The sequence below is a fragment of the Mus caroli genome, unplaced genomic scaffold (genome assembly GCF_978045245.1).
Source record: "Mus caroli unplaced genomic scaffold, Mus_caroli_1 scaffold_14, whole genome shotgun sequence".
NCBI classification, from domain to species: Eukaryota; Metazoa; Chordata; class Mammalia; order Rodentia; family Muridae; genus Mus; species Mus caroli.
This window is the reverse complement of record NW_028227269.1, coordinates 31,044,341-31,116,429: the sequence shown is the minus strand read 5'-3', so window position 1 is coordinate 31,116,429 and position 72,089 is coordinate 31,044,341. Positions and strand designations below refer to the sequence as shown.

Genomic DNA, 72,089 nt, shown 5'->3' with positions numbered 1-72,089 from the left:
ACATTACTCAATTCCACCACTGGGCATGCCCCAAGGCTGAGCTCTGACTTGTAAGCCATCAGGTTCCAGAAGGAGATAGTGACCACAGACCCAGACCCAGTGCACTGGCTTGGCGCTGACTCTCTAAATCTTGTATCTGGCAGGGAAGCAGTTGTGACTGGAAACTGGGTAGGTAGGAATGTGGCCAGGTCACACAAGGGCTCAGAGAATGAATACCATCCTTACCTAGTTCACTGCACTGTCAGGGATCTTTTCTCAGTGGTTCCTCAGCAGCCTCTGATAAGTCTATCACACCAAAGGTTGACTTGTTCCTCCTAGCTGGACTTCGAGCTCCCCAGGAGGGAGCCGCATCATTCTTAGCTGCCATACAGCAGGAGCTTTACACACATGAGTGGGACTAGGGACCAAAGAATGATGGTGCTCAGTCTTAGGGGAATGCCTAGTGTCTAGTGTGGGCATAGCCAGACCCACTTCAGAAAAGGAAGGCTTCTTTAGTGACAACAGGACTTCTTAACTTACACTTAAAGTTAAAATCTAAGCATTCCATTTAACTCTGGAGAAACTAAAGGGGCTAGGCTGTTTTTCTTCGGTAGTTACTCTTCTCAGGCTCACCCCACCTTTGCTGTCCTCCAAATATGTGTACCAAATTGAGAAGCTGGACTGGGTGCAACGTATGCCTCTCTGTCTCTATTTAAGCTGGGCCTTCATGTGTCTTGGGGACAAGCAGAGGGCCATTCCAGCGTCCCCTGAGCTTACACTGTTGAGGAAGGAGTTAGGATCACAGGTTTAGTCACCAGAGAACATCAGTTTTCTAGGAGACAGAGGAAGAGAGATGAGGGGTTGACAAGAGGTACAGCCACTAGCCCTACCGCGCGCGAGTACTGCCTGCTTTCATGCCTCGATGCTTTGAGCACACTGTGCTAATTCTACAGAAAACAGGAAGCATGGTGCATCAGACATCCCTGTGAGGATATTCTGAGCAGGTCAGAGAGCTAGTATTAGAGGATGTAGCTTTGCATAACAAGTAAATACAGTGTTCTATCACAGAGCCCTTGCCCAAAGATGCGTTAGCAGCCATGAGTACCTTGTAGGCATGCACAAAGTCTTTTGATCTCTTTGGAAACCTGTATAGGTGTTAAAAACAAGAGTATTTACACTCACCTTACTGAGCTTCTTAGGTAACAAGGAAAACTTAGCTGCCAGAAATGGAAGCTGGTGTGGAGTTTCACCTCACTGCAGACTGACACCCGAATGGGGCTCTGTTGAAAGGAGATTGGGTCTAAGCAACCCTATGCCCGGGGAAGGCATTGATTCCTGTTTAAGCACAATGGTAAACAGTGTGGGGGTTGGGAGCACATAGATCTTGTATCTTCTTATGGTCTAAGACCCAAACTTTTTATCCTTGAAAAACACACTTTACATATTTCTGGCAGAGGCAGCCAGCCCCAATCAAGCTGTCAGGCCTATTTCAGATCTTACTCCTGTTTCTGAGAAGGACCCCCTCCCCCCAAAAAAACCCCCAAAACCCCACAAGATAAGATTTCCAGAGACACTTCTTCTCTACATCATGGGAGACAACCAGAGGACCACAAGGAGAGCTGGATCTGGATCTTAGAGGTTTACTGTGTTCCAGAAAGCCAGGCCCAAGGTCCAGCCAGCTCATTCACAAGTGCTGTTTGCAGGACAGAATTTTAATAGGGCTCTTGAGGCATTTAAGGGTTTTTTTTTTTTTTTAAACACATCATTAACTTAGTCTTCAGAGCGCTTTAGGGCAAAAAGATTTCAAGATGACATTTGGGGAGTGGCAGCCTGAGAGGGTGATCAACCAGAAACGAGTATGAAGAGCCTTTGGAATGATAATGTGAAGTGATTGTGCCCAGCACCAGGTCACGAGCCATTTCAGAAACATCTACAGTCCTTCACTGACTATTCACTGACTAGGTAACTACAATTTCAGTGGCCGGCCAGCGCCAGTCATTAGCATGAAAAATTCCCAGTAAATGTTGTAATAAATAGCAGGCCAAGGGCTGCTTAGAGCAGTTCTTTCCCTTTCTGAAGAGAACCCCGCCAGCTGGGTGAGTGTGCCAGGGCAGTCTCCAGTGAGGTGCAACTCCACACCAGTTTCCATTCTTTCAGTTAAGCTTTCCTTGTCGCCGAAGAGTCTCAATAAGCTAAGTGAGGGTACTCTTGTTCTTAACGCCCCCCACAAACCAAATCACCCTAAAACTGGTTTCCACAAAATAGATTTTGTTTGTTCTTTCAATCCTGAGAACAAGTTTTTCACATCTGGAGCCACATTCCTGGTCAGGGAGTTGACATTAAACACATCAGATTGGATTGGATGTTGCCCATCAGAACCCTGTGTGTTTTACAGTGAGCCCATGTTCCAAGAGCTAGCAAAAGAGTGGAAGTAGACTTACTGTGTGCACTGTATACACCATGCTAAGAGTGGAGGTAGACTTACTGTGTGCACCTGGTGGCCTCCTACTGCTACCCATGACCTTGGCATGCTGGCAGCCCATAGGCCCTTATACTAACCCTGAGGTTGGAAGGAGGGTCTCAGTCCCAAGTTCTGATAGTTGGAAACATAGGAGAAACTTAGAGTAATGAGTTTTCTTTGGAATTTTATGTGTGGTCACTTACTTTACACAGTATCCCATGACTACCTGTGAGGCTCTGCCTATGAGGTGGTAAGCACTGTGTGTGAGCTTGTCTAAGGGTGTTGCTTTTAAAGCACCTCCAGGAACCATGGTGTAACACTCAAGAGTCTGAGACAGGAGGATCTTGAATAGGCTAAAAAAAGACCAAAAACCAAAAATAGGCAAAATGAAACCCTTTCATTTTCTTTCTCTTTCTTTCTTTCTTTCTTTCTTTCTTTCTTTCTTTCTTTCTTTCTTTCTTTCTTTCTTTCTTTCCTTATGTTGTTACTCTTTCTGAATTAGAACTGCTTTCTATGTTGCAGTATGGAAAATGAAGAGTGTATAATATTATAAAAACTCTGATAAACAATCACACAGATGAAATTATAAAGCATATGACAGTATAAACCTGATCTAAGACAAATGTTAGCACTTAGATGAACACTTACCCTGCAATACTTTCTAGTGCTAGAACTTAGAGGACCATTTTGGAGCTCGATTTTAAAATAAACAAATGGAAACCTGTCCCTAAAGAGGCTTACAGGACACTGTGGTTGTTTCTATCCTGAAAGTTCAGAGTCAAGGTTTTCTATCCCTTGGCCTTAACTGCAGAGAGTGTCACAGGGCTCTGCTTGGTGATTGGTTGAGGAGAACTGCAACACTTCACACTTCATTTGAAAGCATGTTCCAGGTCATTCGTTGAATGTTTAAGGAACTGTTTGCTGCCTTTGGGTAGTGGGATTGAGGGAAAATTCTTTTACAGTTCTCATGAACATACGCTTTTTTAAAAAATTCACTGAAGTATTGATAAACATTCTCAACGAACGGTCCACTCTTATTAGTGTACAGCTGGTCTTTTGCCTTTGCGTCACTCTCATGCAATGATGAACACAATGAGGCTGACATTCCTGAACTAGACAGCTCTAGACAGCTAGAGGCTGACAATCCTTCCCCCAACCCCACTCTCCCTGTCTACTCCTACTATCTCTGCTGGAGAAGCAACAGCCTCTACTCTGTCCTAACCTGTCAATCACACCCTTTCTCCTCCTACATTGGTGCTTGATATTCACTGCTTTTCAAAAATGTCTCCCATAGTCCCATAGCGAGTGGTACTACTAGGAGCTGTGGGCTTGTTGGAACATGTGTGGCTTTGTTGGAGGAAGTGTATCACAGGGGGTTGAGCTAGGTTTCAGATGCTCAAGCCAGGCCCAGTGTGTCACTCTCTGCTACCTGCCTATCTGGATGTAAAAGTCTCAGCTACCTCCCCAGCACCACGTCTGCCCATGCTTCCTGAAATGATGATAATGGACTGAACCTCTGCACTGTAAGCCAGCTCCAGTGAAATGTTTCCTTATACAAGTTGCTGTGGTCATGGCGTCTCCTCACAGCGATATAACACTAAGACAACTGGGGATGAGAAGACTTCTTTGCAAAGTATTTGCCTAAGCCAGTAAGAGAATATTACTTCAATTCCTTGAACCTACATTAAAAAGTCACCTTGGTGATATCCACTTGCAATTCCAGCACCAAGGAGATCCTCTGCTTAGCCACAAAGCCACACATAGTTGCAAGTGACTCCAAGAAGGTACACAGTGACCATGAGCTCTACCACATCTAGCTGATGTTCAGACACCGAGCTAGGTCATGAGGTTAGTCTTAAATGGGTATCTGCAAGCCTTAAGCCCTCCCATGAAATCACAAAAGCAAGCAACATTAAAAAGTGCGGGGGGTCGGGGGGAAGGGGGGGAGGGACTTCCTCAACTCATAGATTAGTCCTATTTCCTGAACTCAAGGTCCTATTCCAGGCCACATCCCCCCACCCCCATTACTTAGGGCCAAATCATGGGTTACTTTTTCTCAGATACCCATGTTTTCAAAGGGAAATTCTAGCATTTGTTAAAATTTTTATTACCAGTGTTATTAGTTAGCCCTCTATATTTCTTGATGGCGTTTCTTCAGCCTAGAAAACTACAGCACTACATTTAGTGAGTTGTTTTTAGGCACAGTTGGAAGAAGCCATCTGTGTTTATTCAGGTATGGTTCATTCAGAACACACTCTGTAGTCATCCCTTACCAGTTAGCCCCGAACTCACCCCTGTCTGGCCACACTGACATCTTTGCTGTTCCTGATTTTAAGGCGTGTCAGTTTAGTTAAGCTGAATCACACCTCCTAGAATTCCTGCTGGCCCTTGATCTCTGTTCTTTTTAGACAACAGGGTAGGGAGAGTGGAATGCAGCCATGAAACAGTTGTTAGGGGGCTGTGCAGGCCACTGTAGGAAGCCGAGCACTGTAGCAGATCGTAGCAGATCGCGTGGGAGGAAACCGGGCGCTGCAGCAGCTCACGTGGGTTGCGGCTGATCTGTCAGTTTCTCTGTTGATGGGGACAGCGCTGCCAGATTGCTTTTACCTTCCCTGCATCCTGAGCACCGAATGTGGAGCTCTGCAAAGAAGGGCAGCTGTTCTCCTGTGTGACTGAGGGGAGGCACAGAGACTGAGCCAGTTCTAAGGTGTCCATCTAGGTTCTCACGGGCTGCAATTAGACTTCACAGAGTCCTGTCTTTTCTCTAGTTTTTAGTTCCCCTGCTTTATATTCCCAGACTGCTGGTCCTGCTGGTCCACCAGGACTTTGGATCTGTTGCTCAAAGCAGAGGCACTCTCCCGTTGGTTCCCCACTGTCTTATTTAGCGTTTCATTGTTGTGAAGAGACACCGTGGCTAAGGGAACTCTTATAAAGGAAACATTTAATTGGGGCTGCCTTACAGTTTCAGAGGTTTAGTCCATCATCATCATGGTGGAAAGCATGACAGCAGGCAGGCAGACATGGTGCTGGAAAAGGAGCTGAGTGTTCTACGCATTGATCCAAAGGCAACCGGAAGGAGACTGTCTTATGTAGGCATCGAGGAGGATGGTCTGGATCACACTGGTCAGAGTTGAGCATAAATACGGGACCTCAAACTCCTGCTTCCACAGTAACACACTACCTCAAACAAGGCTATATATATATATGGCCTGCCTCCTAATTGTGTCTCTTCCTACGGGGCAAGCATATTCAAGCCACTACATCCACCGTGGCTTCAGATCTAATCTTCTAAATAAATGCCATATTCTATAACACTCATATGTCACTTCCTCCTGAATGATCTCTGATGCACATCCTCTCACCTCTGCACCTTTGTCTTGCCTTCCCTCTGCCAAGATGCTACCCTTTTATAAGTGCATGACCAAACACCCTTGTCATCTCTTCAAGTGTTCACTCTTCAAAGACCACCCAACCAAAATATCTGAACTCCAAACCACTTGGTTCCAGACATTTTGGATAAGGGATGCTCACCCTCTTCTGTGGGTCCTGTGCAGGCACCTGTGCACAGCATCATATGCAGTGGCTATGAGTTCATGATGGCAGTGACTCTGTCATGTTCAGAAGACACTGTTTCTTTCTGGTCCTCCCTGACTTCCGGCTCTTCAAATCTTTCCACCGGTTTTCAGAGATGGTCCCCGAGCTGGGGAGAGGGGATGTAGACGCCCCATCTGTGGCTGAGCACTGTGCTGACATTTATTCTCTGTGCTTTGATTGGTTACGAGTTTCTGCATTATCCATTGTCCACCACACAAAGAAACTTCTGTGATGAGGCCTGAGTGTTCAGCTAATCTATGGGTAGAGAGATACAAATTTAGAGCAAAGTATTGATATTATGTTTAGTAAAATAAGAGTAGCAGGTTCACCCTGGGGGTCTTTGAACTCCCCAACCCTGCATCTTTGAAGGCATGAGTTTTCTCCTGTGGATCAGTCCTTAAATCCAGCCAGAAAAGAGTTGCTTAGCTGTATAACATATTCAGCACCACTGCACCCATGGGCTGTCGTCATGTCTGTCATTGTAGCTCACAGGGCTCACAGCTGAGGAAGACTGTTAGTGACATTTCCCTCTCAGCAGCTTACATAATGCTGCCTGGTACTATAAAAGTTTGTTAGCAGGGAGGAAGCTTTCAGATCAGCACCAATTTGATTTCTCCATATTCTATAACCAAAGTATGTGGTATCTTCAGCAACAGGGGTTGACCATCAAGTTCTGTTGAGCAACCAAGAGCAATGGAAATAGTCTGCATTGTTTTGGGGTCTCCAGGATACCTCTGACCAACAAGTCAAGGATAGGTGTCCCATCCCTAGCACCAGGCTTTTTAATTGGCTCATTCGGTTTGGATGATTTTCTTTGTGGGCAGTATTTATTTATTATTTTTTTGGAGTTCTTTGTAAGATGTAGAAGTCAACATCACCAGATGGTTAGTTGGCACAGATTTTCTTCCTCTCTGTAACCTGTTTCATTGCCCTTTTGACTGTTTCCAGTGCCATGCAGAAGGTCTTAACTTTATCCAATCTCCTTTGTTAGCTTTTGAGATTATTTCCTATGATGCTGCTTCCCAGTAAAATGTCCTGAGCTGAGTGTGGTGGTGAACGCCTTTAATCCCAGCACTCAGGAGGCAGAGGCAGGCGGATTTCTGAGTTCAAGGCCAGCCTGGTCTACAAAGTGAGTTCCAGAACAGCCAGGGCTCTACAGAGAAACCCTGTAGAGAAGAAGAAGAAGAAGAAGAAGAAGAAGAAGAAGAAGAAGAAGAAGAAGAAGAAGAAGAAGAAGAAGAAGAAGAAGAAGAAGAAGAAGAAGAAGAAGAAGAAGAAGAAGAAGAAGAAGAAGAAGAAGAAGAAGAAGAAGAAGAAGAAGAAGAAGAAGAAGAAGAAGAAGAAGAAGGAAGAAGAAGAAGAAGAAGAAGAAGAAGAAGAAGAAGAAGAAGAAGAAGAAGAAGAAGAAGAAGAAGAAGAAACAACAACAACAACAACAACGTCCTTCCCTCTGCATAGATCTTGAATTGCTTTACCTGTGTTTTCTTCTGGCAGTTACAGCATTTCTAGTCTTATACTAAGATCAATGATCCATTTGAAACTGATTTCTGTGCAAGGTAATAGATGCAGATTTAGTTCCATCCAGTTTTCCCAACACGATATGTTAGAGGTCTTTCTCCAAATTATGTTTTTACGTATTTTACATGTTTGTAAAAATATTTAGTAGTTGTTACTGAGTGGGTTTATGTCTGGGTCCTCCATTCGATTCCATTGGTGAACATGTCTGTTTTTATGCCAGTACCATACTGGTTTGTTACTACAGCTCTGCAGTATAACTTAAGATCAGATATTGTGACTACAGGATTTCTTTGTCTTCTTAGAATCTTTTGTGTTCCCATACAAATTGTGGGGTCCCTCCCCATTTTTTGTGAAGTGCTTCATTGGAATTTTCAGTGGGAATTGCATTAAATCTTCAGATTGCATTAGACAATATAGCCATTTTCACAGAATTAAGTTTGCCTGGCCAGAACATGGAAGGTCATTTCATCTTTGACTGTTTCAAGATTCTTCAGTGTCATAACATTTTCATTGTAGAGATGTTTTACTTCCTTGGTTTGGTTTACTATAAGATAAAGAAGTTAGTATGAATGATTTTTTTTCTTAATCTATTTCTCAGCAAGTTCATTGTTGGTATATAGAAAAGCTACTGATTTTTGTACATTGATTTTTATGTCTTGCTACTTTCATGAAGGTGTCTAAGAGTTTCCTTACGGAGCTTTTAGGGTCTTTAAAGTATAGGATTATGTCTGCAAATGTCTTCTTTTCTTCTTTATATCTCTTTTCTTTCTTTCTCTTATCAGTCTAGGTAATACGTGAATACTTAGGAATAAGTGTGCCTCACTCCTGCACCGAGGAGGTGCTTCAGTTCCCTCCTATTCAGTGTAATATCAGCCATGGCTGTGTCTACACATGCTTATAACTTTGAGATATAATCTTCCTAGTCCTTCCTGGTTTGTCCAGGCTTCTCTTAAATGTCAGTAAGATCTTTCCTGAAACGACTGAGATGATCATGTGATTTCTGTCCTCGAGTCTATTTCTGTGTTGTATTACACTTTTTGATTTACATATTCCGAGCCATCTGTGCTTCTCTAGAATGAAAACTACTTGGCTGTGGCATGATTTTCTTGATGCCTTCTTGAATTCAGTTTTCAAGAGTCTTATGAAGAATTTTTGTATCTGTGTTTATCAAGGAAATTGATTAATAATAGTTTTATCTGTTGTGTTCTTCTCAGGTTTTGGTATGAAGGGAACACTAACTTTGTAAAGTAAGTGGCTGTATCCTTCCCTTTCTACTTTATTTAACTGGAGCTTATTTTAAAGATTTAATAGCATTTGACAAGTGATCTATATAGTCCTGGGTTTTTCTTTGTTGAAAGACTTTTTGTTTCTGTTTCAATCTTGTTGCTTGTTAAAGGACCCACCAAAGCTGTAAATGTCCTGATTTAATTTTGGTAGGTTATATGTATCTAGACATTTATCTATTTCTTCTAAATTTTCTGTTTTTGAAATATGTTTTCAAAATACTCCCTAGTGATCCTCTGGATTTTATTGGAATCTACTATAATCTCTCTTTTTTTTTCCTTACACAATTTTATTACTTTAGACTTCTCTTTCTTTTTTTTTTTTTTACCTGAGAAAAGAATCTTTTTTTTTTTTTAAATATTTTTATTACATATTTTCCTCAATTACATTTCCAATACTATCCCAAAAGTCCCCCATAGCGCCCCCCACTTCCCTACCCACCCATTCCCATTCCTTTGGCCCTGGCATTCCCCTATATTGGGGCATATGAAGTTTGCAAGTCCAATGGGCCTCTCTTTCCATTGATGGCCGACTAGGCCATCTTTCGATACATATGCAGCTAGAGACAAGAGCTCCAGGGTTCTGGTTAGTACATCATGTTGTTCCAACAATAGGGTTGCAGATCCCTTTAGCTCCTTGGGTACTTTCTCTAGCTTCTCCATTGGGAGCCCTGTGATACATCCAATAGCTGACTGTGAACATCCACTCCTGTGTTTGCTAGGCCCCGGCATCGTCTCACAAGAGACAGCTACATTTGGGTCCTTTCAGCAAAATCTTGCTAGTGTATGCAATGGTGTCAGCGTTTAGAAGCTGATTATGGGACGGATCCCTGGATACAGCAGTCTCTAAATGGTCCATCCTTTCATCACAGCTACGCACTTTGTCTCTGTAACTCCTTCCCTGGGTGTTTTGTTCCCAATTCTAAGAAGGTGCACAGTGTCCACACTTTGGTCTTCATTCTTCTTGAGTTTCATGCGTTTATCAAATTGTATCTTATATCTTGGGTATCCTAAGTTTTGGGCTAATATCCACTTATCAATGAATACATATTGTGTGAGTTCTTTTGTGATTGTGTTACTTCACTCAAGATGATGCCCTCCAGGTCCATCCATTTGGCTAGGAATTTCATAAATTCATTCTTTTTAATAGCTGAGTAGTACTCCATTGTGTAAATGTACCATAATTTCTGTATCCATTCCTCTGTTGAGGGACATCTGGGTTCTTTCCAGCTTCTGGCTATTATAAATAGGGCTGCTATGAACATAGTGGAGCATGTGTCCTTTTTACCGGTTGGGACATCTTCTGGATATATGCCCAGGAGAGGTATTGCTGGATCCTCCGGTAGTACTATGTCCAATTTTCTGAGGAACCGCCAGACTGATTTCCAGAGTGGTTGTACAAGCTTGCAATCCCACCAACAATGGAGGAGTGTTCCTCTTTCTCCACATCCTCGCCAGCATCTGCTGTCACCTGAATTTTTGATCTTAGCCATTCTGACTGGTGTGAGGTGGAATCTCAGAGTTGTTTTGATTTGCATTTCCCTGATGATTAAGGATGTTGAACATTTTTTCAGGTGCTTCTCTGCCATTCGGTATTCCTCAGGTGAGAATTCTTTGTTCAGTTCTGAGCCCCATTTTTTAATGGGGTTATTTGACTTTCTGGAGTCCACCTTCTTGAGTTCTTTATATATATTGGATATTAGTCCCTTATCTGATTTAGGATAGGTGAAGATCCTTTCCCAATCTGTTGGTGGTTTTTTTGTCTTATTGATGGTGTCTTTAGCCTTGCAGAAGCTTTGTAGTTTCATGAGGTCCCACTTGTCAATTCTTGATCTTACAGCACAAGCCATTACTGTTCTATTCAGGAATTTTTCCCCTGTGCCCATATCTTCAAGGCTTTTCCCCACTTTCTCCTCTATAAGTTTCAGTGTCTCTGGTTTTATGTGAAGTTCCTTGATCCACTTAGACTTGACCTTAGTACAAGGAGATAGGAATGGATCGATTCGCATTCTTCTACATGTTAACAACCAGTTGTGCCAGCACCATTTGTTGAAAATGCTGTCTTTCTTCCACTGGATGTTTTTAGCTCCCTTGTCGAAGATCAAGTGACCATAGGTGTGTGGGTTCATTTCTGGGTCTTCAATTCTATTCCATTGGTCTATTTGTCTGTCACTATACCAGTACCATGCAGTTTTTAATCACAATTGCTCTGTAGTAGAGCTTTAGGTCCGGCATGGTGATTCCACCAGAGGTTCTTTTATCCTTGAGAAGAGTTTTTGCTATCCTAGGTTTTTTGTTATTCCAGATGAATTTGCAGATTGCACTTTCTAATTCATTGAAGAATTGAGTTGGAATTTTGATGGGGATTGCATTGAATCTGTAGATTGCTTTTGGCAAGATAGCCATTTTTACAATGTTGATCCTGCCAATCCATGAGCATGGGAGATCTTTCCATCTTCTGAGATCTTCTATAATTTCTTTCTACAGAGACTTGAAGTTTTTATTATACAGATCTTTCACTTCCTTAGTTAGAGTCACGCCAAGATATTTTATATTATTTGTGACTATTGAGAAGGGTGTTGTTTCCCTAATTTCTTTCTCAGCCTGTTTATTCTTTGTGTAGAGAAAGGCCATTGATTTGTTTGAGTTAATTTTATATCCAGCTACTTCACCGAAGCTGTTTATCAGGCTTAGGAGTTCTCTGGTGGAATTTTTAGGGTCACTTATATATACTATCATATCATCTGCAAAAAGTGATATTTTGACTTCATCTTTTCCAATTTGTATCCCTTTGATCTCCTTTTGTTGTCGAATTGCTCTGGCTAGGACTTCAAGTACAATGTTGAATAGGTATGGAGAAAGTGGACAGCCTTGTCTAGTCCCTGATTTTAGAGGGATTGCTTCAAGCTTCTCACCATTTACTTTGATGTTGGCTGCTGGTTTGCTGTAGATTGCTTTTATCATGTTTGGGTATGGGCCTTGAATTCCTGATCTTTCCAAGACTTTTATCATGAATGGGTGTTGGATCTTGTCAAATGCTTTTTCCGCATCTAACGAGATGACCATGTGGTTTTTGTCTTTGAGTTTGTTTATATACTGGATTACGTTGATGGATTTCCGTATATTGAACCATCCCTGCATCCCTGGGATGAAACCTACTTGGTCAGGATGGATGATTGTTTTGATGTGTTCTTGGATTCGGTTAGCAAGAACTTTATTGAGGATTTTTGCATCAATATTCATAAGGGATATTGGTCTGAAGTTTTCTATCTTTGTTGGGTCTTTTTGTGGTTTAGGTATCAGAGTAATTGTGGCTTCATAGAATGAGTTGGGTAGAGTACCTTCTGTTTCTATTTTGTGGAATAGTTTGTGAAGAACTGGGATTAGATCTTCTTTGAAGGTCTGATAGAACTCTGCACTAAACCCATCTGGTCCTGGGCTTTTTTTAGTTGGGAGACTATTAATGACTGCTTCTATTTCTTTGGGGGATATAGGGCTGTTTAGATCATTAACCTGATCTTGATTCAACTTTGGTACCTGGTATCTGTCTAGGAACTTCTCCATTTCATCCAGGTTCTCCAGTTTTGTTGAGTATAGCCTTTGGTAGAAGGATCTGATGGTGTTTTGGATGTCTTCAGGATCTGTTGTTATGTCTCCTTTTTCATTTCTGATTTTGTTAATTAGGATGCTTTCCCTGTGCCCTCTAGTGAGTCTGGCTAAGGGTTTATCTATCTTGTTGATTTTCTCAAAGAACCAGCTCCTTGATTGGTTGATTCTTTGAATAGTTTTTCTTGTTTCCACTTGGTTGATTTCACCCCTGAGTTTGATTATTTCCTGCCGTCTACTCCTCTTGGGTGAATTTGCTTCCTTTTGTTCTAGTGCTTTTAGGTGTGTTGTCAAGCTGCTAATGTGTGCTCTCTCTAGTTTCCTTTTGGAGGCACTCAGAGCTATGAGTTTTCCTCTTAGAAATGCTTTCATTGCGTCCCATAAGTTTGGGTATGTTGTGGCTTCATTTTCATTGAACTCTAAAAAGTCCTTAATTTCTTTCTTTATTCCTTCCTTGACCAAGGTATCATTGAGAAGAGTGTTGTTCAGTTTCCACGTGAAGGTTGGCTTTCTATTATTTATTTTGTTATTGAAGATCAGCCTTAGGCCATGGTGATCTGATAGGATGCATGGGACAATTTCAATATTTTTATATCTGTTGAGGCCTGCTTTGTGACCAATTATGTGGTCAATTTTGGAGAAGGTACCATGAGGTGCTGAGAAGAAGGTATATCCTTTTGTTTTAGGATAGAATGTTCTGTAGATATCTGCCAGATCCATTTGATTCATAATTTCTCTTAGTTTCACTGTGTCCCTGTTTAGTTTCTGTTTCCATGATCTGTCCATTGGTGAAAGTGGTGTGTTGAAGTCTCCCACTATTATTGTATGAGGTGCAATGTGTGCTTTGAGATTTACTAAAGTTTCTTTAATGAATGTGGCTGCCTTTGTATTTGGAGCATAGATATTCAGGATTGATAGTTCCTCTTGGAGGATTTTACCTTTGATGAGTATGAAGTGTCCCTCCCTGTCTTTTTTAATGACTTTGGGTTGGAAGTCAATCTTATCAGATATTAGAATGGCTACTCCAGCTTGTTTCTTCATGCCATTTGCTTGGAAAATTGTTTTCCAGCCTTTCATTCTGAGGTAGTGTCTATCCTTTTCTCTGAGATGAGTTTCCTGTAAGCAGCAAAATGTTGGGTCTTGTTTGTGTAGCCAGTTTGTTAGTCTATGTCTTTTTATCGGGGAGTTAAGTCCATTGATATTAAGAGATATTAAGGAAAAGTAATTGTTGTTTCCTGTTATTTTTGTTGTTAAAGTTGACATTTTGTTCTTGTGGCTGTCTTCTTTTAGGTTTGTTGAGGGATTACCTTCTTGTTGTTTCTAGGGCGTGGTTCCTGTCCTTGTATTGGTTTTTTTCTGTTATTATCCTTTGAAGGGCTGGATTCGTGGAGAGATAATGTGTGAATTTGGTTTTGTCGTGGAATACTTTGGTTTCTCCTTCTATGTTAATTGAGAGTTTGGCTGGGTATAGTAGCCTGGGCTGGAATTTGTGTTCTTTTAGTGTCTGTATAACATCCGTCCAGGATCTTCTGGCTTTCATAGTCTCTGGTGAAAAATCTGGTGTAATTCTGATAGGCTTGCCTTTATATGTTACTTGGCCTTTTTCTCTTACTGCTTTTAGTATTCTATCTTTATTTAGAGCATTTGTTGCTCTGATTATTATGTGTCGGGAGGTATTTCTTTTCTGGTCCAGTCTATTTGGAGTTCTGTAGGCTTCTTGTATGTTCATGGGCATCTCTTTCTTTAGATTTGGGAAGTTTTCTTCTATAATTTTGTTGAAGATGTTTGCTGGTCCTTTGAGTTGAAAATCTTCATTCTCATCCACTCCTATTATCCGTAGGTTTGGTCTTCTCATTGCGTCCTGTATTTCTTGGATGTTTTGAGTTAGGATCTTTTTGCATTTTACATTTTCCTTGATTGTTGTGCCGATGTTCTCTATGGAATCTTCTGCACCTGAGATTCTCTCTTCCATCTCTTGTATTCTGTTGCTGATGCTTGCATCTATGGTTCCAGATTTCTTTCCTAGGGTTTCTATCTCCAGTGTTGCCTCATTTTGGGTTTTCTTTATTGTGTCTACTTCCCTTTTTAGGTCTAGTATGGTTTTGTTCATTTCCATCATCTGTTTGGATGTGTTTTCCTGTTTTTCTGTAAGGACTTCTACCTGTTTGATTATGTTATCGTGTTTTTCTTTAAGGATTTGTAACTCTTTAGCAGTGTTCTCCTGCAATTCTTTAAGGGATTTTTGTGCTTCCTCTTTATTGTCTTCTGCCTGTTTAGCAGTGTTCTCCTGCATTTCTTTAAGTGTGTTATTAAAGTCCTTCTTGAAGTCCTCTATCATCATCAGGAGATATGCTTTTAAATCCGTGTCTAGCTTTTCCGGTGTGTTGGGGTGCCCTGGACTGGGCGAAGTGGGGGTGCTGGGTTCTGATGATGGTGAGTGGTCTTGGTTTCTGTTAGTAAGATTATTACGTTTACCTTTCGCCATCTGGTAATCTCTGGGGTTAGTTGTTATCGTTGTCACTGTTTAAAGATTGGAGCAGAAGCTGTGTTCCACTCACCAGCAGTCCCAAAATCCTGCGGCGGGGGGTTGTGGGTAGCTGGCGGGTTTCAGGCAACCCTGCTCTCCTGCTACCCCGGCGCTGATCCGGCCGGATGAGGCCTGTGGCCCTACTCAGGCTGGTTTCTGCTTCCCTAACTAATGCAGTCTCAGGTCCCGCGCAATTGGATTGGAGCAGAAGCTGTGCTCCACTCACCAGAAGTCTTAAGATCCTGTGGCGGGTGTTGTGGGTAGCTGGCGAGTGTCAGCAGACCCTGCGCCCCAGCTGCCCGGTGCTTTTCTGACCGGAAGAGGGTTGTGGCCCTATGTAGGCCGGATTTCTCTCTCCCCAACCAGAGCAGTCTCAGGTCCCGCGTGATTGGACTGGAGCAGAAGCTGTGTTCCACTCACCAGCAGTCCCAAAATCCTGCGGCGGGGGTCGTGGGTAGCTGGCGGGTGTCAGGCAACCCTGCGCTCCCGCTACCCCGGCGCTGATCCAGCCGGATGAGGCCTGTGGCCCTACTCAGGCTGGTTTCTGCTTCCCTAACTAATGCAGTCTCAGGTCCCGCGCAATTGGATTCTCTCTTTCTTTTCATTAGGAGTTTGCTGGTCTTCTTTTTTCAAATGACTTTTTGATTGATTCTATCTGTTATCCTCTTAGTGTCCATTTAATAATTTTCTGCCCCATTTTAAATTTTGTAAAATGTTTATTTTGTGTGTATGGATGTTTTGCCTAAATCTGTATCTCTGCACCAAGTGTGTGTATGATGCCCATAGAGTCTAGAGGAGGACATTGGTTCCCATGGGACCAGAGTTAGACAGCTGTGAGGGTGTTAGCACTCACACTTGGGTCTTCTGGAACCAACTAGTACTCCTCTCTCCGGCCTCTCTGCTCTGAATGTTGCTACCTGCTTTTGTGTTTGAGACCTTGAGGAATATCATTAGGTATTCAAATCATCTACTACCATTGTATCAGGACCCATATGGTCTTTTATGCAGTTAATGTTTATTTTATGAAATCATGAGCCCCAACATTTAGTGTATATATTGCATCACTAATGTATATAATAGTATCACTATTGTTACATTTTCCTGGCAAATTGCTATAGTACACCTGCTAAGTGTTTTTTTCCTGGGGTTGAGACTATATGGGACAGATGCGCTATGTCTGTCAGAACTGTCTGTAGTAGCTGCTTCTCTTTGTGTATCAGAGTACCCCCTGGCCACACCTAGCTTTGTGGTCTGTGGGTTAAGCAAGTTATTCTACTGTGGTGGGTTGAGTAAGAATGGCCCACATAGCCTCACATTTTTCAATATTAGTCATCAGGGAGTGGTACTACTTGAGAAGGATTAGGAGGTGTGGCCTTGTTGAAGTAGGTGAAACTTCATTGGAGGAAGTATGTCATTCAGGGTGAGCTGTGAGGTTTCATAAGCCCAAGCCAGGCCCAGTGGTTCTCTCTTCCTGCTGCCTGTGGGTCAGGGTGTAGCTTTCAGCTACTTCTCCAGCACTATGTCTGCCTGCATGCCACCATGCTCCCTGCTATGAGAATAATAGGCCAAACCTGAGTTGCCAAGGTCATGGTGTCTCTTCACAGCAATTGAACAGTGATTGAGACACTCACCTTTCTGAGTCTCCCCAGATCATACATTGATGGCTAATGTGCCATATTGAGGGAAGTGTCTTCTTAGAGCACATGGGACATGGGGAAGCAACCACAGCACTAGAATCTGTGTAGGTGGAAGACCTGCCTCTGTGATTTCCAAAGCCTCCTGAGTGTTGAACCCCTACCAGAGAGATGCAGTTATGGCTGTGAGAGACACATTCCCCTGGAGCCTCAGAGCTTAGGCTCCATAGTGGTGAATTGATAGTCCATTTGGTCCACCCGCTGACCTCAGGCTCAGGGCTGTAAGACTCTAGTTATTCCCTGTTGAGGAGTCTACTACCTTTCCCTGTGCACATCATTACCTAGAGACAGCTTCCCACTGCCTACATTTTTCAGCTTCTCAGCATCTTCAACCCCCCATCCCCACCCCACTCCACACAACTGTCCCATGCTTCTCAGCCTGGGGCTCTGACACATTAAGTTCAGCTTCCTTGACTTGTGGTTGTTCCTAATATCTGGTCCCCAGGGTAGCTCACTTTAACACAGGCTTCACTTTTAAAATGGTGTTTGGCCACTGTTCTCCAAGTTATGTGGAGGGTTAGTATGGATCCTTCTTCCCTCCTGGCTGAAGGAATTACAATCTCACCAAAACCTGTGACTTCTGGAGGCTTAGCTTCCTTTCCCCCTGCCAGGGCGCTGCACGGTTGGGCTGGGTTAGCTTGGCTTACTTTTTAGTGTCTGGTATAGTTCTACATCTCAGCTCTTCTATTAGTGACTTTCAATTTCTAAAGCACCTCCTTTCTTCCCTTGGGGTACTTGATTTTTTTTCTCATTCTGACTTCTTTGCTAATATAGTGGCAGCTTCTATTCCACCTTACTTGAAGTCTCTAACAATAATTGTTTGTGTTGTCCTTTATAAGGCTTGCCTTGATCATAGTGTCTGTTCACAGCAGTAAAACCCTAAGACATTCACTTTCAGTGTGGTGACAGAGGAAGACACAGGAGGCATCAAACATTTGGCTTCCGAAGACATTCACACACACACATACACACACCAGCACACACCTGTGCACAGACACACAATTCTCTCCTAAAGCACTGGACTGTGTGTGCTTTCACCAAGACAGCCTTTCTGTCTGGTACTGGCTCCCTGCCTTTCCTCTTGTCTCTGGCCCTGTAACTATCTGTCTTTTCTTCCCTTTATCAGCAAGCTTTTCCAGTTCTAAAGGGAATCAATGTTTTTGGGATTTTTTGTTTTTTGTTTTTTTTTTTTTTTTCAGCTTAAAAAATAAAACCCTCTCTTCTAGTTTGTTTCCCTTCACAGCAAAGGACCTCAAAACAATCACCCTCATGCATTTCCTCCTTTTCATTCTCACCTGGTATTCTCTTGTATGACTCTAGGCCAGTCCCTAAAATTCCACTGAGATCACCCTTGCTAGGGATAATAACTGACACATTGTCAAACAAATGCAAAGGCTCTCCTCTCTCGTCCTAGGAATACTGTCTTAGCAGCAGAGGTCAGTCACCCTATGGCCCATGTGTAGAGGTTATAAATGTCTGGGTAGACGTCATTTATATTTTTCAAAGCAGTAAGGCATATGGCTAATATGATACAAATAAGTGCTAAAATACCAGAGGATCTTTCTGTTATTGGCAATTAGAAGCCTTCTTTGCTAATTTAAAACTTTATTGTGTTAAAAGGTATATGGTGTGGAGGATGGGAGTGTTAAATATGCCAGAATGGAAGCAGCAGCTGTTGGTTTGCAAAGGAGGCCACTAGTTCCCTTCATTAGTATGAAAGGGCTCAAGGCCTAGGGGTGGGAGGGAGAGCAATAAAACATAGGGAGGTCTGAACTCAATGTGGCTTTAGAGAAGGCTGGAGAGAGGATTCACTCAGAGGATGAAAGATACAGAGAGCACGAGAGGGATGGGAGTGGGGCAGGGCAAAGAGCCTCTTCAAAGCTCCTCCCCCACAACCCCACCAAGGAATCTCTGGCCCCAGAGGAAAGGTCTGACTTTTGGGGTAGCAGTAAGTTCCACAGCCCAGGTGGCTAGTTCAGCATAGGGTGTTTGACAGAGACGATGGAAGAGCCAGGTTGTCCCATAACTGCGAGTCTTCAACTCACTGCAATGTCAGCTTCTCAACTGTCCAGAGAGAGCTGCAGAGATGTGCTGTCCTCATCAGGTTGTAGTATCTGGCCTACATGTGCAGGCTAAGTGGGGCTGGAGTGGGAGTCCAGGTGTACTTCTGCTTTGGAAATAATGTAGATGCTGCTCTCTCTCAAGCTTACTATAGATCCTATTTACAACGAGGGCATGGAAATCCCCTGCACTTGGATTTCTATTGCTATGTTAAAACTCCACGACCAAGCACACCTTGGAGAGTAGAGGGTTTATAGACACATCAAAAGTAAACCCATAAGGTAAAATACAATGAAATTAAAAAGATCCCCGCACAAAACAATTAAGTCTGCTCTGTGGAAGACAAAATGAAGAAAAACACAATAGGTTTATTTTTAAAATCAGAACCACAATGGCACTACTACACAGCCCCAAACAATTCCAAATTCTGACCATGCTGCCTATAAAGATGTAAAGAAACTGGAGTCACCTTTGCTGAAGGTATATAACCACTATGGCAGCTTCTCAAGTTAAAAATCTCACCACCATACTGTTCTGCTGTTCTACTAGTTTTCCTTTAAAATACCTTCTGAAAACTGTTACGTGTATGTATGTGCCCACATGTATATGCAGTGTCCATGGAAGAGATCACAGGGCACCGGAAGCCCTGGGAACAGGAGCTAGATGGCTGAGAGACACTGGAGACGGAAGTGTTCGTAAGTGCTGAGCCACCTCTCCAGCTCTGCTTTTGTGTGTGTGATGGGAAGGGTGGTGGTGTCCTGTAACTGAGGCTGGCCTTTAACCCTAGATCCTCTTGCTTCTACCTCCCAAGTGATGGAATGGCAGGAATGTACCATGCCTGGTCTTTACTATTGAAGTATGCCACAAGTTGGCTTTGTTTTGTTTTGTTTTGTTTGAGACAGGGTCTCACCGGGTCCTAGTTAGGGTCTCTATTGCTGTGTTAAAATGCCAAGACCAAAAACAACTTGGAGAGGAGAGGGTTTATTTGGCTCACACTTCCACATCACTGATCATCGCTGAAGGAAATCAAGACAGGAACTCAAGCAAGACGGGAGCCTGGAGGCAAGAGCTGATGCAGAGGTAATAAAGAATGCTGCTTACTGGCTTGTTCAACCTGCTTTGTTATAGAACCCAGGAACACCAGCCATGGGGGTGGCACAGTCCACAATGGGCTGGATCCTACCCCATCAATCATTTATTGAAAATGCCCTACAGGCCCTCGGTTAGTCCCATATTATCTAAGCATTTTCTCAATGGAGACTCCTCTCTGATGACTCTAGCTTGTGTCAGGTTGACATAAAAGTAGCCAACACACTGAGTAACTAACCCTGGCTGATCTTGAACTCACTGTGTAGGGCAGGCTGGACTTAGATTCAGCAAGATCTGCTTAATTCTGCCTCCTGAGTGTGGAGTCTAAAGTTACATGCCAGAACTAACACTTTTTTGTTTTCCCCCTCTTTTGAAATAGGCTTTCATTATATAGTCCAGCCTATCTTCAAACTCAAAATCCTTTTGCCTCAGCCTCCCAAGTGGACATTCCAAGGACTTGTGAATGTCCATAAACTGTCATTAGCCCAAAGTTCCAAGCAGCCTATTTACCAACAAAGGAATGCATATGCAAGGTGTGGTAATTCACACACAGAACACTCAGAAAAAATATATTATAGTATGAACTCACCTAACATTCTAGAGAATAGCCAGTGACAAGTGCTGGAGTGGGTAAAGTCAGAGACGGATAGGGACACTCTGGGCAGTAACTGATACTGGTTCATGTTCTAGTTGTGGGGACCTTCACCAGATGCATTTCAATATTTAAACTGTATAGTTCAGTCATGTGTAATTTATTATGTGTCAACTCTTAACTAAACAAAACCAGCTTAAAGAGTCTAACCACATTCTTTGTAATTCAACAAGCTATCAAGGCTTTGGTTCTTAATGCCATTTTCTCTCTCTCTTTTTTTTTTTTTCCTTTTTTAAAAAGTTTTTCAAGACAGGGTTTCTCTGTGTAGCCCTGGCTATCCTGGAACTCACTCTGTAGACCAGGTCTCAAACTCCTAGAGATCCACTTGCCTCTGGCTCCTAAGTGCTGGGATTAAAGGCATGCCCCACCACTACCCAGCTCTAAATGCCATTCTTTTTTTTGTTTGTTTTTGTTTGTTTGTTTGTTTTGGTTTTTCGAGACAGGGTTTCTCTGTATAGCCCTGGCTGTCCTGGAACTCACTCTGTAGACCAGGCTGGCCTCGAACTCAGAAATCCGCCTGCCTCTGCCTCCCGAGTGCTGGGATTAAAGGCGTGCGCCACCACGGCCCGGCTCTAAATGCCATTCTTATCCAAGCAGAGTCAAACAAGGTTCATATGAACATTCTCACTGTGATCGGTTTAATTCAACTCTACAAAGAACCAATCGATCTGACCAGTTTACGTTACTACAACTACCAATATACAATAGTGCAAATCTGTCGTTACAAGTGATGTACTGAAGCAGTTATCAGTATGTCAGGTAAATGTATTTTTTCTACTTTTAAGACAGGTTTTCTTGAAGATCACTTTATAATTAGAGAATAATTAGAAAGTGTAATTTCCAAACATGATAAAACTATCAACATCTGTAGATGATAAACATTAAATACCAGGATAATTTACATATTAAAAATTCAAGGTTTGAAAAACTGCCAACTTCTATAATTATCAGTAGGTAAAAATCTATACATATTGTTTATATATAACAGCAATAAACAATTACAACTCAATTCAAAATATAATCTAATGTAATTGTGTAAACAGCATGAAAATTCTTGAGGCTAAGTATAATCTTAAATCTTTATGTAGAAAATTATAAAACTTTATTGGAAAGCATAAAATAAAAATGCAGAAATATACCATGTTTATAAGTACAAAACTGTGGCATTATAAATTTGACAATTCTTCACAAATTAACTGATGTACAACTTCAATGCAATTCTTCCCAACTGAACCCTCACAAAGGGCCTTTAGGAGCTTGACAAGAGGATTCTAAAATGTATACAGGAATATGCGACTTCACCACAGCCAAAACCATTGCAGAAAGCTAAACCCACCAGGAAGGTAGTTACATACCATTGAAATGAAGAAATTACAAATTTATATGACAAAATCCAGTGAAAATACAAGCCACAGATGGGGCGAACACTGCAGCCATGTAAACGCCAAGGGGTTACTACCAAGGTGATGTAGGGAACTGTGTACATCAACAGGAAAAGTCTCACAGAAGACAACTCAGCTAAGGGTTTGAGAAGGGAATGCAGGAGAAGCAGAGGAGCTATAGCTAACCTAAAGAGAGGTCAGCCTCAACAGCACCCATAAACAGGCTTTAAAACAAACATGACGCTTCAAACTCAGAGCAGTGACGAGTAGCCCAGCAGCATCAAGTACTGATGAGAATATTCATTTCTGAGCTAGCTGTACCAATTCTATCTCCATGGGGAACAAGTTCTTCAAGCAATATTTTATTTCTTTTAAAAATCTGGTACATATAAAGTTCTTCGGTATGATTTTACAGTCACCTGTTTCTGGAAATATTACATAAAAAATTATAATTATGCCCCAAACATAAAATATCATGTAATTCTATCCCCACCTTTTACAGATTTAAAGATCTTTATCTAGGTGAATGGTTTTTAAAAACAATTAGTAACGAGTCTGTTTCTAAATAGCTCTCTCTCTGCAGCCTGTCTTCTGGGACGTTAAAGCTGATCACTTCTGTCCTAGAAATTGTCTCTACAATGGTCCCTAAAAAACAGCGAGGAGGGGAGGCTAGCAGGAGCCCTTTCTGAGTTTACTCTCATTTCAATGGACTACTTTTTTTTTTTTTTTTTAATTTCATTAGCCTTGTCAATATCTGCACCAAGAGAAAAACAAATACACCCAAACACTTAGGACTGATTAAGGGAAACCAAATTGTAAACATTACCAAGGGAGAAACTTAGATGCTTAAAGCTTTTTCCGCTTCTCAGCCTGTGTCCCCCAGCCCCTTGGACTCCAGGCTGTCTTAGACACAACTAACATTTATAGAGAACCTGTGCTGAAGACATTTCAAAACCTCTATACCCATTTGCTTTTCATATTTTTTTTTCAAGTCAGTTTAAGAGAAAAAAGATTTATGTGACTGTTTTACCTGCATGCATACTGTCTGTGAATATATGTAGTACCCGTAGAAGCCAGAAGAGAACATTAGATCCTCCTAGGAGTTATAGCTGTTTATTAAATGTCATGTGGGTCCTCTGGAGGAGCAGTCAGGGCTCCTAACCCCTGAGCCATCTCTCCAGTCCAAGGTCAATAATCTTTATTTCCATGTTTTCAGATACAAATATAGGCTTCACCTTGTTAGCCAGCTTGGGAGCTGGCCAAGGACAGGTTCTAATCCCAGCAGTTTAGCTTCAGGATGGGGAGGGAAGAGGAAAAAGGAAGAGGAAGGAGGAGGGAGGAAAAGATGGTATAAGAGAGAGAGAGAGAGCAGGAAGAGAGTACACCTCACTGACTGATATATCCCAGGCTAGCCTTGAACTCCCCAAGCAGGCAAGGATGACCTTAAACTATGGAGTGCTGAGATTCGAGGCTTGGGGTGCCATAGTTGGCTTATTTATGCAGTAGTGCAGAAGGATGAACAGGGCTAGCTAGACAAGCAGTCGTCCAACGGAACTATGGAGACATGCCTGGAAGCTGTATCTCCTCAGTCAGTAATCTGTCCTATTTGAGTGGCCAATTATAAAATATTTACCAGGAAGACAATCTAATAGTTATATTTTTCAAACAAGAATGAAATGTCTGAACCATTTTAGTCTGTTCTATTGGCACTTAAAATTACTATTGTAATTCTATCTCCTGCTTTGAAAAGAGGTTCCATTTTGCAATGCTTATACCTTTAGGATGAAGAGTTCATTGTAATATAACAACGGGGCATTCTTTATTTTAACTTCTTTATTGTTTGCTTATTAAACATACATTCTCAAACTGACACTTTGTCATGAATAAAGCAACAAAAATGGGGCAATATCGTAAGATGTGCTTTGCATACAAACATCATCTTGTAAGAATAGGAAGTCTGAATCCCTGTACAACAAAAAAAGTCAGCAACAAAAAGCACTGCATTCTGAACAGACACAAATGTGTGTGTAAAGACAGCACACACACAATACAGCTTACTTAGGTTCCTTTATGAGCATAATTCCTTAATCACCCTTTTGTGAAGAATGAATCTTAAGAAATAAATCTGAACTGCATTTATTTTCACAATATCAATGTTAAACTCAGGAGAAGAAACATCATTGACTAAATGTTAAATGTTTCAAACGTAAAAGGCAACCTTAATTTTTAGTAACCCTCTAAACAGGGTCTAGAAAAAAAAGTAGATTTTTTTCTCTTGGTATGAACAAAAAGAGAGTAAACAAGCATGATGGAGAACGCCTGCATGTATAAACCCATCTTGGGAACTGTGCTCTTTGCAAGCCTAAGAAACCACCGGAAATAATGAATATACCCATGCAACACAAGTGCAAAGTTATCTCTACACATTTGTTACAATTTTCAAACTCTTGCTTCTAAGACAATTTTAGTACACCTAATAAGTACAGCAGATCATTTAGAAAAACAGAAACAAAATATAGACCCAGTCTTTGCAATTCAAAAAATTTTTAACATGAACAATGTTCAAATATAAAATTGCACTAATTTTTTCTAAATATGATTTATGCAATCAAGGTTTTCTTTAAACAAGCCAAGCCTTAAAGATATGATGTGTACAAACTAACAGTAGTGTATTTTCCAAACACATTCTTCCTATATTATGATACGACATAACTGTTTTCTGAATGAAGGTTTATGTTAAAGTTTATGGTGTAAACACTTTAGAAGCAACTTAGTTAAATTATTGTTCAATTAAAAGTAACATCATCTCATAACAGGCTCCTGAATTTTCAAACTTTCATGTAAAAATACATTTACATCTTAAATTTCTAGAAAAGGCACGTTTTATGTAGAAAAGCAGCAAATTTTTAAACCCACCAATTTACTGAAAAAGCCATTACTTTTTATTAGAAACAATAATGCTTCTCAAGGTGTTGGCAACAAGGCATACTAGAGCACACATTTCATACAGTGTATTTCTCCCCTTAGTTACATTCCAGAAGTGGGTGGGCCACCGCCTTGGCTGTGGGAAGCTGACGTATTTGACGGACTGTGTAAGCTGGTCTCCTTGTACACAAACCAAGCATTTCCTCCCCAAAGTATCATATTCAGAAAGCCAAAGATCTATAAAGAGGAAAACACATAAAAATCTAATGTTTGCTTTCAGATACATACAGAGTAGAATAAAAATGAAGACTACATACAGTCGACTGTACAAATTATGGATTGCTAATGACTTATACCCAACATGTTAAACCTCTATAACTAACATAAAACAACAAAAATGAAAACCTTTTATTTCTGCATGTAGAACTTCTGATTACATCTGAGAAAAGTGAGATCTTCCCTTTATTACTTTGAATTTAGACTTTGGTATCCAGGGTGAGGAGGGTCGACAGGGAGCCGAGTTTGCATCTTTTACGTTTGTACTTTTCTTCCATTGACGCTCCTCCTTCCTTCCCTCTTCTAACTGCTCACTGCTATTCCAACAGCTGGAGCCAGATTGTACTTTATATCCTACCTCATCAACACGGAAGAATTTCCTTTCCACATACTCATAGGACTAGATGAAATTTCAGAGGGAACAAACTGAACCTACCTATGCCATTTAACAAAGGTCTTCCAACACTCCATGATGTGACTTATGAAGTAAGAGTAGAGTAAGAGGCTTGCAGTACTATGTAACTAAAGAGCAAGTGCTTTACAAGTCTTCGTGTAAGTGCACACAAAATTCTTCTGAACTTGCTCTACTCAAAGCACTCTGTTAAGCTCCACGTTCTGACTTTTACATTACAAAGTTATAAACACGAATGTGGGTAAATTGCTTTATAAGGCAGTACTGGCATCAACTTATGTAAAAGTATTTTCTTAACAAGCCTTCCAAAATAGAAAATGCTCAACATTATTGATAACAAACTTCAGTTTGATGAAATAGAAAAATATTCAATCAATTTCATATATTAAATTTTACAAATTTAAGAAACTTTAAAACTATTAGAGTTTTATGTATTCTTAGTAAAACAAACTTAAAGAGAAGAGGATCAAAGTCAGATCTAGTTCAAAAGCTGTGTCTCCTAAGAGGAATATAATGCATGAGATATATATGTTTTCTTAGCTGTATAGTGAAGCTAACAATACCATCTTTCATATTCCCCTCAGAATGGCTGAATAACTTAAGATACTATAACACAGTGGGTGGTACATCATTATTAGCATCTTCTTCTAGTCTTTATAGCTTGGTTACAGGTCATATTTTCCATATATATATATATATATATATATATATATATCTCCTAATTAGAACCCAAATGGCTGAATAAAATCAGAATAAATTTATTCACATTACTGAAAGTTCCTGCTTTCTTAAATGTTGTTCTAGTAAATGAAACAAACCATGTAAGTATCAGACACTTACCACAGATACATTCAGGGACCCCATACTAGTCACAGAGGCAAAGTAACAAGACACTCCTGATTCTGGGTTACAAGGATCAAGTTCCTCAACAATCCTGTGTCCAGTAGCTACTTTAATATCTGTAAGAGCTTTAGCCCAGGCTGAGGAACTCACCAACCACAAAAAAGTAGCAACAAGAGTAACAATAAAGTCCTAGAGAAGAAAAAGCAGTTAGTGCATAATCAACTTAAAAGTAGCGCATTTCATATCAGCAATAACGAAATCAGGATTCCCTTTAATTCCACGGTATCAAGAAATGGATGGTCTTCATAATTTACTCTGTATAGAAGGTCACATTCTGTCTAATCACCATTGGTATTTACTGTCTCTAGCACCATGCCAGAGACATAATAAGACTTAATCATCATTTCCTTATAAGTCTGTAACTTAAACTTTTATTTATATTTGAGGCAGGGTTTTGTTAGCCCTGAACTCAGAGCAATCTTTTCGCCTCCTTGCAAGAATGGCTGGGTATTCCTTTTTTTTTTTTTTAAACTTTTTATTTTCTATTTTTACTTCTAATTTTAGTGAGTGTGCACACCTACATGTGTTCACATGGAGAACAGGAGTAAGTCAGTGCCTTCTTCTATTGTTCTCAACCTTATCTGTTTGAGACAGGGTCTCTTACTGACCTGACATTCCTCTTTTTGAATTAGGCTGTCTAGCCAGCAAGCCCCCAGGACCCACCTATCTCTGCACTCTACACTAAAACTAGGGGCCCACATGGCATGGGTGCTGGAGATTTAAACCCAGATCCTCTTGCTTTTACAACTGCTCTTTATCCACCAAACCATCTCTAGCCCTTAAGTCCACTTTTGACGCAAAAAGGCAAAGTTTTGTAAGTTGTCACCATAATCTTGACTATCTACTCTTAGAGTCACACTTTATTCTACTGTCAACAATTAAGTGCATTTCTCCATATCTTTTTTGTTTTGCTTTTTTGAGACAGTATTACAATGTAGTACTGGCTGGCCTGGAACTGAATATATAGGCTAGGCTGGCCGCCAGCCCACAGAAATTCATCTGCCTCTGCCTCCAGGGAATTAAAGGTGTGCACCACCAAACCAGATGTTGTGTTCATTCCATAATGTCTCTTGATCATCATCATTGCAAGTTGCCGACCCTGCTAAGACCTATAAACTGATGCTATCAGTTTTTCTCTTTTAACTGTCACTCAACTTTACTCACATCATTACTTCCTTTAATTATATTCTGTTATAACCCCTTGCATACACAAATAAACTCCCTTATCCTCCTATATTCAGATAAAATTCTAAGTCTTGCCAAAAATAATTCTCCAAGAAATCAATTAATGAAGTAGTTAAAAAATACAACCAAGTCTTTTTTAGTTTTATAACTATGAATTTTAAGAATGTTCATTGTATTAGGAGCTATAAAAATGGCTCAATAGTTAAAAACAATGCCTATACTTCCAGAAGACCCAACTTCAATTCCCAGCAACCATATGGTGGCTCATAACTGTCTTTAATTCCAGTTTCTGGGAATTTGACACCCTCTTCTGGCCTTTGTGGGCCCAGCAGGCATATGGTGCACAAACACCTATACATATAAAATTTTTAAAAACTATGGGGTTTTAATTAGGGAGGAAGAGGAAGTTAAATATAGAAGCAAGGTAAAAATAGCAGGATGTCTGAAGTCATGCTGAAGTTATTATCTAACTGCCTAAAGTTACATAAGTCTGTGTATACATGTAGTTTAAATGAAAATTTCCCCATTTAGGCCAGCAATGTTCCCTGTAAGAGCCAAGAGCCATAACAGACTTGCTAACAGAAACGCCAACACCAGGCATAAGATTTGTGGTCAGGGTTGTCCAAGAAACTTCCCGCAAATTGCTGTTGCCTTTGGTTGTCCCCCAGAGATGCAAGGTCCATTCCTATTGCTGAAGACACTATGCATTTCTGATACAGAACCCAGAGAACCTGAGCTGGATCTGACCTGAATTTTGCCTCCTCCCTGAGGACTAGCTTTCATGGTACCAAAAGGCACCATGCAAAATTCTAAGAGAGAAAAAGCAACCAATAGACCTATTCAGCTATAATACCTATGAATCACAATGACTAACATGGTATGTATACCTTGGTCAACACCAAGTTATACAACTGAATGTAAAGCCTCCTCAAGGAAGGAGGAAATCAAGCCTGACTGGAAACCTAGCCAACTACCCAGCAGTAGAGAAGTCATGGAATTTGGAGGAAAAGCTATTAACTGCCACTTTACTAAATGAACCAGCATAATCCCTAACTACACTCTAAATATCTACCTCTATACCCACAGAGAAGTGTAGTTCTCACTGCTCAAAGAAACCCTCTCTTTGCAATAGGCAGAGACGGTCACAGAAAACCACAACTGATCAAAATGTAGGGAACAAGAGAAGAAAAGGAGGCAGAAAGACTGTTAAGAGACAGAGGAACAGGAAGTTTGCTCTGAGATTATGTCTTCTAGAACTGTCAGAGAAACTACACCTATGAAGTCTATCAACATGGCTGCCTAGAGATCTGAACAAGGATGACATAATAGACATGCTAGTATGGAAGGAGGAGAAGCCCAGGTGGTCTCAACCCTAGACAAAGAACAACAGACAACTAAGGAATGGCCAGGGTAAGAGAAACAGTCTTCCCCAGTGAAGAGGCCGATTGGTTATCCAATATCAAGTGATCAGTTGAAATCATCTACATACAAGCAACGGTATATGAACTGAGCAGATTTTATTTATATATTTAGGAAAAAATATACAACAAAAATCAAAGAAAAGGATACCATGAATTTGGGGGTGGGGGGAACCATGGGAGAGGTTGGAGGTAGAAAAGGGAAGAGGGGAAATGATATAACTATAATTTCTTTTTTTTTTTTTTAAACTTGGTAATTTTATCTTAAGTTTCAAGGGTAATTTGAAACACGAAATCATGGAATTATTTGTTAGCTGTCTCTTTTTTTTTTTTTTTTAGGTAATTTCCTCAATTACATTTCCAATGCTATCCAAAAAGTCCCCAATACACTCCCCCCATAACTATAATTTCAAAAAATAAAAAATTACTATAAAAATTTAAAAGAAATGCTCACTATAGTGACAAAAAGATGAAATAGTTTCTTTTGAATTTCAATTGTTTTCTTCTGAATCCTGCTATTTATTACATTCCCCAAAATATAAATGAAGGTTTTAATATTTAATACTGGATATTTTTTATAGAATAACAAGATAAAGAAAAAACTAACAAAGCAACCAACTTCTCCTTATCTAATCTTTTCTGCTGGACAACTGAAATATTGTTCACTAGACTGGTTACAAAGACCTAAATACTTGGAGTAGACCTCTGTACCATGATGTTGAAGGCACCCTGTTTGGATGTCTGTGAATTAAAGGAAATGGTCTGAAGTTTATTATAGCTTTGATATTCCTCAAAGTATGAGCTCCTGTTTGTTAACAGCAAAGTTAACTCAAACCAGTTAGTTCAAACCCAAAACTGAGTTCTAGGGCTTTAAAAAAAAAAAAAAATCAGTGGAATTAAAATTTAATTATCTTGGACCAGTGAGAGGCCTTAACAGATAAAGGTACTTGTCACTGGGGCTGACAACCTGAGTTAGATCCCTGAAACCCACAAGGTAGAAGGAGAGAGCAAACTCCTGCAAGCTGTCCTCTCACCTCCACATGTGCAGCACACTGAAATATATGCACATGTGCATACACACTGAAATATATGTTTAAAAAAATGAAAAAGATTTGAATGATCTTATCAGCCACCTTTAAGTTACACAGTGAATAAGTATTTGTGCTTAGAGGACAAAACCAAGGGCTAATTAGACAAACACGGATATTTGCATTTAAGCTTTCATTAATTCTGGTCCTTTTAAAATGCACAGATCACAGAAAACAAGTATCATGGCCAGCATTCTCTGAATTGTGGGAACACTACCCCTGTACTCCTATACTTTCTAAGTACTTCTTTTCTTTTGGAAACCCAATAAAATATCATAGTAAGCAAAATTCCCCAATGCTAAATTTATAGCTTTGACCAAAATGTCACAGTTCTTAATTTTCAGGTATTTACTTCTTTTTGAATTCTTTTTGAATTCTTGTTTTTTCTGGTTATACTTATTTTTGTGTATGTGTATATAAACCTTGTATATAACCTCGTGTGTGGAGGCCAGAACCGAATGTCAGGTGTCTTCCACAGCTGGGCTCTACTTTTTGAGGCAGGGTTTCTCACTGAGCCTGGAGCTCATGGATTTGGCTAACCTGACTGTCAGTGGGCACCAGGGACCCACCTGTCTCCACATCCTCTGTAGTGCTGGGGTTATAATTTATACTTCCTTGTGAACTCAGATCTGCAACGGCCTGCAGAGCAAGAACTTTACCAACTGTGGCATCTCCTCAGTCCACTGGTTCTACTCTTTAATTTGCTGATAATTACATTAAGGCATCTACATATTTCAAAAGTAGGAACTTTTCTGAGCACAGCACACAAAATAAACCTCTGATGAATGAAAAGTGAGGAATTACTGTGGTCCCTAAAAATTATGTCCTCCTAGACTCTCGTCACATAGCAGTCTAAGTAAATGGTTCTACCTAGAGCTCTGTGATGCAGCTACCTAGCGCTTCTGGGATCCAACCAACAAATCAAAACATTTGTAGAAGATTTTGGAATTTGAAAATCCCTTTTGCCACGTTTCATTTTTGATAGCCCTGATTTGGTGTACCACTATGCCATCTGCTACTTAATATGAAAAAGTGCTATATTAAAAAAGAAAACCTAGACTAAAAACTTTGAAACTAAAATACTTAAAATACCTTAGTACAGAATCAACAACTTATGCTTATTAGTCACTAGCACCTAAAGGCCAATGCGACATTTAAAACATGAGTCCTTTTTATACTTATGAGTAAATTTAAATAATTAAAAATTCAACTTAACTTTAAAAATTTATTTTATTATTTTAAATTTTGTATGCATGTGTGTGTCTAGGGGCACTGGATTTACAGAGAGTTGTGAGCCTAACACGGGTCCTGGGAACTGAACTCAGGTCCTCTAGAAGACCAGTGTGTGTTCTTAACTGCTGGGTCATCCCTCCTGATCCTGCACTTTAACTTTTATAAATAAGAAGCCCCCATTGTGCTGGGCACGGCAGTGTACGCCTGCATTCCCAGCACCTAAGAGCAGAAGCAGCAGGAGGATCAGGAGGTTCAAGGTCATCTTTAGCTACTTAGCAGGCCAGCCTGTGCTATATGAGACCCTGTATCACAAAACCAAAAGAAAACAAGAATAAATACTTCTCTATTATACGAGCAAAAACCATTGATGAGACCAACTCTGGAATATCTGTATGATCAATAACAACACTCTAATATAGAGACTTACTTCTGAATCTTTGAATCACATACTAGATTGTTTTGATCATGTAGAAAGCTCTCTAAAACTACTTCTTAATATTGACTAAAGTATATTATTTTTTAAATTATTAGATAAAATGCAAGAGAAGGTTAATTTTTTATTTAGTAAAAAGGAAATTTTTTGGTATAGTGACAAAATACAAAAAAAATCTTTTAATAATATAAATTAAAAAAAAATCTGTGATCGATCTAGTCACTTTTTAAGGCAAAACCTAAAATGTTCAAAGCTACAGATTCCTAGTTTGTAATGAATAAACATTTTAAAAAGGTAATTAATAGCCAAGAAGCATTTGAATGAATACATCTAGCTTTCTTATACTTATCTAGACATAAATAGAAAATCTGTACAATAAAAAAATGTTTTTCTTCTTTACTTACCATTTACATTCTTATGATCCAAGCAGCAAAAATTAAAAATAAGTTGGTAAATACAATTTATCTTAATAATTCCTTCATTTTAAAACAGCCTTCTATTTAAGGTCAATTCACAACTTCTTTAAAGACTTCAGTGCTTTTTTCACAGCTACAAATGCCGAGTATCACAAAAGCCTCCACACTATCACTGACCTTTATAGTGGAGGTCTAACATAGACCATGGCTAGAGTTGCCATTCATAACCCAGGACAGTCTATTCCCTTTAATATCAAAGATTATTTTTATTTCTAGCTCAGTAGACTCTGAAGCCCTTAAAAAGGTATAAGGACTTCAAATCCAAATCCTTTGCTGACATTCAAAGGTTCAAATGTAACTTACTGATACCAGTGATAATGAATATAAGAATAATCTGGGCCAGTGTTTAGCATAAAGGCAGCCATACACAATGTATAACATAGAGGGTCAGGCAGAGCCACACTCTAAAGAACGCTCTATTTTAAAAGGTCAGATGTGAACCTTGGGCCCCAGTTCTCTGAGAAAGACCATGAAGATCCCTGAGAAACCCAAGTGACATAAGGGAGTTTGGAGAAAAGGAGAAAAGGGTGAGAAGCAGAAATGGGACTTGTACAAGTTGTCAAATTAAAAACACTAAGTTCTTAAACGTTTGCTACTTAAAACTTAACAAGTTAACAAATATTTGAGGGTTTTCTAGGCTTAATAAGAAATCCCTGAAGCATGAACAGACTGAAAATTGAAGTGAACTTAATAACTAAAGCTCTCCTCCTATCAAACACATATGCCAACCATTTGTATTTCTAGTAGGGAAACCATCTGCAGTTACCTTGAACTGTAACTTACTTATATGTGTGCATACTACTTTTGAACTGAGACATAAAACGGTTACTTACGATCATGGGCAGTTTGCGACTATCCCGGTAGAGGTTCGTGTAACCAACATAGAGCACAAGGGCAGCAATGCAGTACAGGAACACAAAGACTGCAAATGTAACGTAGAACTGTGCAGAAGAGGAGTAATCACCTATGAGGACCTGCTTTTCCCAGTTCACGTCACACACATTGACATTTGGAGGTGTATGAAATGATGCCTGATTCAACCTATTAAAAAAAAAAGAGAGAGAGAGACTCATAAATACACAAATGACTGGACCCTCCTAACACTAAAATACTTAAGCAGAATATTGCCATTTCAAAATATAATCCCCAAGTACACTAAAAACATTTTCTTTTTGAAAAAGACTTAAATATTTAACTAAACCAAAAGTCTCATATTACATATACCCCAAATTTACTCAGTAATAGGTTTATGACAGATTGAATCTAAACTGACTATAAATGGAATTAAACACTTTAACATTTATCGTATTAGAAGGAGTTATAAGAATACTTTACAGCTCACACTTCTGTTCTAAGAGGCAGAGGTCTATGGCACTAACTCCAGGAGACCAATTATGATGATAGTCTTCTTCTTTGTTGTTTAAAAGCTATTTTCAACCAACCTGCAGACTCAGTTTTAATTTTTACTTCATGTGTGTGGATGTTTTGCCTGCATTTATGTCTGACTACCACCTGTGTGCCTCATGGCTGCAAAGGCCAGAGTGCATCAGGTTCCCTGGAACTAGAATTCAGACAATTGTGAGCCATATGTGAGTGCTGAGAATTGAAACCTAGGTCTTCCAGCCCTTAACTGCTGAGCCATCTCTCCGGCCCCATGGTGCATATTTTAACCCTTGATTAACTAGCTAAATGAAAATTTACACTGCCTTACATTTCCCCCATTTATAAATTATAAAACCAGTGTCATTAAAGATGGTTACTGTACAAAATGAACGGTTAAGAGATGGAAAACCTTTGATGATTAGTAAATGGACCTAAGTCCATTTGGTTGAGGCAGGGTCTTGGAACGCTCCTCCTACCTTAGCTTCCCAAGAGCTGAGACTGATGAGATTGCAGGCCTCTGCCTGAATCCAGAATTGTTAAAGATCCTAATGAGTAAGTATGAAGTCAGAGCAGCTGTTAAGCAAGTAAAAGATTACTCACCTGAATGGATAACCAAAAGTAGCTGTCACAGTCTGGTTCTTATTGCCACCAACTTTAGGACAGTTCACTTGAATTTCTGTTTTGCCCTTAAACCCACCACAGGTGGCAAAAGCAAAGATGGAGGCAAACTATATAAAATGAGACCAAAAAAATAGAAAAACAAAAGAAAACAAAACATTACTACAACCAAAACAAAGGCCATTAAAGCCTAAGTACATGATCATTAAAAACAAGTTCATAAATATTCTAGCAAGTACTAACCATACAGTAAAAACTTTATAAAAACATGCGAATGTCAACATGTGAGATTTTACCTTCCCAACTACAATATACTAGCCCATACAATATGAAATTCAGAGAAGACTTGCTGGGCATGGTGGCAGAGGCAGGTGGATTACTTTGAGTTTAAAGCCAGCTTGGTGTACACAGAGTCAGAGTTCCAAGTCAGCAAGAAATAAGAGACCCTGTCTCAAAACAAGCAACCAAAACAAAACAAAACAAAACCAAAATGAAAATAAGGCCCATTTTCCCCTATCAAAACTTTAAATGCAAATAAATTGAAGGTGTTTTGGTTTTTGAGTGCAAGCAATCAGTGAACTGTTGAAAACAAGAGGTTGTTAGGAAAGAGATTCTACTTCATGAACTTGTGAATCATCACTTCCACATAGTTCAGGGTTTGAAAAAGCAGCTGGAAACAGATTTCTTGATTATGTATATGCTTAAAAATATAACAAAGCTTCCTTAAATTCTACCTATAATTGAAAAACCCAGAAGCATCCTAAATATTGCGAGAGTCATATAAACTAGAATTCATTTGTACAACAGAATAAGCTTTTAGTTACTACAATATTGATGATTAATGAAACATTCTCATTACATAGAGAATTTGTTCATACAATTTACTACACTTATATCCACACCTACACATAAAGAGGGTAAAATCCAGAAGAGTTATACATGAAAATTTTAATACTGTTCATTTCTCAGTGCAACACAAGACACAAGATTTAACTTTTTTTTGTCTTATAGATTGTTTTCCACAACTAAAGTACTTTGTTTTGGGTGCTGTAGTATCTGAAATTTCAACACTTAAGTAAATGTCAATGGTTCTTGTTTTCAAAATACACATGGACTCTATTTACCACCACTTCCTAATCTAAATGGCCAGCATACCAACCTCCTGGCTGGATTCTGCACTAATAGCCTTAATAGCAGTGTTCCTGATTCCCGCTCTGCCACAGTTTCAGTGCACTACTAACAGAACAGCCCTGCAGTTTAAACCCACACATAAGGCAGGATAGTACCTTCCTCTAAAGTCCTCAAACAGCTCCTAAGTTCTTTAACGTCTTTTCCTTCCCCACTATCTTTACCTCACACACTGCGTTACTTTTTCCTCTTCATTATCATTCCATGCATTACATATCTGCTAGCTAGTCACTAAACAACTCCTTCAGTGTCTTCACTGGCCACTCCCTCTAACTGTAACACATGCTCACTTCCTCAGCTCACTATGCTGATGTAATCTTAGCAGAGACGGTTCTCCCCTACCACCCTTCTCTAATATTATATGTACACTGTTCCATTTCTTCTTCAGCACGTTCAAGATTGTCTATGTACTATACTTACTGTTTGTCCTTCCCAGAATAGAAAACTAAAGAGATTTGGGGTCTCTTTGCTAAAAGTTACACCCATCAAACAGTAGATACATTTTTATGTGTAATTCCTATCAAAGCCTATATAGTGCTAACTATGTGATGCTGTAGTTTGGATGAGTGTCCCTAGGTCCCAGTACATACTGCCAGCCGACAGCATAATGGGGGAGTAGTAAACCTTTAGGAAGTGGAGACTTACTAAAAGAAAGGTCATTCTTTTCAAAGAAATATGGGAAACCTGACCCTATCTGTCTCTTTCTGCGTCTGGGTTGTCTTGAAGTAGAGCTGCTAAACCAAGCACTACTTACCACAGGTCAAAAGTGACTGCCAACGATAGATCAAAACCACTGAAACCGTGAATCTAAAACCTGTCCTCCTTTTAGGTAGATTATCCTCAATTATTTTGTTACAATAATGGAAAGCTAGATATGGTTTCTCATGAATCATTCCAGGGTATTAAATCTTACAGGGTATTAAATATTATAATCAGTATTGTAATAATAATAATAAGAGGTTCCTCAACAAAGAAATACACAAAAAAATAATTTGGTAACACATATGAAGAGCCTGCGGTAATGTGTACATACAGTTTGAGATATTCTGTTAAGATTTCATATGTATCAACAGATATGAATATTCTCTCAAAATAAATATACATGAATATATAGAGTAGGAGAAAAGCAAGAGCTGAGTCTTGGGAATAAACTCACATTTAAGGTTATTAAAAGTAAAAATAATGTAAATAAACTGAACCAATAGATCAAATTAAAGCCAGAAACAGGTTGGAATCTTGAACATTTTTACCTGATAGTTTGCCACTGCACGTCACTGAGCAAGGACGGTGTTGACCATAAGGTATGTCTAGATCCTTTGACAATTCCATCAAGAGGAAAAGCTGAATTTCCCTTAAGTTTTACCTATACAGAGTTCTGAATATGGCAGAAGAAACAGGTTCCTTCTAATATTATGTTATAATAAGACTGCTATTTCTGGCATATAGCTCAACTGGTAGCTTATTTGGCTACCATGCAAGAAACCCTGGTATTGATCCCAACATGGAATAAAATAAGCATATCTGTGATCCCTGTAATTAGGAGGTAGAGGCAGAAAGGACTATAAATTCAAGGGCACCTTTGGCTACACAGTGAGGTCTTTGCCAACCGAGATACATACGACTGCCTAAAACGTTTAAACTACCCTCCCACAGCCAATTTATGTTTCTTGTCTTCTCTTGAACGTTCTCATTACTTCACGAAGCCCCCTGCCATGTTGGGAGGAGATTCAGACTATTCAGATGCTGGTGGGGTTTGTTTTTGAGAAACAGTCTCACTAGTCTAGCCCAAGTTAGCCTGGAGCTCATTGGGATCCTCCTTGAGTGCTAGAAGCACAGGCATGAGCCACCATACCCAGCATGTAGGTCTCCCCTGTGCCCCATGTCACATGCTAGGGACTGAACCCAAGGACTGCAGCATGCTCTGCCAAGTGCTCTACCCCTATACCCTTAACCCCCTTCAGGCAAATTTTAGAGGCTTTGCCTATAACCACATGACTGAGCTTGAGGATAAGAGATTAGTACAGCCCTGGCTCATAGCTGACAATAACCTCAGGAGAAGCCCTGAACCCAAACTCCCAGATCCCTTCCACATAGATCCTATGAGATAATAAATATCTGTTGTTTTAAGTTGCTAAGCTGGGGTAATTTATTATACAGTAGTAGATAACTAGTAAAGAGCTATTCAATAAATGGTACAAGTGAGTTGTGAACTTAAATGAGAAAGCTTTAAAAAAAAGAAAATCTGCGACAATGTAGAGGAATTTAAAATTCTTTTAAAAAGCACTACCATAAAACATAGGTAATTTCAATTACAGATAAAATAAATTAAGATAAAAAGTCAACTTCTGAATATAAAGCAAGTTACAAAGTAGGTGAAATACTTATAAGAAAAATGTCATAAAGGACTCAATTGTCCAAAGCTCTCAGGAGACCCTTTCTCAAGTACTGAGACTTACATATGTATGTTCACAGTAACACTGTTTATATCAGAGGACTAGGGAGGGAGGGAAAAGCAATGGGAAAACAGATTATAGTGGTATACACTTACAACTCAAAGTTATATATCAAAAAAGATACAGATGTAGTCTAATAATTACCCTGGCTCCCTGCCGTCTTGCCCTGCACTCAAACCATCTTCTAAAAAGATGTATATGCATTAGTCAAAGGTTTCCTTGCATGTGTCTGTGATCCACCTGAGTGCCTGGTGTCGTTAGAGGGCTGAAGAGGGCAACAGAGCACCAGGAACTCGAATTATGGATGGTTGTGAGCTGCCACATGGGGAATAAAACCCAAGTCCTTGGCAAGAACTAGTGATCTTAATATCTAAGCCATCTCTCCAGCCCCTCATTCTTAGAAAAGGAGGAGGACAAAAAGATATGGGAAGCATAGCTTGTCACATTAATATAGATGAGTTGCAGAAACCTAATGCTGAGTTTAAAAAAAAATCATGCTGCATAAGATTATACAGAAAATGAAACTTGTAAAAAGGCTTTTGTTCTGAAGCTAAAGAAAGCCTCACTTTGTAGATGAGGCCGGCCTTCAACTCACGTAACTGTGTAACTTGCTGTCTCCACGTCTATGTTTTGGCTTGCACCAGCATACCTAGTCTTGAACCATCTTTTTAAATCTGCTCGTATCACATCCACAACTCTTTGTTTTGGCATGTAACTAGATTTCACTGGGAGTTGCTAAAACAACTTTTCCTGTTTCTAATCTCATTCCAATCATCACACATCTTGTATTGTGTGGGCTCTAAAGAATTAAATTCAATAAAATAGCCATCAGCTACTGATGGCTGCAGAAGAGTGAGTGTTGCCATCTAAACTGTGACATGCTGTAATGTGAACTATGCCATAGATTTAAAAGATTTAAAATAAAAATACACAGTCTGGGGCTGAGAATGTAGTCAATTGTTAAGGGATCTTGCCCAGCATGTACTAAGTCCTATGTTTATAACGCGGTACTGAATAAACGGGAAGTAGTGGCACATGCCTGTAATTCTAGCATTCTGGAGGTGAAGGGGGATCAGAAGGCCGAGGTCAGTCCTGACTACACAGGAACCTTTGTTAACACAACATTCAATTACTCTGTGACTTGTATATTTTTGTTTGCTTTATTTTTTTGAACAGAGCTATTTTAGAATGATGTCACACTAGTCTGAAATAGCAATCTGCTCATGTAACCCTAGTTTAAAGGGACTCCTCCAATACTTTTCAGGTCTATATTTAAAAAACAAAACCAATACTTTCCAAACATGGCATAAATGGCATGGCTCATGCAGCTGCAACTTTTTCTTTCTAGATCTGGCTGAACTATGTTCTCTGTCAGGTACTGTTATTACTGCACATTGGACTGTTCCTGAAACACACCAGTATTTATGTCTTTGTTGTACACATTTCCTCTGAGAATGCCCCATTCCTGATTTTTTTTTAAAGCTTCTACCTATTTCACTGTGATAAAACTGATAATTCTCCTAAATTGCTATAAACATTAATCCATTCTGTATTAACTCTACGGGTAGTATTTTTCTTGTGTATCCTGTTATATAAAAAAAACAAAGACAAACAAAAAGCCACCTTAGTTTCTTAATGTAGCAATTAGAGAGTACTGTACTGTTGTATCCAGTGTTGTGTTCACACTCGCAATTCTTGTATTCACATTACCCAGAAAAAAAGGCACAAGGTACACATTTATAATAACAGAAACACCCAAAATCATTTTCAGAGTAACTATACAACCACCCCTCTCTCTCTCTTTTTTTTTTTTTTATTCTACAGAATGTCTGATCAAGATTAGAAGTTATATACTAGCTGGACGTGTTGGCATATACCTTTAATTCTAGCACTTGAGATGCAAAAGCTGGCAGATTTCTGAGTCTGAGACCACTTTGATCGGTACAAGTTCCAGACCAACTGGGGCTTTGTAATGAGACTCTGCTTCAAATAACCACAAAACAAAACAAAACAGAACAAAACAACCCCTCACTACCATGACCAAAACAGTAACTTATATACTGGATGCCCATCAGTAAAACCTAACCTGACCTGACCTACATCTAAGATTTGTATAAATCTTTCAGTTTGTATTTTTAAAATGTAAATTTATCATTAAACCCAGGGCACCTCACATAAAAGCTGGGCTTCCTGATAAGGCAACACCAGAATCACATTCGCATACAGAAGTAATCAGATGGAACAGAAGTTACATTAAAAACGGGGCAGGACCTTTCCACATTGGCTCCCTCTCTATTGCAGAATGCATTTTAAATCTGGTAGTCACACTTTTTCCCCCCTTTCACACAGTTCACTCACTTTATCTGGGTAGCTCTATGAGCCTGTTAATCTATACTATTAACACTATATTAATAAATAAGTGACACTAGTTAGTTCCTTGCCCTTTCTGTAATTTATTTTTCCCATCCCCAGCTACCCAAGAATAACGACAGCACAGACATGGAATTCAATCTCCAGCTGGGCATCAGCTTAAACATTTAAACTTCTATTTATATAGTTTTAGACAAACTAAAACCTTACTGCTGAGCCTGGATATTAAGAAGGTCATATGTGAATGTAGTAAACTAGCTATTCTGAATCCCATACTTGGAAGGACAAAACAATAACTTCACTTAATTTCTTATATTTAGTGTTCATATATTCCAATGTGAGTGTCCTTGTCTAGACAGATTTATGGAATAAAATAGATGTAACAAAACTAACGTTTACATAATGTGGTTTGAAAATGTCTGCTATGAAGTGTAGATTGATAATCTATTCATGTACAAAAGAGAACTGGAGGCCACGTTGTAAGACAGAATTAAGATTCTACTTAATCAAATTAGAAGTTGCGGGGGGAAGACATTATTGCAATACCATTTAAATGCAGACTAAAAATATAAGCTGGGTGTTTGGCACGCATGTAGAAGTCCATTACTCAGGAGTTAGAAGCAGTAAGATCAGGAATTCAAGGCCAGCTTCAGCTATAAAGTAAGCTTGAGGCCAGCTTGGACTATATGAGACCTTATCTCAAAAATCAAGCTAAAAAACCCAAAATATATAAATGTACATTTGTTCTAAATATACAGTATGTCTTAAGGTACTAACACTGAAATGTACGCCCAAATTACAGATGCATAGAGGAGCTTTGTGCAAAATTTTTACACAGATGAAAGTTCATGCAGAAAAAAATTGGTGACACCTGGTGTTTTTAGTAAATTATCTATCCTACATCCAGAGTCACGGTACTATTTTCTATTTATACAGCTTACTCCTCGGAATTCTACAGGAAAGAACTGGAATTAATCTAATTTATGAGTGCCAAAATAAAGCACTTCTAGTTGTAGGATCTTCACTGTTACTCAGTGTCATCATTAAACCAAAGTTATCTATCTACATTTCTTTATGTTTAATATTTCGTTTTCAAAGTTAAGCAGTCAAAATATTTAGAAGTAGACCTGAAAATATACTGCAAGTGAATGTTCCTATAAAAAAACACATTTATTGTTTTTACTAAGTTAAACACTGAGAACACTGACACTTCAAGTTACTCTCATGAAATGAGTAATGAAATCAGAATCAAAATGCTTATTTAAACTCCCTGTACTTCTGCAGTACAACCACACAAACTTCTGCTAACAGTCCCATAACCCGTCAGGACTTAGATTCCTGAGACAGAGCTGAAAGAGCTAGAAGTCTTTTCTGATTAAGAATGATTACGAAGAGATCATTATGCTGCAAGCATTTGTCATCTTTATTCTTAAAACATGTTTGGTTGAGTTCAGCGCTATATATTCCAAGGACTATAGATATATTTGCTTTAAAATCATTTTCAGGGCCAGTGCCTTAGCTGCTGGCCACTAAGTCTCATGACCTGAATTGGATCACTAGGTCCCGCATGGTAGGAGGAGAACCAACCCCAGCAAGTGATCCTCTGAGCTCATGTGATAAATAATAATAATGAAAAAATCCAGACTTTTCAATTATTTTCATGATCTTTGGAGTAAATAAGCACCATTGTTGCTGATTTGTCTGGCTTGTCATGAATAAGTTATAGTATGGAGCACTGATAAAATTTGTGTTTTTAAATAAAAAAGAATGGTTTTCTCTATATGTTTCAGTGTATTTGATAAAGGTTCAATTTGTCTCTTCTCCAGAAGGGAGATGGGTCCAGGTCTTCCTTGTTAGGTAGCTCTATCTTTTCTTAAGTGTGAGTGTGTGCGAACACACACACACAAGATTGCACTAACCTGTGCACACCTGTAATGGAGCCAGAGGCCAATCCAATGTGAGGTATCTTTCCCGTATTGCTCTCTACCTGATTCTCTGATTTCAGGGTTTCTGACTGAACCTGAAGCTTATTATTTCTGCATGACTGGCTGGCCAGGAGCCCCAGGGATCCACCTATCTCCATCTGACAGTACTGAGGTTACAGATGTGTGCCCGCTGGGGATCCAAACTCAGGTTTCTGCAGCAAGCACTTTACCCACTGAGCCATTTCCCCAGTCTCTCTACCTTTTGAAGTACTCATATCTAACTAGGGCATAGACCCAGAGGTTTTGTTGAGGTGTCTACTCTATGCTGTTTTTCATTGCCAACAATGTTTTTCTTATAGTAAAACATTAATCTCAGCCTGCATACCCCTGAGAGCTCCCAAGACGTTCCCAGGCACCTATAAAGGTAAAAACTCTTTTGGTAAAAACACTAAAACATTATTTATTTGAGTATATTGACACTTGCACTGATTGAAGTCTAAAACTGCTGGGCTTTAGTAAAAATCAGCAGTTTTACCAAAGTATATCCACTAACACACACACTAGCAGTTTGGAAATTAAAAGATTGACTTAAGAATATGTGTGACAGCTGGGCAATGGTGGCACACACCTTTGATCCCAGCACTTGGGAGACAGGGGCAGGTGAGTCTCTGAGTTGGAGGCCAGGCTAATTTACAGAGTGAGCTCCAGGACAGTCAGTACTACACAGAGAAACCCGGTCTCAAAAAACAAAATTGAAGAAAAAACAAGTGTTTGATGAAGCAGTACAAATTAGTTTAACAGAAGTGGGAAACACAGGGGGTTTTGTTGCATATCAAGTTATAATGGCTGGTTCTAGACAAAGTATTTAAACAAATGAGCTGTAAACTGAAACTAGTTTTCATATTTCTTTGTAATACACCACCTTTCTCTGATGGTCAACCTTCACTGAGTTCCTTCCCTTACCGGATATCTACCCACTTAACCTACATTAATACAGTTTCTGATTTTACTGAGACTGTTCTTGCTAGTGCCGTCAACGGTCTCCTGATTACTAAAAGCAAGGGGCATGCTTTGGCTCTTACTTTAAGTACGTTCTCCATAGCACCTGACATTATTGAACATTCTTTACTTGAGACTCTTAACAGTAATAAAGATGTTTCTCTCTACCTTCCTAACTATTCCTTTCTTCTTTGCTGGCAAGCTGAGTCTTTAGTCTATACCAGTATTTAAAAACTGTTAGGTTCATATATACCAGGGCCTATAGGAGACTGACACTTAAACTATGTGAAGGGATTATCTACAACATATCCTTAAAAACAATCCAAATACTTTTCTGCCACAGACAATAAGGCCATCACCAACCCAAGTGACAAATAGAACCATCATCATAAAAGTACTACTTCTATACATAGTTTAATTTCTAGTCATCTCCATCCTTACTACAATTAATTTTAGGTACGAATAATTTCTAAAGCAGCAGGTTTCTCTCCACGTTGGGCTATTTTTATACTGTTAACAACTAAAATTTTCTAAACAGGAAAATCCAATGATTGACTCGGAATCTGAGCTTAACTGGAAACTACCTAAATACGACCTGATATTCTATAGCTTGTACACATAGGACCTGATATTCTATAGCTTGTACACACAGGACCAGTTTTTCACAACTACCCTCAGAAGGAACAAGGGCTTTGAACTTGTTATAATCATTTAGAACCATACTTTTGCCCAAAATGTTCATCCAACCAAAAACCTCAACTTTTCCTCCCACTAACAGGACTCTATTTGCCTAGAAAGCCAATCCCTAGCTCACTAGTACTCACTCTTCAAATGTTCTTCCATCTATAAAGTCTTCCCCAATGATGCTTTCCGGTCTAACCTACTACTTTACAAGTATCTCTAATACACAATTTACCATATGGCATTTTTATAGTCTCCATTACATCCTTGAATGATCATGAGAAAAAGAGAGTTTGATTCACATCTGTAAGCTGGCATTCAGCACAGTGCTGGTATATGCTACCTACTCAAATATTTGTTGGGTAAATATTCACTACACCATTAACACTCTATAGTCTTACTACAAAATTACTGCCTGTGTAATAGGAGGTTTTCAAACTGAAAGTATTATTTTAAGAAGCTTAAAGATAATTTCAACACACAACGAAATTACTCCTATTTTAAAATATCCAAGAAAAGATATAAGCTGCCTCTTATTTAAGTGAAAATCTAAATTATTAAACTGAATTGTAACATTCAATGAGACTAAATGTTAGGTTCATTCTTAACACACATTGACTTCTCCCCTATGACTTTTGGAATTAAAATATCAACCTTCTTCTAAACTTAGGGTTGCACAGAAAATCACGTGTCTCTTGCCAGTTGCAAGAGCAGCATTTCAGTTTTCATAAAATTGAAGGCATAAAGTGTAAATACAAAAAATAAGAGCGAGCAGTCATCGGAGAACTTCAAGCTCTACGCTAAAACACACGCACGAAATGGGAGAGTTCTTATTTTTCACCCTCAACATGAACTGTGAAGGAATTAAACGTTATCGGCTATGAAAACACTACCTGACTGCACACGGGGCAAATAAATGCCAAGTGCTTACATTAACTCTTCAAGTCAGCACCCAACTATAGTGGGCCGCTAAGTTTGAAGGAAAATCGCAGAGCTTGATAAACTAGCTGCACGTGACAAGGTCTAACTCGTAAGTCTCCTTTGATGTTAATGATTGCTTGGCAGGAAAGGGCAGAAAGCTGACTTTCCAAGCAGGATGTTGCTATAAACAATCTCGACGTCCAGGCCAGGCGTTAAATGGGCCGACCATTTAATGCGTCGGGGCAAGGGCTTTGCCTCGGCTTCTCTGACACACACTATTTTTAACAGGAGCCCGTACCCGCCGCCAGCGAAGGGCGCAACCCAGGTCTAGCCTCGCCCGCGGAAGGCGCGGGCCTCCGGGCGGCCGGTATCAGTTGGACCGCAGCAGGAAATCCTGTCTTCCTTTGCGGATGGCCGTGGAGCCTGAGAAAAAAAGCGAGCGAGCTTCCACGCCTCCGCGGCTAGGGGCGGCCGGGAGAAGCCGCCCACACCGGCGACTCGACTCGACGCCGGCCGCCATCTCCGCCCCGCGGCCTTCGAGCGTGGGGGACTCCCTCACGACCGCGTCCCCGCCTCCCGGCAAGGCGCCCCGCGCTGGACCGGGCGAGGTCGGCGTCGCAAGCTGCACTCACCCACTCGAGGATCTTGATGAAGCCGAGCGGCTCCTTGAGCGGGTTGAGGTTGATCTGGAAGGCGGACATCCTCTGAGGGAAAGGAGGGAAGAGAGTCAGGACGCGGGGCGGAGGAGGGGAGCGGCGAGACCGGAGCGACTCGGCGGCGAGAGCGGGAGGCGGGGCCGGCGGGGCTGGGGGCGGGGCCGGAGGGGTGGGGCCGAAGGGGCATCAGGGCGGGACGGCCTGGCCTTTGGGGCGGGGCCGGGCGGCCGTTGAGTCCGCGCCGAGGAGACAGAGAGGGAGAGGCGAGACCAGGCCGAGGCGGGGCTGGGAAGGGCTGGCTCCTCCCCCGGCCGCACCTGACTCAGCCGGCTGAACCGCTGGCGAACCATGTTGGCTTTGGAAGCCATGCGTGTGCCGCACCCCCTTCCCCAAAGCCTAGCTCTGTCCCTACCGCGCACGCGCGCTCCCTAGGCCCCAGACTCGCTTCCGCCCTTTGCGAGCGCGCGACGGGGGTGGGTGGGGTCGGGGGACACCTGCGCCTGCGCAGCGCGGCCCTCCACCTCGGCGGCGTTCTGGTTGCTATGCCCTTTTGTGGCTGTGACTGCCCGCCCCCACAACGCCCTTCTCTGTCTCCGTTTTCTTCCCAGTGCTCTGAACTTTTGGGCAAATGTGTCAAGTGTGAACACAGACAAAGCTTCACTTCAAAGCTCGTGTTCAGGGCCCTTAAAGTCATAGTTATTGCAAAACTGCGACCGTCTGGCGAACCTGCCTTATGTAAGGGTGCTTGAACGTATGATTCACCAAACATTTCTGCCGACATCGCAAAGTTGTTGGAGCCAGAGTAGGAGAAAGACCACCCGTTTGAGATCATGGCTTGACAGGTCTCACAGGACAGCTCATCTCTCCGTCTCTATCCCCGTCTGGCGAGGCCTGTATTTCATGCGGGTTTCTTTTTTTGGAGGGGGGTGGTGGTGCGGGGGTCAAGTTAACTCCTCTTTCATGATTTGTCGTAGGGAACACTCCCTCCTGCCACCAGAATGGGTCCAATCTAGACATGTCTTCTCTGGCTTCCTTGTGCCTTGCCTTATTTGGAGGGTTGGAATAGTGGTCTGTCTTCGTGCGTGGTGAGATAATCAACACCAACATCGAAGGAAGGAAGATCTTTGCCACAGAGGATCCTAGTTCCAGCTCCCAGGTACTTATTTATATTTCCTAAATGTCAGTGGAGTATTCCATCAGAACTGACCACTACCCGTGAACAGTTACTACCAAGCTAACACTTCCTCCTTCCTTCACTCTTATTTCCGTGTATTCCACTCAGCATTTCTATTTAAGTCTTAAAAAAAAAAAAAAAGTTATTTTCTGCTGAGACCTGTTGGATAGGAACCCACAAATAGATCACTTAGCCATGCTTCAAAGAAAAAAGTATTCAAAGTAGAATTATACAAAATAGCCAAAAATATATTCAACGTAATTTCAAAATGAGATCGATGCTAACAGGATGGGATAATGCTCATCTTGCAACTTTATAGAGCTGAGAGGTCTGAAACAATTTGGACCCCCATGGTTCGTTCCTGTAGTCCTGCCACCAGGCAGCTGGCTGAGGTTCGCTTGACTGCACAGTTGGATAGGAATTGTGGGTAGGCAGGGGAAGCAAGTGAGGAACTGGTCTCTTGTAGCCTTTATTTCTGTCAGGCAGCAGTGAATGGTGGCTGAATCCCTGACAGAAGCAGCAGCGAGTGGCACCCTCTAGTGTTGCAGCCCTCATAACTCAACCCTACAAATGTTCCGGTTTGTAAGTCTAGAACACTGGGGTTCTTCAACCCTTGGCAGCTCTTGGCCCAGGATGAGACCTTTGGCCCTGAAGGCTTAACAGCTATCTGAAGCTCTTGTGGTGCCAGGGCCTGCCCTTGCTCTTCTCTGGCTGACTATAAGGTTTCCGTTAGTCTTGGCTCTCTACCTCAACTGCTAGGACTGCTCACCTCTGCCGCCTTAGACACAGGGTACCTGCTACTGCTGTGTGGGCCATTTTGCCGCCACTGCTTTCCAGTCTCTGCTGCTTTCTGTTCTGTGTCACCATCTTATCCTGCACTACTAAAAGTAGGCAAGACCACTTAAGAGCAGGTGTGTGTGTGGGGGGGGGGGTAAAGGCTGCAATACCAGAGGAGCTAACAACACCAGAGTATCCTGACTCAGCACACTGAGTGAGCCTGAACGTCCTCTGATGTAGCCTAAGGACTATACCTACCAACACTGGACAAGCACAACTGTTTGTTTTAAATAAATCATACCCAACACTCTGAGCTAATCACAGATTTGTCTCTTAACACTAGACCCCAAAGGAAGGGTTCCCTATCAGGTCACTGTGGGAATGATTCCAGGGTCATCTAGAGTGGGCATTGAGGAAGCAAAATAACTTAGATAAACTTTTTCAAACAGCTCTGGATGGCACTGTGCCTTTAAGAAGCAGAGCAGTCAGCTACAGTCTTTGCATAATTGTCTCAGGGTGTCCATGAGATGTCCAAGATAGGACATGAAACTAGCCCTTTTTGTTATTAAGCACATAGTTATTGTGCTCAAGGTAGCCAAATTGCTTCATTCTCAATGTCTATGCTAATTTTTAGGGAAATGAGCATCAGAAGGAACATATAAAATATAGTCTTAACGCACTTATTAGTACAGGTAGTGCCCCAGGGACAGGTGTGTTCCAAGATTTGCCTTAGTTTCAGCTACTCAGTAGACTGAGGAAGGAGGATCATTTGAGTCCAGGAATTGAAGTTGGTTCAGCCTGGGTGATATAATCTCAACCTGTTTCTTGATTTATTTTTTCTCTTGAGATAGGATCTCACTCTGTAGCCTTGGTTGGCCTTGAATTCACAGATGTCCACCTGCCTCTGCCTCCCGAGTGCTGGGATTAAAGCATTTCTCAGGGTGGTGGTGGTGGTGGTGTCTTTCTCTGTCTATTATTGTAGTCTCAGGAATTAAGATAGGATGGACTCTTAACCTGTGAGATATGCATTATATTGTCTCTCTCTTACTTTTTGACTCCTTTCTCTCCTGCTTGTTCAAACCCACCAGTGGAAGATCTTATTACAGCTTCCCAGGAAATCTGCCAGACTATACTCCTTGAATTTTAAGAGGGTCCCTTAATTGGCCCTGAGCCATTGGTTTTTAAATATAGAGACCACTTAGTGTGGTCTGAGGCACATCGGGTCACTTGTCAGGATTCATTTATAGGATCTGAATGGGACCACAGGAAGCATGAGCCCTTAGTCACATATGACGTAGCACTGCTGCCTGAGAAGGAGGTAATAGTGGGTGGCAGAGCCAGGGGTGTCTGCAAGAGTGTCAAACTCCCATAACAGTAGCATTTCATTGAAAACATAACTGTGCAAACTCTGGGAAGACTGTTCAAGATGATGGTGAACCATGCCTACAACTGTGGTCATTTCCTCAAATCTGAGGAAAGGCCTGTGGAGACTGGACAGACAAGGGTGTCAAACATGAGATCCCCTGAAACTGGAGTCATAGTTGGCTGTGAGCTGCCATATGAATGCTAATACCCACCTAGGTCCCCTGCAAGAGCAGTCAGAATGCTTAGCTGCCAGCTCATTGTTCCAGTCCTCTTCTTATTTCTTTTATGAGGGCAATTACAGAAATAATGCTTGTAATGCCAAATTGCCCTATCTGAACTCGTGTGTAGATCTGTATAGATGCTAAATAATTTGTCACTATTTCACTCTCTATTTGCCCCTTACAGAACATTTGCTGGACTATGACACTGGGATTTAGAGATGGATGTTCAGAGGCCAGGAAGGATGCTCTATTGAGACAAAAATCATATCACTGAGTAGCTAGCTATAAATATACTTTGCTTTGCTTGGTGGGAATATAAGATTTCTGGCACCTTACTGGCAAAATAAGTCTTTGTAACTAATTCCCAACTAAATGTTTTCTTTCTTTTTCCTGAAAACTAGTTTTGAATACTTCAAAGTCAAGTTCAAAACCTACCTGAGTTTTGTTTATATATACAAATAGTTTTTTCTTTCCTTTAGTGGATCCCACAATAATTTTGGAAAAAATAATCCCATGCATTGACTACACTGATTCAGTCGGCTTGTGTTCCGGTTAGTTTTATGTCAGAGTGACATGTGCTGAAGTCATTCGTAAAGGGAGCTTCCATTAAGAACCTAGATTGGAGGCTAATATCCAATATATAAAGAACTCAAGAAGTTGGACTCTAGAAAATCAAACAACCCTATTAAGATATGGGGTACAGAGCTAAACAAAGAATTCTCAGCTGAGGAATATCAAATGGTTGAGAAGCACCTGAAAAAAAAAAGTTCAACATCCTTAATCATCAGAGAAATGCAAATCAAAACAACCCTGAGATTCCACCTCATACCAGTCAGAATGGCTAAGATTAAAAACTCAGATGACAGCAGATGCTGGCGAGGATGTGGAGAAAGAGGAACACTCTTCCATTGCTGGTGGGATTGCAAGCTTGTACAACCACTCTGGAAATCAGTCTGGTGGTTCCTTAGAAAATTTGACATAGTTCTACCGGAAGATCCAGCAATACCACTCCTGGGCATATATCCAGAAGATGCTCCAACATGTAATAAGGACACATGTTCCACTATATTCATAACAGCCTTATTTATAATAGTAAGAAGCTGGAAAGAACCCAGATGTCCCTCAACAGAGGAAGGGATACAGAAAATGTGGTACATTTACACAATGGAGTACTACTCAGCAGTTAAAAACAATGAATTTATGAAATTCTTAGACAAATGGATGAATCTGAAGGATATCATCCTAAGTGAGGTAACCCAATCACTAAAGTACACACATGATAACCAGTCACTGATAAGTGGATATTAGCCCAGAATCTCAGAATCCTTCTTAGAAGGGGGAACAAAATACCACAGAAGGAGTTACAGAGACAAAGTTTGGAGTAGAGACTGAAGACCATCTAGAGACTGCCCCACTTGGGGATTCATCCCATAAACAACCACCAAACCCAGACACTATGGCAATTGCCAACAAGAGCTTGCTGACAGGAGCCTGATATAGCTGTTTCCTGAGGGACTCTGCCAGCAAATATAGAAGTGGATGCTCACAATCATCCATTGGACAGAGCACAAGGTCCCCAATGACGGAGCTAGAGAAAGTACCCAAGGAACTGAAGGAGTTTGAAACTCCATAGGAGGAACATCAATATGAACTAATCAATACCCCCCCCCCAGAGCTCCTTGGAACTAAACCACCAATCAAAGAAAACACATGGTGGAACTTGTGGCTCTAGCTATATATGTAGCAGAAGATGGCCTGGTCAGTCATCAGTGGGAGGAGAGGCCCTAGGTCCTGTGAAGGATCTTTGCCCCAGTATAGGGGAATGCCAGGACCAGGAATGGGAGTAGGAGGTAGGGGGAGGGGGGAGGGGATAGGGTATTTTTCAGAGGGGGAACCAGGAAAGGGATAACATTTGAAATGTAAATAAAGAAAATATCTAATAAAAAATAAATAAAAGAAGGAAAAAAATAACCTAGATTAGCCTGAGGACAAGCTGTGGTCCATTTTCTTTTTGGGGAGATAGGATGAGGAGACAGGCTCTCTCCATGCAATCCTGGTGGCTCTCCCAGAACTTGATATGTAGACCAGGCTAGTCCCAAACTCACAGAGATCCTCCTGTCTTTTCCTCCAAAATTCTGGGATTAAAATCATACACCACTATTCCCAATTCCCATTTCCTTGATTGTGCTTCCAGTGTGCAGTACCACCTCTGGTCAGGTGGTCCTTGGTTCACTAAGGAAGCAAGCAGAGCAAGCCATGGGGAGCAAGCCAGTAAGCAGCACCCTTCCATGGCCTCTGCATCAGCTGCTGCCTCCTAGCTTCTTCCCTGTTTGAGTTCTTTATCTTAATTCTCTCAGTGATAGACTCTACTAAACTGTAGAGTTGTAAGCAAAGTAATGCCCTCCCCCCCAGTTGATTTTGGTCATGGTGTTTTTCTCTCAGCAATAGAAACCCTGAACAAGACAGCTTAGTAAATCTCAAAATAATTAAAGCCTTTAAAAAATAAACTTGCAATATATTTTAAATTTATATTTTAATCTTTAAAATGTATTATTTCTTTTAGATTTATTCTGTTTTATGTATATGAGTGTTTTGCCTAGATGAATGTATGTGTACCATGTGCATGCCTGGTGCCCTTGGAGGTCACAAGAGGGTGTCATATCCCTTGGAACTGGAGTTAATAGATGGTTGTGAACCACCATGTGGAAGCTAGGAACCAAACCCAGGCCCTCTGCAAGAGCAATAAGTGCTATTAACCACAGAGCCATCTCTCCAGGCCCATAAACTTCCAACTGCAAAGTAATAGTTGATGTACAGGAAAGTTACAAAATACAGTTCTCTATGCATTTCACCCGGGTTTCTCTAATGTTAACACCTTCTATAACCACCATACGTTTGTCATTTTTTATTTTTTTGATTAGCTGAACATGTGGCATGTCTGTAACCCAAACACTTGGGAGATGAGGTTGGAAGATCAAGAGTTCAGTGTCAGCCTGGACTACATGAGATTCTACCTCAAAAAAATTAATTAAAAATAAATTTAATGTTAGCATATTACTGTTGATTAAACTACAGAAATAGCCAAACTCCATCAGTAATCCACTAATACTCTTTTACTGCTCTATAGCCCAACCCAGAAAACCACATTTAGTCTTACTAGATCGTTAAAATATGTTCAGTAGTGTTGGGAAGCAAAGAAGTCCTTCTTTTCCATCCTGTTGCAAACAGAGCCGAGTGCAGCAGAAGAGCAGTACATGGCAGATACCTTGGCCCCAGCTGACCTTGATGGAAGTGCTGAGCTCTCTGCCTCACTTCCCAGCACCTGCCCTTCTTGGACCCCTGTGTCTTGATTCCAGTTTTGTAATTACAATCTGTTTCTACGCATGACACAGTTTGACATGTGCTTTCATATCCTTGCCTCCTCCTGCCCCTCCCCCAATCTCTGTATAATCTTTATGAATAATAGAGAGTCCTTTAAATTTCTGTGGTCCTGTTGAACAATTCAGTGGTTAAACTCTGCCTCTAAACCGTGGCCTGCAGTGGGAGGCTTAGAGGTTTTCATATCCCCATTTGTAGGTGGCAGAAAGAAAATGAGAGCTGTAGTAAGATTTGAACTTCATAATTAGACCATTTAAAAGAGCTTGTGACAGGGTTGCTGGTGGGACGACACCCTGAGAACCGAAGCTTGATCTCTGGAACCCAAGTAGAGGAAGAAGAAAGTGAGCTCCTGTAGAGTATGTGTGGCCTCCACACATGAGGCGTGGCACTTGAGACCCTAAAATAATAATAGTAGTAATAATAATAAAGAGTTCCTGGTACTATGAGAAGAACTGAATAAATGTATCCTTTTCCTGTCACTGTGTCCCAGAAAGAGTAGCTGCATCAACCTACAAGTTAGATAGCCAAAAAAGCAACAAAGACTTAGTGTTAGAACAATAACAACAACAACAAAAAAAACTAAGAAGATCACACTTTATTGAACAGAGAGAGTTGTAAGGAGGACTCTTCTATTGATAAATATAAAATTTGAGACAGAATTTTAGAAAGCAAAGAAAATAATATTTTTATAACTGAACATCACACAGAGCAAAATTATTGTAATGTTTTTCTGTATGGATCTAGTTTTCTTTAATCTCTTTGAAATGAAAGTGAGCATAGTTCTCAGCACCTTTCAAGCCCGGATTTCACTGCAGCAATAAGTAAGTAGGGGAAATGTTCTAATTTGTAGGTGTTTGTCGGGAGCCATCTAGGATAGCAGGTAGCCTTCCTGGAGATGGCCCGCTATTTTTGCATGGTCTGTGATTGGTGAGTTCTATGAGGCAAGGTCCCAAAGAGACTTCATCTCAGGATTGCTTCTTGCATCTGATAATGCCTTTCCTGTCATCATCAAATTAATATAATAATTCCTGGCCATTAGCCCATCCTACTGAGCAGATTTCCTGCAGATCAACATCAAGATGAACTTCCATGAATTAATGCTGTTTAGATGAATTAATGATTTTATAGAATCCCTGATTTAATTCAAATAATCTTAGGAAGAAAAGTTTTAAGAGATGGTTTTAGTTGCTTTCTAGGAAGCGGTGACAAAGTTAGAGCCAAGAGTAGAATGTGCCCACTCCTCATAAAGTAAAGGCTGCATAATAAGAAATACAATTTCACTAAACAGAGAAATGGGTTTGGGACAAATTTTGTGTTCCGGGGAAAACATTCAGGTCCAAGGATGAAGCCACAGGTGTGCGCTATGATAAGACAAGGCCATGAAGAACTGTTGCTTTGAACTTAGAACGAGTTTATGGGATGAAACGCTGCTTTGAACTTGTTATTGATATCTTTCTGTTACTCCCCTTTTATGTAACATTTTATCTATGAGGCAATTCATTCTTACATAGAAAACTTTTTGTATTAAGGATATAAAAGGCTGAAAGCAATAAAGAGAGGTGGTGCAGCCATTTTCCACTTCGTCCGGTGTGTCTGTGTCTGTGAATGACAGCCTTGCCTTTTCCCTCTGGTTCAGAAAGAGTTCACGAGCTCCCTGGCCAGTGAGAAACTTCTGGCTGACTCTCCAGAAAAAAAAGGAGCACTAGCAATAAGTCCTCTACTGAGTCCCCTGCTGCTATACAGCATATGGCAATTGCCAGAGAATCCTATAGCAATTTTATAAAGAGTTTTATAAGAGTTAAGTTTTTCAGCACTTGATGAAGCACAGAACAGTTAGAGAATGAAAAGGCCAGAGATCCTCACTCTTCTGACCCACATCTACAGGCTGTGCCCCACTTCCCAGCTGGCAGGCTCTGGCAGATGTTATTATTATCATCAAAAGAGAAAGGGTTTAGTATATAAATAACTTCTGCAGTGATATAAATTGGCTTTTTTTTTTATATATAGCCAACTTATGTCACTTTTTACACTTTTTGGAGAACTTTTAGTCAAGTTTCAGGTGACCTTTGAGTTTAAAATAAGAATTATGGTCCATATCTTAAAGATCTGGAAAACAAGGCTTAAAGGAAGAAAGCTTATCTGAAAGGGATTCACAGATGAAGTGATGTAGCACTAAAGCTTGGGCAGAGATGTGTAGGGCTTCCTTAGGTAGGGGGCTAGGACAGAGCACAGTGGTTGAAGGGAGGAATGTGCTATATGGGGTCAGATTCTTCCATATGTGGAGGTGGCGATTGTAGAGGACCAGCCTACAAGTATGGACTGTAGGCTTGACAGAGATTACTTTCTGGCAAAGCTGAGTGACAGGGGGCCATCTTAGTTTGGAAGAGACACTGTATAGAACACAAACAGGGAAGATCCTGACCTGGTATTGCACAATAGCTGCTGTGTTCTACTCCTGTTGGTAAAGAGCTCTTTAGGCCCCAGTGTGGTAACAATGACCAAGAACAGACAGCCAAGATAGCAACACTAGCACAATATTGCATGCAACAGAAACACGAGGTTGAAGAGCAGGAAACCACTGGGTCCTGACTGGATTTGTCATGGGTGCACGCTCCCTCAGGACAGTACTATTTCATTTCTTCTTCTTCTTTTTTTTTTTTCTTTTTTCTGCTTACTTTGCACCAATTTTGTTCCTGTCAGTCAACACTAGCTGAGTATTTGTGATAATAAACCAGGATTTGTGACTGAAGACAAACCATCCTCAGGGGTGGTGCATTTGGCAGGCTACCTGCCCGGGTAAGCAGCATCAATATGAACATTGTACAAACCAGTTTTGAACAATTTGTCTCAGAAGTCATTATTCAGAGGACTTGCACATTTTATTGTCTCTAGAAAGCAGAGCCCCCCAAGGCCTCTAGAGCTTTCAAGTTTAGCATTGTATTATATAGAAGACTTTCTCTTGATAGTAGGAGAGCGCAGCGTGAAGCAGTTCTGTGAGAGTGGTCTGTGTCTCCTGTTTACCATCTCACAGAGAACTGGGTTCCTGCCAAGGAGAACTTGGACTGTGATAGATTTTCCAGGACAATGAACAGGGTGGTCAAAGTGCTTTGTTTTAAGCCTACCAGACCGGAAGGCCTGCAGAGCTGAACTTCCTCTGTCTACAGAGAGAGAGCTGTAGAAATGCTGGTTAGCCCACCCTCCTGATCCTGGCTTTCTGGAATCGCCATGATCTTCTGAGTGGTATCACAGCATTTACTAGGAACAGACCACCAAAAGTGATCCCTTCCCATGCTGGCTTCTTTAGACACAAAAGTCTATCATCTCAGCAACAGCAGCAACAACAGAATCATCTTGGGATGTGTGAAGAGGGGAATATAGAAATTACAGAGTGGAATCAAGCTGGAAAATACAAATGCCAACAACACAGAGTACATCGAAAGCTTTAGGAAGAAGAAAGTGTACTTTGCATGCTAGCTGGCTTCTAGAATGTTAATTATAAATGCAGTGGGTCTAATTACTAGTGTACTGTAGGAGATGGTCTTATAAAGGATCCCTCAGGGGAACCTGCTCTGATCATTTGTTCTGTTTCATAGCTGTGTGTCTTTTACACTTCGACTTTTTGCTTTGTTTTGTAGTGTTCAGTGATAACCCAGGGCTGCCTCCATGCTAGGCAAGTTCTCTCCACCTGCAGCTCACAGTTTTGAGGCAGAGTTCCAGTATGTAGCCTAGCCTGGCCTCAAACTCACGATCCTTCTGTTTTAGTTTGCCAGTTTGCAGAGTACTGTGACCACAGGCATTTGACACAGCATTTGACAGTCCCCTTACCCACAACTCTTTAAAGCGATAATCATTTGTAATTTTCTTATAAACGAAATAAGTTGGTCTTTACTCTCAAGCAGTTTGCTTGGTTTGTGTTATTTTCCTTGGAAGGACGCAAAGGTTTGCGTTCTCTGTATTTAAGACACTCTGGGTTATTATTTCTCTTCCCTGTTGTTTTTAATCTCCTAACATGACCTCGACTTTATGATCAAGACAGGTAAGCATCTTTATGATGTGGCCTGGAAGAATGAGGAGAGGTTAGAGCACCCTGTCGCCTACCTGTGGAAATTTACCTGTCTATCCATCATCTAATTATCATACTATATTGTCATTTAAACCCTGAAATGTCATCATAGGCTAGCAGCTCCATGTTTTAAAATGCAAACACCCTGAAGGATTATTCCATTAAATGGTCTACTACAGAATGACACTTGTCTTAGTCAGGATTTCTATTCCTGCACAAACATCATGACCAAGAAGCAAGTTGGGGAGGAAAGGGTTTATTTGGCTTACACTTCCATACTGCTGTTTATCACCAAGGAAGTCAGGACTGGAACTCAAACAGGTCAAGAAGCAGGAGCTGATACAGAGGCCATGGAGGGATGTTCTTTACTGGCTGGCTTCCCCTGGCTTGCTCAGCCTGCTCTCTTATAGAACCAAGACTACCAGCCCAGAGATGGTCCCACCCACAAGGGGCCTTTCCCCCTTGATCACTAATGGAGAAAATGCCTTACAGTTGTATCTCATGGAGGCATTTCCTCAACTGAAGCTCCTTTCTCTGTGATAACTCCAGCTGTGTCAAGTTGACACAAAACTAGCCAGTACAATTGACCCCTTGTCAACTTGACACACAAACACATCACTAGTAAGCCTCAACCCTTACATTCTTATTCATCCCCAAGGTCTAAATAACTTTAAATGTCCCACAGTCTTTACATATTCTTAAAATTTCAATTCTTTAAAATATCCATCTCTTTTAAAATCCAAAGTCTTTTTTACAATTAAAAGTCTCTTAATTGTGGGCTCCACTAAAATAGTTTCTTCCTTCAAGAGGAAAAATATCAGGGTACAGTCACAATCAAAAGCAAAACTCAGTCTCCAACCATACAATGTCTGGGATCCAACTCACAATCTTCTGGGCTCCTCCAAGGGCTTGGGTCACTTCTCCAACCATGCCCTTTGTAGCACACATGTCGTCCTCTTGGCTCCAGATGCCTGTACTCCACTGCTGCTGCTGCTCTTGGTGGTCATCTCATGGTACTGGCATCTCTAAAACACTGCATGACCCCTTCAGTCCTGGGCCTTCAATTGCAACTGAGGCTGCACCTTCACCAATGGTCTTCCATGGCCTCTCACAGTGCCAAGCCTCAGCTGCTCTGCGTGACCCCTTCATGCCTTCAAAACCAGTACCACCTGGGTGACCCTTACACATTACCAAGTCCCACTGCAGCAGAATTACAACCTTGGCTATCTCTGGAACACAGCCTCTTTGTGCTTTCAAAAAACACTTCCCAGAAGATATCACCTCAACGATGCTGGTCTCTTCTTAATCACCGCTAATTTCTTAGCTCCAGCTAACCAGCATCAATAGTCCCAGTAATGCAAAGTTTTTGCTTTAATAGTTCTGGTATCTTGTTAATCACAGCTGATTCTTCAGCCCCAGCTAACCAGAACTACAGAATCTTCACAATCAAAACAGCAATGGCCCTGAAGAGAGTCTTTAATTTTCCCTCTGAAATTTCACAAGCCAGACCTCCATCTTCTGCACTGTTCTCAACATTATCTTCCAAGCTCCTACACAACAACTGATAGAGCTCTTAACAACGAATGGATCTTCAAGTCCAAAGTTCCAAAGTCCTTCCACAGTCCTCCCCAAAACATGGTCAGGTTGTCACAGGAATACCCCACTATGTTGGTACCAATTTGTCTTAGGGTTTCTATTCCTGCACAAACATCATGACCAAGAAGCAAGTTGGGGAGGAAAGGGTTTATTCGGCTTACACTTCCATGCTGCTGTTCATCACCAAAGGAAGTCAGGACTGAAACTCAGACAGGTCAGAAAGCAGGAGCTGATGCAGAGGCCATGGAGAGATGTTCTTTATTGGATTGCCTCCCCTGGCTTGCTCAGCCTGCTCTCTTATAGAACCAAGACTACCAGCCCAGGGATGGTCCCACCCACAAGGGGCCTTTCCCCCTTGATCACTAATTGAGAAAATGCCTTACAGTTGTATCTCATGGAGGCATTTCCTCAACTGAAGCTCCTTTCTCTGTGATAGCTCCAGCTGTGTCAAGTTGACACAAAACTAGCCAGTACAACACTTTAACAGGAAATCATCTGATTTTCTTTTTCTGGCAGTGAGACTAATGGAAGTTTTCATGTGAGTGTACAAAGAGATGATCTTGGAGTCTGGGATACAGTCCAGGGAAGGTAGGTTTCACTACAAGACAAAGTTTGGGCTGCCATGGAGTGACCTGAGAGCTACTGAATGCCTACAAGTGTGGTAGACAGTCTGCTGGGTGCTGAGGGAGAGGGAAGCAACACAACCACGGTAAACTGCACAGGGAGCCAAAGTGATTGTTGACCACCTGCAAAGGGAGACTGGATGCCCCATACCTTCCTAATTACTGGCTTTTGGAGGCAGGGTCTATGTGTAGCCCTGGCTGTTCTATTAGAGCTCTCTCTGTAGACCAGGCAGCCCTCAAACTCAGATCATCCTGAGTGCTGAGATTAAAAGCATGCACCACCACCACCTGGCCTTTGTAACATTTAGCCAACCATTCCTGTACACCAGGCACCTTGATAAGCCCTGATTATACAAGAAGAAGCACAATATTGTCCTTGTTCTACAAGAGTTTACATCCTTTAGGATGTAAGAGAAGGCCAATAATAACAGTAAAAGAGAGTCATTGTCAAGTAGTGGGAGACACAAGGGAGAACAGAGAACACAGTATTTTCTGCTTTCTGATCTATAATTTAATTGCCCCTAAAAATCTGTGGTGAAACAGATGAATTAGCAAGGGCTGCAGACTTCACAACTTACATGGTAGAATTCTATTGACTGGGGAGATTCTCAGAATAACGCTGTGAGTCTCTCAGGCCTTTGAAATTCTTCAGATTCCGCATCCTCCACACGGAACCTCTGGCTGTGTGGTTTGACCTGGAGACCTAGCTTCTTTCTGTCTGTCATCCTCGGCCCAGCGCCGTGTCTATGCTTCTGCTGCAGTTTCCCAGCATTTCAGTATCAAGAACTCTAGGTCAAAGGAAGAGAAGAGAGAGAAAAGTAGTTGGTTTTGGAGTAGCTAGCGACTAGGAGAGAGAAGAAGGGATATGACCAGGCCCTGGGGAAAAAATTAACCAGAAAACTGTTTAGAAAGCTTCAGCAGCTGGTGATCAGTAACTCAAACGAGAACAGTCCAGAATGACTCCCGAAGTAAGAGTGACGAGTTGTCATCTGCGTCTTCAGGGTCAGTGGCTGGGCTATGGAGACACAACCACCACTTGTCTTGAATATGCTAATTAGTAATTTGGAAGAGCATAAGAAGGCAGTTATTTGGTGTGGCCACACTGAGAAGAGGAATGGGGTACACTGAGACGTTCCCCAAACATTTACTTGATCTCCAGTCTTTATCTAAGGCTTAGATTTAAATGAGAGCAAGAGCTATGCTAACTAAGTGGCTCTGGTCACAGTGTGGTTCCTCCCATTACTCATGCCTCTTTGATTGCTTCTGTCCTGGTGCCACCTGATTCATTATCAGATCTATCTAAAATCTTATGTGGAGAGACAAGTTTGTCCTCTGGCTGGTACAAGGGCTTCAGTCCACTATAAGTTTCCTGGGAAATGTTTAGTTCTTTGGAGTCTTGATAGCATGAATGTGTCTCTTTAAAATCATTCTCTCTGCCAGGATGGCTACAGTGTGGGAACCCTGAATGCAAAATTGCAACCTGTGTCCTTAAGGTGTGATTCTACTTAGTGTTAAGGACCAGTGACATGTCTGTGATAGGCTAAGAGCACAGTCCCAGACATTCCTTTATGAAAGCATATGCTTAACTAAACCTTACAAGGCAAAGTCAGGTAGATATCCTATCATCTTTTTGCTTGTTTTACTGGATTTTGGGTCCAATTATTGGGTATTTGTCTCCCTATATAGCCCAGGATGACCTTGAATTCAGGATCTTTTTGTCTTAGAGTCCCTTGCATTAGGATTACAGGCAAATAAAAGCACACTTGGTTTTGTGTGTGTGTGTGTATATATATATATATATATATATATATATATATGCAAGGATAATTATACCAGCATTAATAGAACATGGAGGATCAATATAAAGTAGGTTTTGGATTATTCTCACCTACCTACTAGTGAAAATGGGACATAAAAGAAGATTAAACTGTATTCTCCTGTCTTTTAGTAGCTCAGTTTTTATGTGTGTTCAGCATCCCTTTGAGGGCAACATATTCCCTTCTTTCACATCCCAAAGTGTTCCTACTCATGTGATCTGGCTTAGGTTTGAGTATGTGGTCTAGGCTCAGTTAATCTGCATATTTTATTTCACTAGGAGCAGTGACTGGTTTATGGAAGAACATAAAATACGAGTTGAGCCTGCAGAAATATTTGGGTATTTTATCAGCTCTTCAGAAAAGTACCCTTTTCTGTGGGTTCCTATCTAATTCCCTAGAGGTCCAAAGCAGCTAGAAACCATCTTGCTACTTGTAAGAGAGAACCAGTCAGCTTAGTGAGGACTATGGTGCCTGAAGAAGCTACCTCCTGTAGCCAGGCAGGACTTACAGTGGAGGGAGAGAGGGCCACCCCACCCACAAAACCTTTAACCCAAAATTTATCCTGCCTACAAGAAATTCATGGATAAAGATGGAACAGAGATTGAAGAAATGGTCAACCAATAACTGGCCCAACTTGAGACCCATCCCATGGGAGAGAGCCCATCCATGACACTATTAATGCTACTCTGCTATGCTTGCTGATAGGAGCCTACCTAGTATAGCTGTCTTCTGAGAGGCTTCATCCACAGCTGATGGAAACAGATGCAGAAACCTGTAGCCAAACAATGGCAGAGCTTGGGGAGTCTTGTAGAAGAATGGGAGGAAGAAATGAGGGAGCCAGAGGGGTCAAGGCCACCACAAGAAGACCTACAGAGTCAACTGACTTATGCCCATGGAGACTCTCAAAGACTGAGAGTACACAGGGGCTGGACCTAGGCCCCTTACACATATGTAGCAGATGTGCAGCTTGTTCTTCATGTGGGTCCCCTAACAATTGGAGTGAGAGCTGCCTCTCACTTTGTTGTGGGCCTTTGGATCTTGTTCCCATAACTGGGCTGCCTTGTCTGGCCTTAGTAGGAGAGGGTGTATTTAGTCCTGCTGGAACCTGATGTACCAGGATGGGTGGTGGGTACCTATTGGTGGCCTCCCCTTCTCTAAAGAGAAGAGGAGGGGGAAATAGAGGGACAGGGTGTAAATGGGACAGGGAGGAGAGGAGGAAGGGGAGCTCTGATTAGGATGTAAAGTGAGTAAAGAAATTAATGGAGAGAGAGAGAGAGAGAGAGAGAGAGAGAGAGAGAGAGAGAGAGAGAGAGCGCCAGAGTGCCTGCTTGGAGATAAAGCCGAGTAGAGGCAGGCAATACTAGAAAGGATGAGGTAACTGAGGAAAGGCCCTGCAGACACTTCTAGCCGTTGTAAGAGACCTCTATGTGGATGAAACAGGGTAGAAGGATGGGGGGTACCAGCCTTTGAAGAAGCGAATATGCCTGTGCCTCACCAAAGAATGAGTTGCCCTTGTCAGGAGAGGCTGAGCTTTCTCAGGATATTTGCAGTGATGGGATGGTGCCAGCAAAGACCACACTGGGACCTGAATTCATGTCCCTGAGTAAGCTCAAGATTGCCATATGCATTTCCATCTCTCTGAAGCCTGCTTGTGTTTTCTGATGTTAGCCTGAATCGCCTACTTCACCTGGAGGAAGACATTTTTAAAAATTAGGAATCAGGACTGGAGAGATGGGTCAGTGGTTATGAGTCTTTGCTGTTCTTGCAGAGGATCTGGGTCCAGTTCCCAGCATCCACATGGTGACTCATCTGTAACCCAATGTGTGTGGTACATATACATGGTATGCAGGCAAAACACTGACACAGGTCCCCAGGCTTTAGCAGAACTAACACCATGTTAGAGGCACCATTCTGACCTTAAAGCCCAGGCCCAGTGCCTGCAAAAACAGGAACAGAAGCCTAATCCATCAAAGACATAGTCTCCTAGAGCTGAGCGTTCATTTACACGTAACCCATCCCAACCCAAGGATGGGAAGGATAGGCCTAAGGGAAAGTTACAGGTATGGAAATGGAGAGGTAGAAAATAATGGCTACAGCTAAACCAGCCATGATACAAAAATCCAAAGACAGAGAATGCCCATGAACAGGAGAAAGGATACAGAGAAAGGATACATTGTGACACATTTTTACAACTGAGTATTACAAGGCAGTAAAAAGAAATGAATTGTGCTAACTCACAAAAGTGTGGCTGAACGTAGCAATTAAGCAATAAACAGTAAATGCAAAAATAAGTATCTCAAATTTATACATAGATTTTATAGATTTAAAACAACCAATATAAAAATATATTATAAAAATGCATATGAGTATAATACAATATATTTTTTAAAGTAAAGGAATTCTGAATGGTTTCTTTGGGTGGGGAATAAGATGTAGAGGTCAGATGTAGCCAAATGGAGGGTATGTCAAGAATATAGCTTTTGTTCTGTAGGCTAGGCTCATAGGCACTCAGAAAATATTAAGAATAAATATGTAAAATCCTAGGCCCAAGCATAAACAGCTTGGATTCTGGGGGAAACTGAGGCTGATGCTTCACTGGGACTGAAAACTCAGAGCAGAGGCAGTTAAGGGCAAGGAGGTGAGGTGGGAGGCAGAGAGCATTGTCCAGGGTGGCTTACCTCACAGACAGCACGGGAGAGATAGGGCTGAGAAGTGGGCAGTGTCAGCCTGGCCACGGGACACTCTTCAGGCCGTTTTGAGAGTCCTTGGGAAAGGAGGGAAATTGTCAGGCTGAGTCTCTAACAGGAAGGCAAAGTCCCATTGGAGCCACTTCTGGGTGCTTGTCAGCTTGCTCTGAATGGCAGTTGAGGATCCAAAGTTTGTGTTGTGTTTCTGCTGAGTCTGGAAATGGTGGAAGATGGTAGGACTGCATATCCTGCATCTTACTGTGATTGCCCAGCTACAGCAAGGGGAAAGTCCTGGCTTTCCCAGCTGGGTTTAGTTCATACTGTGGCAGCAACTGAGCCAGCACTGAGCAGAATATCCCAAGCCAGAGTAGCATCGGGGACAGGAGTTGGGGCAGCAGAGCCAGGTTTAAATTCCAGTGTGAACTCAGAAAAGTTCCTTAATTTCTCTCATGATTCATATAGTTTGTGGAAATAGCAGTAACTACATTTAAAACGTTGTTTGGGGAGCTAGGAAAGAGAGAATCACATAAAACAACCAGCAAATCTTAGGTACCTACTAAGTGCTGGAAGAAAACCTTTTACTCCCACTCCATTCTCCTCCCTGTCACAGTGATTGTAAGACATTGTTGGAGAGTGGGGTGAGCAGGGCCTCACTCACTCCATCTTCTTTTCATTCCTTCACCCACTTTTCCTCACCCCGAGTGCCCCAGGAAACTGACCTCATACTACAGGACAAAGGAAAGAGAGATGCATTTTCTCCCTTCCCACCAGCAGGCTGTTGTCTCTGCTGGTGGGATGAATGACATTTCCAGCTGAAGCCAGGCACTTTAAGCCGGCAGGTGATTTAGCTCTTCAAATACCTATCAAATATTTATTCTGCATTGGGGCAGAGCTCACCCAGCAGGACAGAGGTACCTTTGCCCTTATGTTAAATGTAAGGCCGTGATGGCAGGCTTCCAATTTGTTGCAAAGATGTGTTTGCTCCCTTAAGACTTGCTATCGGGGCCACCTGTTCGCATGGTCATTCCTTTATGTGTCTAGCGTGCCACAGAGGGAGGCCAGGTCAGCCAGACACCTTGGTAGCTCCTGGGATTTACTTTAACTCAGAATTGCTTCTCTTTGTTGGTTGGTTAGGAATATCCATTTCAAGGACCAAGGAATGGCCCCTTAGGTAAAGGATCCCAGAAAAGGGCCAGGCAAGGTGATGTGCACCTGTAACTCCAGCACTGCTCGGCAGGGGCAAAAGGATTCAGGAGGCATGCCAGATGGCCAGTCTAGCTGAAATGGTAAGTCTTGAGCCTTGTCTCAAAAAGGCAGGTGGGGAGGGTAACTTTCTGTTACACAGGAAAGGTAACTTGATGTCAAACTCTGGCCTCCACAGGTGTGCTCATGAGTTAGCTCTGGGGTCAGTCTTGAATCCCAGGAAACATATGCCTATGTTCATTTCCCAGTTTGCCTGTCTTATCTGGCTGTGTGCCCTATCTTTACAATGTCAGCATTGGTTCTTAAGATTAGATACTCTCACACTGCTATGGTGCTGAGACGTGTGGTAGAGTGTACTGGAGTTTCATGTTTTATAGACTTTGATTAGCATTGGCAATTTTCTTTTCTTGTTCTTATTTGGCTTTTTAATGTAGGGGTAAATTGAAGCTAGGTACCAGCCACTGCCAGAGCCAAACCCTCAGAAGTTCTCCTTATGTCAAATGGCTTTTTAGACTCATGTGGAGGTTAGAACATCCCCACTTCGAGCTTGCCTTTCCCCCTTTGAGCTAATCCCATGACCTTAAGATGCAGAAAATTCTGGAAGGGTGGCACACTCCTTATATTCTGTTCTCCTGCTCCTGGCTCACTTCCCATGTCCAAAGATACTGGAAGCCTTGATTATTTTCCAAGTGGGAGGAATTCAGAAGAACAAGAAGTGATTTAAAGATTTTTGTACCACTGTGCTCTTAAAATTACCTTTCCCTGTACACACACACACAGAGAGAGAGAGAGAGAGAGAGAGAGAGAGAGAGAGAGAGAGAGACAGAGAGACAGAGACAGAGAGGCAGAGAGACAGAGACAGAGACAGAGACAGAGACAGAGACAGAGACAGAGATGATGTGACTTAGCTAAGTTCACACACAGAGAGGAAATGGTCTATGGAATTCTGCTGCTCTACAGTTCACATCATTCCTGAAGAGGTGCCATTTGCCTGCCACGCTCCTCATGCCCTTACAAACAACAATGCTGACAGCAACCAATAACATAAGAGTCACAAGATGCCAGGCATACACCCAGTTCTCCCACCAATCATTTAATGATTCAGACTTTATAACAAACATCATCTATGGTTGAGTAAACTGAGTTTCAGATTTGGTAGGTTTCAGAGAGGTTAAGCATACATACTGTTTAAGGTTTGCATAGGCAATATTCGAACCTACCACTAGTTGGTCCCTGTATGTGAACATACCTATCTCTATGACCTTTCAGGCCCCTTGGTGTCTCTTCCAAGGGTTTAACTCCCCCCCCCCCAATGGGAGATTCGAGCAGTAGAAGCATACAGAGTGATCTCAAAAAACATGGGCATCACGTGGGTGGTTGTGGCACACACCTTTGATCCCATCACTCGGGAGGCAGGGCCAGCCTGGTCTACAGAGAGAGCTCTAAGACTACCAGGACTACACAGAAAAACCCTGTCTCAAAAAAAAAGGTCCACACTAAATAAAGTTGTGTGTTGTGTGTTTCCCCCTCTTTGTTCACCTGTTTTTTGTTATAAGGACCACAAGCCTTGAACCTAGGGAGAATGAGAAAACAAAACAAAACAACCTAATTTTCTTCTGCCATAAACTCTGCATTAGTCAGAAGGGACATGTTGAGGATTGGTCTTTTGTTATATATCATAATGCCAATTATTGGTCCCCAAGATCTGGTTGCCTCGGGGATGAGGCAATATGTAACCTTGTTCCTTAATTTGAAACTATTGGTTAAACAAAGATACCTACAGGCTATGGTTGGGCAGAAGAGAGGCAGTGGGGCTTCGGTTCCGGGTGTTGGTGTCTGAGATGAGGACAAAGAGGAGAAGAGAGTGGAGAGAGAGGAAGATACCATGTGGTAAGGGATCGTGAGAACTGGCCATGAGGGTTGGCCAGCTAGAGTAAGAGCGGCCCAGGAGGAACACGGCAAGTCAGATCTTGGGATTATTGATAGGGAAGCAGATATTAATAGCTTAGAGGATAGATATCTGCCTAGCTCTGGTGCTGATTAAGGCTTATAAATATAAACATTCTGTGTCTTTTATCTTGTAACTGAATGATCAAAAGCCAGAGTTAGAGCCCCCTGATTGAGATTAAAGATTTACTACAACAGGGACATAGAGCCTAAAGGGAAAAAAAAACAAGCAAAACCCAAAGACATGAAGATATCAGAGTCTGTATCCTAAATGCCCTCCAAAGACTGGTGTGTTAAGGCCTGCCATCCCCCTGGGTGGGGGACAAGGAGGAGTGGAAACTTTAGGAGGTTGCACCTACAGGTGTCTTTGAGGCCTTGAGGGATATCCTTAGAGGGGATGATGGAATTGCAGACCCTTCATCTCCCCTCTTTCTTGCTGGTCAGGAAGTGAGTGGCTTGGCTCTGCCACGTCCTCCCTGTAGTGTGCTGCTTTACCTCAGATTTAAGCAATGGAGCCAAACATGGCCTGAGTACTGTGAGCCAGAGCAGCCCTCTCCTTTTCAAGCATCTGTTAGTGATTGGGAAAAAAGATGGTGAACACTGTATGCCTTACTAGTAGTGACTCAGAGAGAGACAGCTCAGTATCTTCATATGCTTAGATTATTGAAGCCTTCCTTCTTTGAATGCTGCAGTCTGTACTAACCATGGCAGCCCAGTTCAGAACTGGTGAGTCCCTCTGGATGCTTACCAAAGCTCCTGCACTAAGTGAAACCTAAAAGATCTAAGTTTGAGGGAAAGGCCTACAGTATAATGGTGATTTGAATAGGAATGGCCCCATAGGCTCATAGATTTGGATGCTTGGTCACCAGGCACTTTTTGGGGGTGTGACTTTCTTGGCATAGGTGTGGCCTTGTTGGAGGAAGTGTGTCATTAGGGGTGGGCTTTGAGGTTTTAGATGCTCAAGCCAGACCCAGTGTCTCTTTACCCTCCTGCTGCCTGTGGATCCAGACGCAGAACTAACTCTCTGCTCCTTCTCCAGCAGCACGTCTGCCTGCACATTATGATGCTTCCCACCATGATGACAATGGACTAAAACCTCTGAAACTGTAAGCCAGACCCAGTTAAATGTTTTCCTTTATAAGCTTGCTGTGATCGCTGTGTCTCTTCATAGCAATAGACACCCTAAGACAAAGTACATGTATGTACATTGTGTACATACATAAGCAGTACATAGTACTGCTTAGGGTTTTTGCCTCCACTAAAAGCAATAAAAATAAGCTAGGTGGTGGTGGTGCACACCTTTAATCCCAGCACTTGGGAGGCAGAGGCAGATGTATATCTGAGTTTGAGGTCATCTTGGTCTATAGAGCAAGTTCTAAGACAGCCAGGGCTACACAGAGAACTCCTGTCTTGAAAAGCAAACAAAAACAAAAACCACTCCAACCAACCAAATAAACGAAAGCAATTTTTAAAAAAGCAAAAAAAAAAAAAAAAGCCATCTTTGAAAGATAATTACAACTACAAGCCCTAGCAGGCCCTGCTCCGCCAGGCTGTCCTTCCAGCACCCCTCCCCATGGCTCCCAGTCTTAATGCCCAAGCAGCTTGGTTCAAGCTGTAGCAACAGTTGACACTAGTCAAAGGCATCTACTGAAAGGGTAGGAGAAGATGGCTGTGCTGAACTGCACCAACTATAATACTGAGTCACCAGCAGCCCCAGAGGAGGGGAAGACCTCCAGGGGCCTGCAGAGCTCCCACATAGCCCTTGAGCCTCTGGGGGTCTGTGGAGTTCCCACATAGCCCCTGAGCCTCATGACTTTGGTCGCTCTTTATTTCTGCCACCAAGAAAGGAGATTCACTCAGAGGATGAAAGGAACACCTCACCTTGTGGTAGCCCAGTTTGTAACAAAATAGGGGTTTTGGGACCCAGCTCCCAGGGGTCTGTCTGTGGAGATGGTGCTGGTCCTTAGACAGCCATCAAAGCACAGGTGGCACTGCTGGCCCTACTTGGAGCTGAGCTGTGCTTAGAAGCAGCAACGACATGAGGGGCAGAGCCAGAGAGCCTCCCAGGCCCAGGAGGAGATGTTCGACAAAGGTCAGCCCTGTCACCCTATAGCAAGCACCCAGTTCCTCATGAACGGCTGTGACCTGGAAGAGCCTAGCCTATACGTGCTCCATGGATGCTCACCCAGGCGCCAGTGGAGAGAATGGAGCAGGGGACGGCGATGGGCACGGGAGTTTCAGGAAAGAGATTTCTCTGTGGCTTATGAGCAGTTACCATACTGAGAGTCTTCAAGGCCACAGCAAGCAGGAGCTGGTGAGCTGTCACAGGCTGAGACTCCCAGAAGCCGCAGGAAGCTGCAGCAGGCAATCATGTCAACAGGTGGAGGAGCAGGCTGCTGAGGAGGAGAGGCTCAGACTGGAAACCAGTGACAGGGAACCAAGAGAGCAGCTGTGACCAGGAAAAGCCAGCCACAGAAGCCACCCCAGGTCTAAGGATTTTTCTTTTTAAATAAAATATATACTTTAATTTTAAAAATAGTTTTTGACCTTTTTATTTTTTGAAAATGAAGTAGCTTTCATAGGTATTTTGGAAGAGGCTGGGCAAAAAACAGAACCTGAAATGACTTGAGTCATTTCTCTAGAGACTCATGATGCTGTTTAACGCAGCCTGGCTCAGGTGGACAAGATCTGTAAAGTTAATGTAACTTTGCTTCTGTAAAAAACTATTGCCCACATCCCACAGTCTATGTCACCACCTCCAGCACCTGTGCTCTTCTCTAGTCTTCAAAGGAGCACGGAGCAGCTGGAAAGCACCTTAAAGCAGCCCTCCCTCCCTCCTCCCTCCCCAGCCTGCAGGGGGAGCCCAGGTGCACCTGCAGCCCTCTGAGAACTCGCTCAGAGGCACTGCCTTCCTTCCTTCCACACAGACAGTAAACTTCTATGGAGAAGGGTCTGTGTGGATGGGCTACTGATATACTCTGGATGCCAAACCCTTTGTATTTGTGACAGTAGCTGGAGGTCTGTGGATTCTCTTTGAAAGATAATATATTTAAAAAATTTTTTAATATGAAAACATATTGTTTTATTTTTAACAAAAGACCTAATTTGAGGTAAGTATGCCTCAAATGATTACCAGTGCTTATGTCTACAGCAAATTTAATGCTTCACCCAGTTGGATGTGATGGCACATGCCCATGTTCCCCACACTCAGGAGGCTGGCTGAAAATAGTACTACTGTATTGTGCTTTCTTGCATGGCTCTCTGAGGTGTGGCAGAGGGCAGACAGGGTAGGTGGTGCTGGTGGAGGTGGGCAGTCAGACGGAGGAGGTGCTGGCCCCCCGAACTCAGATAGTTCAGTGCCTCCTCCATCTGCCACAGCACTGGCTGTTCTGTGGCTCCTTTGTGAGGTCCTGGAGTAAATCTTTTCAGAACTTCTTGACACGTCAACCTGTTCCAGCTTGGAATTGTAGGTCCTCAACCTCCTGCAGCAGGGTGTTGGTTTTCAGTGCTAGTATCAGATGTTTTTTTTTTTTTTTTTTCTTTTCAAATTTCCTGGAGGAGGAGTTGCTGTTCTAGCTCATGAACTACCTCACTCTTCATGTCAATGGCATAGTGCAAACTCTCCAGCTCTGGCTCCTAGAGCAGACTGTGGTTCTGATGGAGTTGTGTAAGAAGGGATCCTTCCACCTTGTTCATCTTGGCTCTGATGGCCTCCCATGGTGAGGCCAGCATTGCACAGGTGTTCTGCAGTGGGACTTTGGCCTCTTGCACAGAGTATCTTTTGCTGTGTGTACAGTGTCTAAGGGACTTGCCCAGCCTCCTCATTGCCTGCCTGCCTGCCTGCCTGCCTGCCTGCCTGCCTGCCTGCCTTCCTTCCTCCCTTCCCTCCTTCCTTGTCCAGCGTCTCCAGGAATTCTGTTTGTCTCTTCCACCTTTTCCCGGCTCTTGCAGTGGCTGGATGACCTGTGCTTGTAGCCTATCCTGCTTCTCTGTGACTCTGAATCACCCTGAACTGCCCTGAGTTTCTCTGGTTGCAGCTTGGGCAGCCAGGAATGAGCTGGAACAGGCCAGCTGGCCCCACTGGGCGTGGGTGCGGGCATGCGCTGGACACTGACAGGGCTGGGGCATGCTGCCGGGCAGCACTAGTGTTGAGTACTCCGGAGATTTCTGCATCTGGAAGGGGAGTGGGCTGACCCAGGGGGCACACAATGAGAAAGTAGAACATGTGAGTCTGCTTGACTTAGCAGGCTCTGTGGAGTGGATGTACCCAACTGGGGCACTCATTGATAACCTTCAGTCCAACACCTCTCACCTGCCCAAAACCTGACTGTGTGTATATAGCCATTCAGGGATTCCACCTGGACCAGTATTGGGGAAAAAAAGACCTAGAGAACTGAGACTGTTGGTGTGGGACATCGGTGCTGAGCCTGGCCAGATGCAGTAGTTCAGTCTAGAGCAGGGTGGTCTGTTTGTAGAGGCAACACCCCAACAGGATATTCAGCAGGAGGACCACAGGCTTCTAGTTTGAGCTGTTGAGTGGGCAGAAAGGACTGGACATGCATGTGCCGTCTGCTCAACATCAGCCTTGCAGTGACATCGAGGTTGTCCTTCCATCTGCACCAGTGACTTAATCACCCGAGGCTTCATCCAGGATGTCACCCATGTGCCAGAGCAACAAGTGTTGGTCATCTGCCTGCCAGTGAGTAGGCTCCATTGGAAGGAGAAAAGAATCTTCCAGACAGCTCCTGAGGGCAGTGGCCACTGGCGGGATCACATCACTGTACTGCTGGGGTGTGGTGTATGGCCAGGGTATGGGAAAGTGCTTTTCACTGGACATGTGAACATTGTGGAGGGCACAGTTTGTATGTCCTGCATGGTTTAGTGGCTTTCAAAGGATGTATAGGAGTAGAAAGGAGAGGGGCATAAAACCTTGTCAAGATCAATATGGAGTGACTTTCAAGTGACATGGTACTTACTGTTCTCCTTCAAATGTGACAAAGTTTGTGGCCTCGGTTGCTCAAATCCCAATAGAGGCTGCAGGCCGGTGACCTGGGCCGATCCTGGTGCTGTAACTGGGAAGGTTTGTGCTCTTCTAACCCCATTAGGTTCCAGCCAAGGATGCCCTCACCCGTCGGTGAGGAAATGGTATAAAGTGGAAATTAAGGTCTCATATTTTTGTTGTAAAAAAGGAATGTCTGTAGGAAACAACAGCAAAGCAGATGAAGTCAGGCACGCTGGACTGAACCAGCTGGAGCCAATAATGAACACAAGCTGGGGTTTGAGGAGCGATCAACAGTCCTGAAACAGTTTGTTTCAGAAACAGAAGATGTCCCTGGTCTAGTGCTCTGAAAAGAATGAGGCCATTCAGGCAGCCCAGGGCTCCTCTGTGGCCCCCGAGGGCCAGCATAGGGTCAATAACAAAGTGAGTTTTCATCTCATCCGGTTCAGCCACGTGGACAGCCACCTCTGTGATGTAGATAGGTGAATACCCTTTCAAGTGACCCAAGGCGCCAGTTCAGAGGACTCTGCTGAGGATGCCGCCCATCAAGGTCTGCAGAGATCCAGTAAATGGGAGCAGAGAGAGGGTCTTCTCCATAGAGGCCCTCTGCAAAGCAGCCTAAGTGCTGGGGGAGAAAGCCAACTGCTTGTCTTCCCTGGGCAGGCCCACATAGCTGCCTTTAGACTGCAGCTTAGCACTTAGAACCAGAGCTGTCATCCCAGGGTTTCTACCCAACCCAGGCCACCAGGAAACCCGGAGTCACAGCCATGCCAGTGTGAGCTTCCTAGATACAGTATTCCCCCCTACTTGTCATGAACTATCTGTGGCCTCTTGGGCTTATGTCTGTAAG

General features: G+C 41.9%; 1 protein-coding gene, 1 long non-coding RNA gene and 1 pseudogene across 4 annotated transcripts; 2 read left to right on the top strand and 1 right to left on the bottom strand.

The window, feature by feature from the left end:
- Positions 1-22,697: 22,697 nt before the first annotated feature.
- On the bottom strand, positions 22,698-45,772 carry Sypl1 (synaptophysin like 1). Its single transcript, XM_021179525.3, has 6 exons — positions 45,707-45,772; positions 45,366-45,437; positions 34,179-34,306; positions 33,029-33,236; positions 26,300-26,491; positions 22,698-25,008 (listed from the first exon to the last, which is right to left on the bottom strand). Exons 1-6 carry the CDS (start codon positions 45,755-45,757, stop codon positions 24,874-24,876), a joined length of 786 nt encoding a protein of 261 aa, XP_021035184.2. The 5' UTR covers positions 45,758-45,772; the 3' UTR covers positions 22,698-24,873.
- A 126-nt stretch (positions 45,773-45,898) lies between these two features.
- Positions 45,899-50,770, top strand: LOC115032780 (uncharacterized). 3 transcript variants are annotated; one of them, XR_015045209.1, is made up of 3 exons: positions 45,899-46,231; positions 46,364-46,545; positions 49,406-50,770. It is a non-coding gene; the product is annotated as an uncharacterized LOC115032780 (long non-coding RNA). The 3 variants fall into 3 exon arrangements; XR_015045207.1 differs by having other exon boundaries at positions 45,899-46,278; XR_015045208.1 differs by having other exon boundaries at positions 45,899-46,282.
- A 19,596-nt stretch (positions 50,771-70,366) lies between these two features.
- On the top strand, positions 70,367-71,204 carry LOC110307321 (meteorin-like protein pseudogene; annotated as a pseudogene).
- Positions 71,205-72,089: the final 885 nt, after the last annotated feature.

What these genes read in the sequence shown, in the direction of transcription:
- Sypl1 (XM_021179525.3), bottom strand. Translation starts at nt 45,757, where the DNA reads ATGGCTTCCAAAGCCAACATGGTTCGCCAGCGGTTCAGCCGGCTGAGT. An exon ending in GGTTCAGCCGGCTGAGTCAG is followed by an intron (nt 45,438 to 45,706) that starts GTGCGGCCGGGG and finishes CCTTTCCCTCAG; the next exon opens with AGGATGTCCGCCTTCCAGAT. An exon ending in GGTCCCTGAATGTATCTGTG is followed by an intron (nt 25,009 to 26,299) that starts GTAAGTGTCTGA and finishes TCCTCTTTATAG; the next exon opens with ATCTTTGGCTTTCTGAATAT.